General features: G+C 47.0%; 4 protein-coding genes and 1 pseudogene across 9 annotated transcripts; 3 read left to right on the forward strand and 2 right to left on the reverse strand.

Annotated features, from left to right (window-relative positions):
* The first annotated feature begins 2555 nt into the window (after positions 1 to 2555).
* Positions 2556 to 6630, forward strand: Gata1 (GATA binding protein 1). Its single transcript, XM_090326114.1, has 6 exons — positions 2556 to 2663; positions 3235 to 3471; positions 4076 to 4456; positions 4576 to 4721; positions 5659 to 5784; positions 6247 to 6630. The coding sequence occupies exons 2-6, from the start codon at positions 3252 to 3254 to the stop codon at positions 6628 to 6630; spliced, it is 1257 nt and encodes a 418-aa protein (XP_090182240.1). The 5' UTR covers positions 2556 to 2663; positions 3235 to 3251.
* Positions 6631 to 11908: 5278 nt separating this feature from the next.
* Positions 11909 to 22695, reverse strand: LOC150040714 (ferritin light chain pseudogene; annotated as a pseudogene). The gene is made up of 3 exons (XR_016533738.1): positions 22586 to 22695; positions 14030 to 14104; positions 11909 to 12566 (listed from the first exon to the last, which is right to left on the reverse strand). The product of XR_016533738.1 is annotated as a ferritin light chain pseudogene (transcript).
* Positions 22696 to 22839: 144 nt separating this feature from the next.
* Positions 22840 to 47990, forward strand: Hdac6 (histone deacetylase 6). 5 transcript variants are annotated; one of them, XM_090326480.1, is made up of 29 exons: positions 22845 to 22970; positions 23624 to 23746; positions 23837 to 23965; positions 24096 to 24184; positions 27155 to 27239; positions 27333 to 27373; positions 29266 to 29362; positions 29509 to 29606; positions 32362 to 32466; positions 32561 to 32629; positions 34642 to 34768; positions 34851 to 34916; positions 35019 to 35078; positions 35158 to 35247; positions 37530 to 37636; positions 37724 to 37791; positions 38538 to 38712; positions 39117 to 39245; positions 39411 to 39579; positions 40037 to 40170; positions 40845 to 40913; positions 41015 to 41207; positions 42803 to 42952; positions 44630 to 44804; positions 44894 to 45345; positions 46681 to 46830; positions 46955 to 47101; positions 47206 to 47334; positions 47558 to 47990. In XM_090326480.1, the coding sequence occupies exons 1-29, from the start codon at positions 22881 to 22883 to the stop codon at positions 47624 to 47626; spliced, it is 3585 nt and encodes a 1194-aa protein (XP_090182606.1). In that variant the 5' UTR covers positions 22845 to 22880; the 3' UTR covers positions 47627 to 47990. The 5 variants fall into 5 exon arrangements, with proteins under 5 accessions (XP_090182605.1, XP_090182606.1, XP_090182601.1 ...); XM_090326475.1 differs by having other exon boundaries at positions 22846 to 22970; positions 44894 to 46161; XM_090326478.1 differs by lacking the exon at positions 22845 to 22970 and adding an exon at positions 23045 to 23464 and having other exon boundaries at positions 44894 to 46161.
* A 1258-nt stretch (positions 47991 to 49248) lies between these two features.
* Eras (ES cell expressed Ras) lies at positions 49249 to 53025 on the forward strand. Its single transcript, XM_090326314.1, has 2 exons — positions 49249 to 49317; positions 52107 to 53025. The coding sequence occupies exon 2, from the start codon at positions 52126 to 52128 to the stop codon at positions 52807 to 52809; it is 684 nt and encodes a 227-aa protein (XP_090182440.1). The 5' UTR covers positions 49249 to 49317; positions 52107 to 52125; the 3' UTR covers positions 52810 to 53025.
* Positions 53026 to 54247: 1222 nt separating this feature from the next.
* Pcsk1n (proprotein convertase subtilisin/kexin type 1 inhibitor) lies at positions 54248 to 58362 on the reverse strand. The gene is made up of 3 exons (XM_090325669.1): positions 58142 to 58362; positions 54850 to 55322; positions 54248 to 54583 (listed from the first exon to the last, which is right to left on the reverse strand). Exons 1-3 carry the CDS (start codon positions 58253 to 58255, stop codon positions 54388 to 54390), a joined length of 783 nt encoding a protein of 260 aa, XP_090181795.1. The 5' UTR covers positions 58256 to 58362; the 3' UTR covers positions 54248 to 54387.
* Between the last annotated feature and the right edge of the window lie 10770 nt (positions 58363 to 69132).

Consider the following 69132-nt stretch of genomic DNA (forward strand, 5'->3'; position numbering starts at 1 on the left):
CCAGTCTCACATCTGTTCCTTGTCCTCCTTGCTCTCACCTCACCAAACCACTTCTTTCTCCAACCTCTCACTGTTGACCAGAAGGTTGGCTACTCTGAACACTAGCTCTAACTAGCACTAACTCTATAAACCTTCATGTCTGCTTTTCCTAAACCCTATCCTAGCTCTAAAACTTGTCTATCCTCTAAATCCCCTGGACTCGGCCATTTTCTGTTCCAATTCTATTTTGACTTTTCTAGCTCCTGAGAACCTACCATTTCTAACCATTAGCTACAATATTATCTGTTCAGGGTGCTCTCTGCTTCCTAAACTTAAGCTCTTTATGGTTTTTTTTTTCAATGATCCTCCCCTCTACAAAATCCATCTCTGACCCTAAAACTACATTTCTGCTTTAGATCTGTCTCTCCAACTTCATTGGATTGTCCAATCTCATCTGTTGTCTCAACCTATCTCTGAACCCAACATGCGTCTCCAATTCCCAAGCTTGGTTCTGCTTCTCAAACCCCATACTTGCTTTCCCTAAACTCCACAGCTATACCCCAAACCTCTCACTGACTCAATGCCACATATGACCTTCAGGCTCTACTTCTAAACACCCCCAAGCCCCAGATCTGCCCCCTCTTGCCCCATGAGACCCTCAGCAGAGGGTTGGGGTTAGGGACCTGAGTTACCTGGGGTGAGGGGCTGGGCCGAGGGAGAGTAGAAGAGAGACTGGAGGGTGCTGCTGCCGCCTGTGCCTCTGGTTGGGGCAGTTGCTTTTTCTAGTGGGGTAGCTGATAAGGAGCTTTCATATCCCCCCAGCCTGGAGATAAACTTATCTCTGTCCAGAGAGTGATAACTGAAGTGGGAGTGGGGGCTGCCACAGGAGGGGTGGGCAGCCCTGGACTCATCAAAGTGTGAGGGGTCTAGAGGGAGAATATGGGGGGTGAGGATGGAGAGATGAGGAAATGCATGGTGACATGAAAAGGCCAAGAGATGCAGAACGTGAGGAGAGAGAAGGGAAGGAGAAGCAAAGCAGGGGAACATACCTACCCTGTAAAGCATGAGGCAAAGACATGAGCAAACATACGGGAGAAACAAGAGATGGAAGCTCAAAGGCAAAGTAGGAAAAGTAACAGTAAGAGAGAGGAAGAGCTGGGAGCAGAAAACAAGAGGAAGGGAGAGAGGGAGGAGGGAGAGAGAGAGAAAGGCAGGCAGACAAAAAGAATGGTGGAGACAGAAACAAAGAATTAGAGATAGAGATGGCACTCTGGAGCCAGGAATATGGTGGTGGTGGTGGTGGTGGTGGGCACGGCTATGGATTGTCTCTTTCTCCCAGCACAGTCTCCAACTCTGGGTACAGCCCTTGATCTAGCTACACAATGGCAGGATAAGGGGATAGTATGAAGTCTGCCTTCTGTCTTCCATCAGTCACCCCATTATACAGAGAGGACATAGAGCAGGCAAGTCCACAGACAAGTTCCTCGACTCCTTCTTGGAGGTTTTGTGTGACAAAGTGTGCTGCTGAACATGGAAGAGTAACAGAGATCCAACAGCTCAACGAGAGAAGTAGGTGAAAGAGGTAGTGGGAGATAGATGTGGAAGAGATACCATCATGCAGGAGGAGGGGAGGAGGGAGAAAGAAGGCAAGAGTAACAGCAGTGCTGAGAGAAACCCAGACAAAAGAGACAGAACTAAAGGTGGACAGAGGTAAATATGAAAGGACAAATGAGGGAAGGAAAATATTTATTCATAGAAACGGGAGGGGAATTCTATCATAAAAACAGAGGAAGATGGGGGATTAACACTTAAGGACGACTTGAAGGGAAACAAGGGAAATGAGACTCAGGGATATAAACAAGGCAGGACAGAGGCAACAGGCCATTTCCCAGGTATTTGTTAAGCCTGGCATCACCTCCAATACAGCAGGTAGTGAAACTGATGCCTGGGAAAGGAGATGGGATCTGAAGATGCCAGAAAGCATAAGTGAGGCACCTCTCCCCAGGGGACAGGAGGTAGTCCCCCCACCGGTCACCCTCCTTAGAGGAAGCCAGTAGCCTTGGGGTGATTTCAAAATTTGGGCGGGGATGGCAGAGATAAGCAGTGGGGGTAGTGACCCCCCCATGGGACAGGGAGGAACTAAGGGGGCCCTCAACGGAGATGGGGGTGGGGGAGTAAAGCCGGAAACATGGGGTTTCTGAGAAAGTCTGAAGGCAAGATGCAACAGATAGAGATGAATTTGGGGGAACCCAGCAGGGTGAACCCCAAGGTCCTAGGGGAGATTGTCCAAGGGTTCAAAGGGATGGCTATTCTCCCAGTCCTATCCCACCTACACTCTTACAGAGGAATAGGGGAAGAAAGATGGGTAACAGAGAGAGAATAAGGAAATGGAGGAAGAAGGGAGGAACTGGCAAAAATGAGGGAGAGAAAGGTAAAGGAGGAAGATAGAATGAAGGAAAAACAGAGGAAAGGAAAGAAAGGGAAGAGGCAGGAGGTGAGGGGAAAAGGAGAAAAGGAGTGGAGAGGAGATAAACAAGGGAAAGAGAGGTAAAGGACATGAAAATGTAGAGAAGGAGAGGAAAGAAGATGGAATGGAGAAAGGAAGAGGGAGAAGAGAATGAGGATGGAATGGACAGAAAGAAGGGGAAATGAGAACACAGGGAAAGAAGGAGAAAGGAAGGAAGGTAAGAGAAATGGGGACGAGAAAAGGAGAAAAAAATAAAAGGGGGGATGGTAAGCAGATGACAATAAAGGGGAAAATGGAAATACTAGTGAAGCAAGAAGAGGAGAGGATGAAAGATGACACAGGAAATGAGAGAAGGAAATAGAAAAAGGAAGGACAGAGCTGGGCACCAGGGGCTCATGCCTATAATCCTAGATATTCAGGAGGCTGAGATCTGAGGATTGTGGTTTGAAGCCAGCCCGGGCACGAAATTTTGTGAGACTTATTTCCATTTAACCACCAGAAAACCAGAAGTGGCGCTGTGGCTCAAAGGGGGTAGAGCTCTAGCCTTAAGTGAAAAAGCTCAGGGACAGCGCCCAGGCCCTGAGGTCAAGCCCCATGACCGACAAAAAAAAACAAAAAAAAAAAAAAAGGAGGATGGGAAGAGGAGGGCATTTGGCAAATGGGAAGGAGGAATATGGAGACAAGGAGATAGGCTGGGAGGAGGAGTATTAGGAGGAAGAGGAGCAGACATAAAGACGGGAGGGGAGGAGGAGAACTTGTGAGTCTGAGAGCCCTTCCTGCCTTCACAGGTTAAACATCAGTGTCCATGGAGTTCCCTGGCCTAGGGGCCCTGGGGACCTCAGAACCCCTGGCCCAGTTTGTGGATCCTGCTCTGGTATCCTCACCACCAGAGTCAGGAGGCTTTTTCTCCTCTGGGCCTGAGGGCTTGGAATCAGCAGCTTCTTCTTCTGCTCCGAGCACAGCCACGGCTGCAGCCACCACACTGGCCTACTACAGGGACACCGAGGCCTACAGACACTCCCCAGGTAACTGCATCGGGTGGTTGCTTTGGCATGGGTTCGGTGTGGTGAGATTGTCACGGTGATCCTTAGCTGGGTTAGAAGAGGTCACTCGGGGATGTCTGGATTCTGAAGATGAATGTACTGACCCCTCTCGGGGATGCCTGGATTCTGAAGATGAATGTACTGACCCCTCTCCTACTTTAGTCTAGACTTTGGAATGCCAATAACTCCTCCGTCCGCCATGCTGTCGGACACGTGTCGAAAAGCGTGGTCGGAAGTGTGTGGTAGCTGTCCTCATTGCCAATTATCTGTGGGCTACAGATTCCCATTATTCTCAAAGCCTAATACAAATGATTAGCAGAAGGGGTGTGAGTGTGTGTGATTCAAGTGGTAGAGAGCCCTAGGCCATGAGGCACCAGGCCCTGAGTTCAAATCCCGTGATTATGGAAAAACAAAACAAAACAAATAGGAACCGTTTAGAGGGTACTGTGGGCTGCCGCTGTTCTGGTTACTTGTGGAAAGTTTAGAAACCTAACCACCATGTTAGGCCAATGCACACCATAGGGTCCTAAAGATTGGGCTGGCATTCGATTGATCTCCCTACCCCACTCCTCCCTATCCCCAACAGTTTTTCAGGTGTACCCATTGCTCAACTGTATGGAAGGAATGCCTGGGGCTTCACCCTATGCTGGCTGGGCCTATGGCAAGACAGGGCTCTACCCTGCCTCAACTGTGTGTCCCAGCCGCGAGGACGCCCCTCCCCAGGCCTTGGATGACTCAGATGGGAAGAACAGCAGTACCACTTTCCTGGAAACTTTGAAGACCGAGAGGCTGAGTCCAGACCTTTTGACCCTGGGGACAGCGCTACCTTCATCACTGCCTGTCTCCAGCAGTGCTTACGGGAGTCCTGAATTTTCTAGTCCCTTCTTTTCTCCCACTGGAAGCCCCCTGAATTCAGTGGCCTATTCCTCTCCCAAGTTTCATGGAAGCCTGCCCCTGCCCTCTTGTGGTAAGGGTCTCCATTGAAAGGACTGGGGGTGGGAGTTGAATTGGGGTGGGTAGCACCAAGGCAAAGTTAAGACTGAGCCTGGCTTTCTATTTTCTGTTCACCCCCCTCCCCCCCGCCAGAGGCCAGGGAGTGTGTCAACTGTGGAGCAACAGCTACTCCACTGTGGCGGCGGGACAGGACAGGCCACTACCTGTGCAATGCCTGCGGCCTCTACCACAAGATGAATGGGCAGAACAGGCCCCTCATTCGGCCCAAGAAACGTCTGGTAAGGCTGTGGGTCTGCCTCAATTGTATAGGAGCCCTGATCTTGTAGGGACCAGAACCTACATTCTCCCATCACATAGGAACCCACTGTCTTAACTATTGCCTGCCACTGTGCATAGGCTGGTAGCACCCTACTGCATGGAAATCTTTGTCTTCATCCTCATTCCATGTGTGTCCCCATCCTCTCTATTCTATCCCCATGCAAAAAGCCGGCTCTATTCTGGGACTGGCATACTTTACCTAACCCTCAGAGGTTTGAAAAAGAAATCCAGTCCACACACTGTACAGAGACTGACCCTTGCCCTGAACACGGGGATTTTCATCTCTGACTTCCCACTGCAATCACTCTCCGCCCCTTCCTCGAAGGTGCTGATTGAAGCTGGGGGCCGGTGACTCCTGCCTGTAATCCTAGTGACTCAGGAGGCTGAGCTCTGAGGATCACAGTTTGAAGCCAACCCTGGGCAGGAAAAGTCCATGAGACTCTATTTAATTACAAAATGCCAGGAGTGGCATTGTGGCTCAAGCTTTGAACAAAAAATAAAAATAAAAAACACTTAAGGACAGTGCTCAGGCCCAGAGTTCAAGCTCTAGTACCAACACACACACACACACACAGACACACACACACACGGTACTGATTTAATTGAGTTGCAGTGCTGAGCATTAATGGTCCTGAGCATAAGGATTTTGTTTTGTGGCCCTGGACATGAAGCTCAGGGTCTCGTGCGCGCTTATGAATGCTAGACAAGAGCTCTGTCATTCAATTGAGAGGTACTGGTGGAGACTCTCATAAAATACAGAAAAAGTAAATGTCCTGAACAGGAAACCTGACTCTCACCCCTTCCCCTGGAGTCCTTCTCACAGGAAACCTGCAAACCCTGACCCTTATACTTACTCATCTCTACTGGACACCGTGCTTACCTCCTTTTGTTCCTCAGATTGTTAGCAAACGGGCAGGTACTCAGTGTACCAACTGCCAGACAACCACGACAACACTGTGGCGGAGAAATGCCAGTGGAGACCCTGTGTGCAATGCCTGTGGCCTCTACTATAAGCTACACCAGGTAACGCACTGTCCCTTGAAACCCATCCTCCATCTGCTTTCTTTCCGCATTCATCCTATTATATCCTGAATCTTCTTTCTTCTGTCTTCCACCCACCTTTCCTTCCTTGCCTTTAACTCCCCTTTTTTTCCTTTTCCCCTCCCTCCTCCCTCTTTTCTTTTTCTCTCTTCAGTTAGCTTTCTCCTTCCTTCTCCATTCTTTCCTCCTTCACTTTTCTTCCCTCCCTCCATCCCTTTCTCTCCCATGCCCTCGGTCTCGGGTACCTCCTGTCGACCTGGACCCTAATCTTGGGGCCTCACAACCCTAGATTGCTTAAGACAGGATCTGTGTTCGCCCTGGGCTGTGCTCCTCTCATCCTTGAGCTAATTTCCTGTTCCTAACCAAGGGAGCTGGAGGTGTACCTGACCAGGCATACAGACACAAAGTTGGAGCTGGGCACCCCTGTGGCTTCCCTTTCTGCAGGTGAATCGTCCATTGACCATGCGGAAGGATGGCATTCAGACTCGGAACCGCAAGGCATCTGGAAAGGGGAAAAAGAAGCGGGGATCAAGTCTGGGGGGAGGAGGAGGAGGAGGAGCAGTGGAAGGATCAGCTGGTGGCTTCATGGTGGTGGCTGGCAGCAGCAGCAACAGTGGAAATTGTGGGGAGGTAGCCTCAGGCTTGACACTGGGTACCCCAGGTACTTCTCACCTCTATCAAGGTCTAGGGCCTGTGGTGCTGTCTGGGCCTGTTAGCCACCTCATGCCTTTCCCTGGACCCCTCCTGGGCCCACCCACAGGCTCCTTTCCCACAGGCCCTGTGACTCCCACCACCAGCACCACCGTGGTGGCTCCACTCAGCTCTTGAGAGCATGCAGCATGGCCTTTGGGCAGGATGGTATCTCCTCTGCATTTTCTTGAGACAAAGCCTTAATGTGTAATCACTGACCTTGAATTCGGATCCTTCTGCCTCCTCTTTCTGAGTGCTGGGATTATACCATGCCTGCCTGAGTCTTTTTTTTCCTTTTTTTCCTTTTTTTTTCCTTTCTTTCTTTTTTTTTAGCAGGGAGGTTTAAAGTCTTACATATAGCCCAGGCTGATCTAGAACTCTAGACCCCCCCCCTCCCTCAATTCCTAAGGGCCTGACTGGGATCACGAGCATGTACAACCAACTACACCTGGCTTCCCTTCTAGCCAGCAAAACTTTACAGCCCAATGCCTAGATCCCAGATTTCCCCCTTGCCTGTTCTTTCAAATAAAAATAAAATTAAAAAAAAAAACACCAAAAGATCTGAAATTGCAGGTGTGAGTCTATGTTTGGCTGCCTAAACACCAGTGTCATGTGGGAAATGTAGCCGTGCCTGTCACTCTCTGGGGCCAGTATCCAGCAGCAATGGTATAACCGGGTGAGAATGGGTGAGGTGACACATGTGATACACTATGTCTTAAAGTGATGATGTACAAAGGTAACAAGCAGAACATGTGGGGCTCTGTGGAGACCATCTTAGAAATTCTGGATGTTCTGAGGAGATGGCATATGACTGGCAGCTAACTGGGTGTGGGGAGGCTCTGTGTGATGCCATGGGTGAAGGCATGACAGTAGGTGCAAGTATGTGCGTAGTCGTGAGTGATAAGGAAGTGTGTGGGGTGGCAGTCATGCGGTTGTGCATGACTCAGAGTGATCTTTGAGACAGTGTGACTGCACATGCGCTGAGCATAGACTCTGACAGATAAATATCTTTGGAACATTGAGCAACAACTGAGTAGGCCACTGTGTGGAAGCAGAAGAAGGTAACTATGACAGTGTGTACCAGAAAGGTCTTTCTGGATCTGCCAATGGCCACATCACTGCCAGTCTGTGTGTGTGTGTGTGTGTGTGTGTGTGTGTGTGTGTGTGTGTGTGTGTGTTTTCCATGTGGCATGTTCCGTGACACATTGTCTCTTGAGTGGTGAATAATGTGAGCTGTCCGGTGTGACTAAATACCTTAATGTAACCACGTAAGTTTAAGGAGGGTACCCCTCCAGTAAACATAATGTACATTGGATGATGCTCCAATAGCTACTTGCCATATCAATGCCACTAAGTAGCCCACTGCACCATCACAGCAGCTTACACTCCTTGCAAGGATTGGCCAGAATAGTCTAGACCCTGCGAAAGCTTCCTGCCTGGCTTCCAAAGAAGCTGAGCTTCATGCCTCGCACTAGGCCTTCCTCATGTGAATAGCCACTCCATTCAGATCATTGCTATGCTGGCATATGGTCGGGCCTTGCTCAGGAACCCAATCCAACCTCTACAGCAGACGTTGGGAACATCGAGCCCATGAAATCATTTGGTACATGATGGGACAAATGTATATCCTTCTTTTCTGTTTCTCCTTGGCTGCCTATGGCCATCCACCTGTATCGATCATTGTATTTTATGTGCCAGTCCTGGAGCTTGAACTCAGGGCATGGGCACTGTCCCTGAGCTTCTTTTGTTCAAGACTAGCGCTCTATCACTTGAGCCTCAGAACCACTTCCAGATTCTTCTCGTGTATGTGGTACCCAGGCCTTCATGCATGCTAGGCACACCAGGCCACACTCCCAGCCTTGATCATTTTATATAGCCTTCAAATGATGTTATATATCTCCAAATGGCCCTTAGCAGAAAGAAAAGGTTCCCCACTCTACCCCTATAGGAATATCTGTTCTGACCTGGTGTCAGAGGCTAGTTCTGAGCTCTTAAAATCTTTAAGACCCCTTCCTATAATTATTGGCAGGAACGCATGCTGATCCTGGGCAGGAACACGGGACCCAAGTCCTCCCTAGCACAGAATGTCTACTGTAGTCTAGTTAGGAATCTCTGGAAACCCCTGCAGTCCTCAACAGGGATGCTTATCCTGGTTACCAGCCCTCATCTCCCTTAGAGTCCTGCCTGGATTGCAGGACTGAAGCCTTACTCTCCAGGAAACATTTTAGATATATCTCACTCACAATAGACCACTCACAATCTGAGCAACAGACCTAGTGTTTTTCACATGAAAAAAAAAAAACACCTAATCCCAAACTCTTCAGGAACACATTGATATATGTAAAAGCCCTTACTTTCATTGCTGACAATTATACCTGACACTGCATGGCACAACTGTCCCAGATCTCATGGGGCCGGGAATTTGGCCTAGTGGTAGAGTGCTTGCCTAGCATGCATGAAGACCCAGGTTCGATTCTTCAGTACCACATACGTAGAAAAAAAGCCAGAAGTGGTGCTGAGGCTCAAGTGGTAGAGCTCTAGCTTTGAAGAAAGACCAAGGACAGTGCTCAGGCCCTGAGTTCAAGCCCAGGACTGGATTTGAAAAAAAAAAAAAAACAGTCCTAGATCTCACATATTACCCTGTAGCATCTGCAAGATCCCAAGATTCAACTCGCAACACAAACCTCAGTTTGGAAGTTGTATTAAAAACATTCTTACCGGGCACTGGTGACTCCTGCTTGCAATCCTAGCTATTCAGGAGGCTGAAATCTGAGGATCATGGTTTGAAGCCTGCCCGGGCAGAAAAGTCCATGAAACACTTCAAAAAAAAAAAAAACTACTCTGAAAAAGCTGGAGGTTTCAATGTGGCTCAAGTGGTAGAGGGCTAGTCTTGAGCACAAAGAGGCTTAGCACCCAGGCCCTAAGTTCAAGCCCCAGAAATGGCAAACAGACATTAAAAAAAAAGGACAATTAGCTGGACAACTGTACCGGAAGATCTGACATCACTCTGTAGGATACAACCTTCCGGTCTTCATTTTCATAATCTTCTACTCATTTTCAGGAATCTCTAATCTGATCCTTTCTAGCATCTCCTACTTTTGCTCTCTAGAAACACTTCTGGTCCTGAGCAGTAAAGCCCTGATAGGATGCTCTACTACAGTTCTTGCCTAGCTTTTTCCTGCAAAGCTTGCCTTCACCCTATGCAGGACCACTGACCCAACCAGTAGAAGAAACATGAACCTGAACCTCCGAAGGAAATCATAGCCCTAATTCTAAAAAGGGCTTTCCAGCAGGGAGTTTGGCCTAGTAATAGAGTGCTTGCCTAGCATGCACAAAGACCCTGGTTCGATTCCTTGGTACCAAATACATAGAAAAAGTCAGAAGTGGTACTGAGGCTCAAGTGGTAGCTCTCTAGCCTTGAGAAAGTCCAACGACAGTGCTCAGGCCCTGAGCTCAAGCCCAGGACTGGCAAAAAGGGGGGTTTCCTCTGTGAATCCTAGCAGAAGTCTATATTCTGAGTTTCTGAGTTGCTACGGAAACCTCTGCCTTATACTCAACAAGAATCTTCCATTTGCCTCTCTAGAGGAATCCGAAGAATAAACCAGTATGAAAACAAGGATGATTACAATCCATGATCTTTAAATCTCAGTCTCCTAAGTAGAAAGGATTTCAAGTGTGAACCACTGGTGCCCAGCCCTGCCCCTCTGTGGTCAGTTGTATGTCTTGAACTCGGAGCTTAGGTGCTGTTCCTGAGGATTTTCACTCAAAGGTAGTGCTCTGCCACTTTGAGCCATTGTGCCAGTTTTCTAGTAGTTAGAGATAAGTCTCATAGACTTACCTGCCACCAGCTTCAAAATGCTATCCTCAGATCTCAGCCTCCTGATAGGATTGTAGGTGTGAGCTACCAGCAGCCAGTGTGTATGTATTTTTGGGAGGATCATGGAGCTTGAACTCTGGCCTGGGCTCTGTCCCTGAGCTCTTCAGCTCAAGGCTTCAGCCCTACCCTTGAGCCACAGCCACACTTCCCGTTTTCTAGTGAGTAATACACAGCTTTGTATTGCCTAAGCTAGCTTTAAACCTTAGTCCTCAGATCTCAGCCTCCTGCGTAGCTAGGATTACAGTCATGAGCCACCGTGCCCAGCTAAGTGTTTGTGTATTTTGTCTGCCAGTCCTGAGGCTTGAACTCGGGGTCTGGACACTGTTGAATTTTTGTGCTCTAGGCTTGTGCTCAAAGGTGAGGGGTCTACCACTTTTAGCCACAGCATTTCTGGCCTTTTATTTTTTGCCCCCCTTTTTTGCCGCTCCTGAGGCTTGAACTCAGGGCCTGGGCACTACCACTTGAGCCACAGCACCATTTCTGGCTTTTTCTATATATATGGTACTGAGGAATGGAACCAAGGTCTTCATGCATGCCAGGCAAGCAATCTACTACTAGTCCAAATTCCTCCTGGCCTTTTTTTTAAAATCAGTTCTAGAGCTTGAACTCTGGGTCTGGGAGTTGTCCCTGGGATCTTTTGCTCAAGGCTAGTGTTCTACCACTTGAGCCACAGAGCCATTCCCATCTTTTTCTGTGATTAATTGGAAACAAGAGTCTCATGGACTTTCTTGCCCAGGCTAGCTTCAAACTGCAATCCTCAGATCTCAGCCTCCTGAGTAGCTAGGCTTACAGGCATGAGTTACTGGCTCCAAGCCATTTCAGGCTTTGTGTGTGTGGGTATGTGGGGGGTCAATGGGCTTGAACTCAGCCTGGGCACTGTCCCTGATCTCTTCAGCAACAGGCTACCACTCTACCCTTGAGCCAAGCCCCACTTCCCCTTGTCTAGAGGTTAATTGGAGATAAGAGTCTCAGATAAGGTCCTCTTGTGCCACTGGCTTTGAACCTTGATCCTCAGATCTCAGCCTCCTGAGTAGCTAGGATTATAGGCATGAGCCACCACACCCAGCCCATTTTAGGCTTTTTGGTAGTTAATTGGAGATGAGACTCATGAATTTTCTTGCCTGGGCAATTGTCCACTCTCAGCTTCTCCAGTACCTAGGGCTATAGGCATGAGAAACCAACATCTTGTTCTGGCTCCAGCTCTTTCTTCCTTCCTTCCTTCCTTCCTTCCTTCCTTCCTTCCTTCCTTCCTTCCTTCCTTCCTCCCTCCCTCCCTCCCTCCCTCCCTTCCTCTCTTCCACCCTTACTTCCTTTGCTTTCTCTCCCTTCCTTTCTTATGTTGAAGAAAGTCATAGCTTTGCTTATACTCAGTAAGCTTTCTGCACTATCCTACATCCATAGCCTATATCCCAGATACACAGAAGGCTGAGGCAGGAAGGAGTAGAAGTTTACAGCCAGACTTGGAAAGACATGGAGACCTTATTCCTAAAAACTAAACAAAACCCCATAATCTGAATTTCTATGAATAACTGTCTAAAATTTTTTTTTTGCTGCAAGAAAACTTTATTTGGTACAAGGTTTGAGAAGGGCTTCCAGGTAGCTAGTTAGGAAGCTGCTGTGTCCAGCAAAGGCTGGGGACTGTGGGATCTTCTAGTCGTGCTCGAGAGTGAGACGCTCGAAGAGATAATCGCCCAGCCCGGTCTCAGGGGCTGCCAGCCTGCGGAGGTTGGTCAGATGGTCGCCCATCTTCTTGATAAGCTTCACCTCTTCATCCAGGAAATGGTTCTCCAGGAAGTCACAGAGATGGGGGTCTCTGCGGGCAAAACCCAAGGCATGAAGATCCAGAATGGCTTGGTTCAAGTTCTTCTCCAAGGCCAAGGCGACTTCCATGGCTTCCGCGGTTTTACCCCATTCATCTCGAGAGGGCTTCTTCACATCCTGGAACAGCGCGCGGCCGCCACGCTGGTTCTGCATCTTCAGGAGGCGGTGGGCACACTCGCGCTTCTCTTCCGCCAGCTCGCGGAAGAAGTGGCCCATGCCACCCAGAGCCACATCGTCGCGATCGAAATAGTAGCCCAGAGAGAGGTAGATGTAGGAGGCCCGCAAATGCAGGTTGATCAGGTGGTTGACAGCAGCCTCCACCTCGGTGGAATAATTCTCTCGAATCTGGGAGGTCATGGCTAGTCGTTGGTTGGTCCTGGAAGCAGGAGATGGGCATGAAGATAAGGGTCAGAGGTTGTGACTGAGAGATTTGAAGGTAATTGGTGATAGGAAAGACGAGTCCCAAGGTCTGTTCTATCCAAACCCTGTTGAAACAAGGCAGCAAGGAACACATCCTTGGGACTGGTGTATACTGCTGTGTACTGCTGTATACTGCTGTGTGCTGCTGTGTGCTGCTGTGTGCTCTTGAGTAGTTTCTTTTCTTTTCTTTCTTTCTTTCTTTTTTTTGGTCAGTCACAGGGCTTTAACTCTGGGCCTGACTGCTGTCCCAGAGCTCTTTAGCTCAAGGCTAGCACTCTACCACTTTGAGCCATAGCACCACTTCCAGTTTTCTGGTGGTTAATCTGAGATAAGAGTCTCACAGGCTGCGAGTTTGGCCTAGTGGCAGTGTTTGCTCAGCACGCACGAAGACCCGGTTTGGATTCCTTGGTACCACATACACAGAAAAAGGCAGAAGTGGTGCTGTGGCTCAAATGGTAGAGCTCTAGCCTTGAGAAATCCCAAGGACAGTGCTCAGGCCCCCAAAAAGAGTTACAAACTTTCATGCCTGGGCTGGCTTTGAACCACAATCCTCAGATCTCAGGCTCTGTCTGGTGTTCTTATACAAGTGTATAGGAAACACTGCCCTTGGGCAGATGCTAGTGGCTTACACCTATAATCCTAGCTATTCAGGAGGCTGAGATCTAAGGATTGTGTTTCAAAGCCAGTCCAGGAAGGCAGGAAAGTCCATGATTCTCTTATCTCCAACCAACTACCAGAAAACTAGAGGTGGAGCTGTGGCTCAAAGTGGTAGAGTGCTAGCTTTTAACAAAAGAGCTTAGGGAAAGCACCCAGGCCCTGACTTCAAACCCCACAACTGACCAAAAGGAGAAAAAGAAAAAGAACCACTGACCTCTGCCCTAATCCACAATGAGATCACCTAATCCATCTGCCTCCAGGGACCCAGCTATGATCCTATACAAAAATACCTGGCCGGAATGTGTTGTGATTCTCTGGCCTGTCTACAGAAACTTATTTTCAAAGCCCAAGGCCAGTGCCCAGGCCCTGAGTTCAAGCCCCAGGACTGGCAAAAAAAAGAGGGCTGGGAGTGTTGTCTAGTGGTAGAGTGCCTGCCTAGCATTCACGAAGCCCCAAGTTCGATTGCTCCATACCACATACACAGAAATAGCTGGAAGTGGTGTTGTGGCTCAAGTGGTAGAGCACAAGCCTTGAGAAAGCTCAAGAACAGTACCCAGGCTCTGAATTCAAGCCCAAAACTGACAAAAAAATAAAGAAATAAGAAGCCTACTCTCAGAGCTTTGAAAGAAACATTTAACCTTGATCTCTACTGGAAAAGGTACCTTTATATCCTTCTTTCTCTCCTAACAATGTCTCCAACTCTTCTATTTTCTAACATTCTCTTTACCCCAAACAGGAAACATTAACTTAAGGAATCCCTACCTGTATTCTCTAAAAGAATCTTTATCCCAGGGCAGACATGTATCACAGTGGCATAGGGTGTGCTACTAGTTCCACCTGCAAAAGAAAAACAGTATTATGAATGACATGGATGGGGGTGTGGGGGGGGGAGGGAAATGGGTACCAAGACATGTGAAAGGGTATCAATGAATGTGAATTAATGCACCTTCTATCTGGAAAATATCATGCAACCATTTTACTAATTACAATAAAAAAATTTAATTAAAAAAAACATCTAACAGGTTTTGATGGAGAAAAAAAAATGAATGACATGGGTAATTGAAAACTTTCATGTAACCACATTAAAAAGAGAAACACAATACATGATAATGTAGGAGAGACACTGGAACTCATAGGCACAGGCAACAGATTCCTGAACAGAATCCCAGGGTCACAACAGATTGGAGAGAGACTCGATAAATGGGACTACATAAAAATAAAAAGTTTCTGTACAGATAAAAACATAGTTGCAAAAGTAGAGAGACAGCCAACCAACTGGGAAAAGATATTCACCAACCATATATCTGACAAATACTTAATATCCAGTATCTACAGGGAACTCAAGAAACTAATCCCCCGAAAACCCAATAAACCATTCACTAAATGGGCAAGGGAACTAAAGAGAGACTTATCAGAAGAAGAGATTAAAATGGCAGAAAAACATATGAGAAAATGCTCATCATCTATGGTCATAAAGGAAATGCAAATAAAAACAACCCTAAGATACCACCTTACCCCAACAAGAATGGCCAAGATATGAACTCAGACAATGACAGTTGCTGGCGGGGTTGTGGAGAAAAAGGAACCCTACTGCACTGCTGGTGGGACTGTAAACTAGTTCAGCCACTGTGGAAAGCAGTGTGGAGGGTTCCTTAAAGAACTGAAAATAGACCTTCCCTATGATCCCGCCATACCACTTCTGGGCATCTATCCTGAACACCATAACCCAAGATATGATAAGGACACCTGCTCAGCTATGTTCATCTCTGCACTATTCACAATAGCCAGGTGATGGAAACAACCCAGATGCCCTACTGCAGATGAATGGATACAGAAAATGTGGTATATATACACAATGGAATTCTACATAGCCAACAGTCAAGATAAAATAATGGCATTCGCAGGGAAGTGGATGAATCTAGAGCGAATCATGCTGAGTGAGAGAAGTCAAGACCTAAGGAACAAAAGGCGCATGGTTTCCTTAATATGCGGCTATTAAATCCAAAGAGTACAAGAGCAAGGACTCAATAACTGCATACCCAAAGCTATGGACATGGTAATGGAAATATAAACATAACTATATAGACAAAAAAACCTATGACTCTATAAACATAATGTTTTATTTCATAAATTGATATGTTTCTATGACAGACAAACCGTTAGCCTAATTTTGATTAAGTTCTAAAGACTAAGACCCAGAGAATGTAATTAGAGATTCCCTCCTTGAACAATTGTTTGTTAAACTTGCCATGTAAAATATGATGTAAACATAAGCCATATAATTAATGATTGTTGTTCTTAAGGTACTATGTTATCTCTCATCACTTCTACTGTCCCTTGGTTATCTCATATTGTTACACTATCTCACTTTGTTACCTGATATATCGTATATGTTTGTATTAGGTTATCTGAAATTGGATAGGGAACAGGGAAAACAAGATGAGGGGTGGGGGAGGGGGGAAGGGAAATGGGGACTAAGACATGTGAAAGGGTATCAATATATGGGAATTAACGCACCATTTATCTGGCAAATATCATGTAACCCTTCTATTAATTACAATATATATATATATATATATATAGAGAGAGAGAGAGAGAGAGAGAGAGAGAGAGAGAGAGAGAGAGAGAGAGAGAGAGAAACACAAAAGCCAGGCACAGATATCTTACACTTGTGGTCTCTCAGTAGGTTAAGATATGAAAATTAACTATTCGAAGCCAGCCCAGGCAAGAAAGTCTGTGATATTCTTTTTTTTTTCCCTAAGTACTGTCCGTGGGCTTTTTCTTCTCAAGGCTAGAGCTCTACCACTTGAGGCAAGTCTATGAGAGTCTATGAGATTCTTATTGCCAATTAAACACTAAAAATCCATAAGAAGATCTGTGGCTTGAGTGGTAGAGTGCTGGCCCTAAGTGAAAAAGCTAAAGGACAGTGTCCAGGCCTAGTTCAAGCCCCAAGACACAGACACACACACACACACACACAGACACACACACACACACACACACAGACACACACACACACATTTTAATAACAATATATATTTACCCAATATCCCCAAATATATTATGACTTCAGTATGCTAGCAGTATAAAAATGGACATATTGCTGGGTGTGGTGGCTAACACCTGTAATCCTACCTACTCAGGATGATGAGATCTGAGGATTGTGGTTCAAAGCCAGCACTAGTCCATGAAACTCTTATCTCCAATTAACCACTAGAAAACTGGAAATGGTGGCTTCAGGGGTAGGGCAGTAGCCTTGAGCTGAAGAGCTCAGGGACAGCACCCAGTCCCAGAGTTCAAGCCCCAGGATCGACAAAAAAGGACATATTCTGGGGGCACTAGTGGCTCATGCCTGTAATCCTAGCTACTCAGGAGGTTGAGATCTGAGGATCTCGGTTTGCAGCCAGCCCAGGAAGAAAAGTCGCAGTGAGACTCCTTTTGTTGTTTTTGCTAATTCTGGGACTTGAACTCAGGTCCTAGGCACTGTCCCTGAACTTCTTTTGCTCAATGCTAGCAATCTACTACTTGAGCCACATTGCCACTTCCAGTTTTTTGCATTTATGTGGTATTAAAGAATCAAACCCAAGACTTCATGCATGCTAGGCAAGAATGCTACCACTAAGCAACATCCCCAACCCCCTATGAGACTCTTATCTCCAATAATACTAAAAAAACGCCAGAAGTGGGGTGTAGCCTAGTGGTAGCATGCTTGCATAATAAGCACGAAGCCCTGGGTTTGATTTCTCAGAACGACATACATAGAAAATGCCAGAAGTGGCTCTGTGGCTCTAGGGCAGAGTGCTAGCCTTGAGCAAAAAGTGTCCAAGAACAGTGCCCAAGCCCTGAGTTCAAGCACCAGGACTGGAAAAAAAAGGCCAGAAGTGACACTGTGGCTCAAGTGGTAGAGCACTAACCTTGAGCCCAAAGAGGTCCAGGGACAGTGTCCAGGCCCTGAGTTCAAGCCCCAGGACCAGCAATAAAAAAAAGACATATTTACATTTGTGTGTGTGTGTGTGTGTGTGTGTGTGTGTGTGTGTGTGCAGTGCAGGTCCTGGAGCTTGAACTAAGGGCCTGAGCACTGTCCTTGAGCACTTTTGCTCTGGGCTAGCTCTCTATCATTTGAGCCATAGCACCACTTCTGGCTTTTTTTTTTTGCCAGTCCTGGGCTTGAGCTCAGGGCCTGAACACTGTCCTTGGATTTTCTTAAGGCTCGGGCTCTACCACTTGAGCCTCAGCTATATTCCCAGCCCCTACAATTGTTTTAGTGCTGGATGGAACTTAGGGCTGCGAGCATTCTCAGCATGTGTCCTAATACTAAGCTATATTCTGCTATACTCCTGGCCCCTCAATTGCATTTAGAAGTGGATGCATAATAGTTCTAATAAGTAGAGTGTGGGCAAAAATGACATATACCACTTTGGGATGTGGTCCATAAAAAAACTTCTCATGCAATCTGTCATTCTTTCTCTTTTCCTCATCTACCAAATTAAGAGTAAGAACTCCCAGGAAACATGAAAGAAGAGAGCAGCAAAATTAAAGTTGCTTATGAGTGACAGGAATCAGACATACAATTCCTTGATCTGAGTTTGGATACAGATGCTGATCTTAATGACTCTGTGCAGCTCCAATACCTGTTCAGAAATACATGGGGTGACCTAGGAATGGACCACCTAAGTTTTTATAAGAAGCTATCATAATGCAGTCTAAGAAGCCCCATAGTGAACTTGCACAGGAACCCATAGTCTAAAGCTCTCTAGAAACTATATGCTTCGCTTTTACAGAAACGTCTGCTTGATTCAGTAAAGTAACACTATTTTTCATTAGGAACATTTTTTGATACAACAGAGGAACAGCAGAAGTGATCTGTTCCTGTCTATGAATCTGTCTTCATATATCCACAAAAGAAATGTTTCCTCCTGGGCCGGGAGTTTGGCCTAGTGGTTAAAGCGCTTGCCTAGCATGCATGAAGACCCGGGTTCGATTCCTTGGTACCACATACATAGAAAAAAGCCGGAAGTGGTGCTGAGGCTCAAGTAGTAGAGCTCTAGCCTTGAGAAAGTCCAAGGACAGTGCTCAGGCTCTGAGCTCAAGCCCAGGACTGGCAAAAAAAAAAAAAAAAGAAATGTTTCCTCCTCTAGGGATGGGAGTTTTGCATAGTGGTAGAGTGCTTGCCTAGCATGCACAAAGATCCAGGTTCTATTCCTCAGTACCACATACACAGGAAAAAGCTGGAAGTGGTGCTGTGGCCCAAGTGGTAGAGCTCTAGCCTTGAGAAAGCTCAGGGATAGTACTCAGGCCCTGAGCTCAAGCCCCAGGACTGGCAAAAACAAAAAAGGAAGAAATATTTCTTTCTCAAGGTAAAATAGAACTCTTATCCTCATTCTATAAAGGAAACCAAGGACAGACATTCAACAGCAAATATCAACAAACTAATGTCTTCTAATCAAAGTCAGACTATGAGCTGTAGGCTATTTTTCACTATTTTTTTGTTTCTTTTATTTCTTTTTTTTGTTCCTTTTTTTTTGCCAATCTTGGGGCTTGAACTCGAAGCATGGGTGCTGTCCCTGAACTCCTTTGAGTAGTTTATGGGAAATGAGGCTTGAACTCAAGGCCTGAGGACTGTCCTTGGGCTTTTTTCCTCAAGGTTAGCACTCGGCCACTTGGGCCACAGAATCATTTCTGACTTTTTCTATGTATGTGGTACTGAGGAATTGAACCCAGATCTTCATTCGTGCAAGGCAAGCACTCTACAATTAGGTCAAACTCCAGGCCCACCTGGCTGGTTTTTGTTTTTTTCTTTTTTGCCAGTTCTGGGGCTTGAACGCAGGGCTTGAGCACTGTCCTTGGGTTTTCTCAAGGCTAGGGTTCTACCACTTGAGCCACAGCAACACTTCTGGCTTTTTCTATGTATGTGGTACTGAGGAATCAAACCTGGGTTTTCCTGCATGCTACGCAAGCATTCTACCATTAGGCCAAACTCCCCGTCCCCACGTGGCTGTTTTTATACCTTTTTTTTTTTGGTCATGGGGCTTGAACTCTTGGGCTGGGCGCTCAAGGCTCAAGGCTACTGCCCTTTCCATGGAGCCACAGTGCCACTTCTGGTTTTCTGGCAGTTAATTGGAGATAAGAGTCTCTTGGACTTGTGCCAGGGCTGGACTAGTGCCCTGGCTAGCTTTGAACCGCAATCCTCAGATCTCAGCCTCCTGAGCAGGTAGGATTATAGGCGTGAGCCATTATGCCTGGCTTTTATACTTTTTTTTTTTTTGGCCATTTCTGGGGCTTTGAACTAAGGGCTTGGGCTCTGTTTGTGGACTTTCTCGAGGCTAGTGCTCTATTACTTGATGTACAAAACCACTTCCTGATTTTTCTGTGTATGTGGTGCCAAGGAATCAAACCCAAGGCTTCATGCATGCTAGGTAAGGATTCTACTACTGAGTCAAACTCCCGGGCCTTTTTATACATTTTTTGCCAGTCCTGGGCTTGAACTCAGGGCCTGAGCACTTTCCTTGGACTTTCTCAAGGGTAGAGCTCTACCACTTGAGCCTCAGCACCACTTCCGGCTTTTTTCTATATGTGGTACTGAGGAATCGAACCCGGGTCTTCATGCATGCTAGGCAAGCACTTTAACCACTAGGCAAAACTCCCGGCCCCTATACATTTCTTAATGGTTGCTAAAAACAAACAAAAAAAAAAAACAAAAAAAACAAAGTGGGGGACTGTGGTTTCAAGTAGTAGAGTACTTAATAGTGCAAGGCTCTGAGTTCAAACTCCAATACCACTCCCATCCCCAAACAACTGGCACAATGGCCCACACTAGAGTTTTATCTACTTTTTGTGTATATGCATACTTATCTTGGGATTTGAACTCAGGGCCTGGGCCCTGTTCCTGAGTTTTAGTGCTCAAGGTTAGTGATCTATCACTTTGAAGCATGGCTTTACTTCTGAATTATGGTGGTTAATTGAAGATAGGAGTCACAAGGCCTTTACTGTTCCTGGCTGGTTTTGAACTGGGAAGCTCAGGTCTCAGCCTCCTGCATAGCTAGGATTGCAGGCAAAAGCCTCCAGTACCCAGCTTCCCATCTATTTTTGTTTGTTTGTTTTTGGTAGGTCGTGGGCCTTGAACTCTGGGCCTGGGTGCTGTCCCTGAGCTCTTCAACTCAAGGATACTGCCCTACCCCATGAGCCACAGCACCACTTCCGGTTTTCTAGTGGTTAATTTTAGATAAGAATCTCACAAATTTTTCAGTCAGAATCCTCAGATCTCAGCTTCCTTAATAGCTAGGATTACAGGCATGATCCACCACGCCCGGCTCCATCTACTTTTGATGCTGATGCCAGAGGATCATTTGAGTCTTGGAAGTTCAAGGCTAGCTAGGGCAATGCAGCACATTCTCATGGTTGGGGAAAAAAAAGAGAATATTCAAGAGACTGGGAGCTGAGGACCATGGTTCAAAGCCAGCCCAGGCAGAAAAGTCTATGAGAAGGGCTGGTAGTATGGCCTACTGTAGAGTGCTTGCCTAGCATACACAAAGAACCAGGTTTGAGTCCTCAGGACCACATACATAGAAAACCTGGAAGTGGGTGCTGTGACTCAAGTGGGAGAGTGCTAGCCTTGAGGAAAGTGCAAGGACAGCCCTGAGTTCAAGTCCAGGACTGGCAAAAAAAATTATAAAAGAAAAAAAATCATAAAAGTCTATAAGTCTCTTACCTCCAATTAAACACACACACACACACACACACACCCCCCAAGGCCAGGAGTATGGCTCAGTGGTTGAAAAAGCAAGGCCAGAAGTGTAGCCTATGTTAGAGTGCTTTTCTAGCACGCACAAAGCCCTGGGTTTCATTCCTTGGTACCACATACATAGAAAAAGCCAGAAGTGGCACTGTGTCTCAAGTGGCAGAGCATTAGCCTTGAACAAAATTGTCAAAGGACAGTGCCAAGGCCAAGTTCAAGACCCAGGACTGACAACAAAAAAGGTGGGGCAGGAGTATGGGCTAGTGGTAGAGTGCTTGTCTGACATACATTAAGTCCTGGGTTTGATTCCTTGGTACCACATATCCAGAAAAATCCGGAAATAGTTTTGTGGCTCGTGGTAGAGGGCCAGCCTTGTGCACAGAAAGGCTCAGTGACATAGCCAAGGACCTGAGTTCAAGTCCCAGAACTGGCAAAAACCAAACAAACAACAACTAGAAGAGCTAGGCCTTGAGTTCAAGCCCCAGGACTGTACTGGCATACACACCAAAAAAATACTGCATAGAAATTATATGTGGCTTGCAAAGCCCAAAGTATTTCCTATCTGGCTGTATATATAGTTTGCTGACTCTTGCTGCACAGGAACTTCTCTTTCTACTGTATAGGAAAATGAGTTTTGACCCTTTACAAGACTCCTTAGTATACTATTTGCAGGCTTCACAGCCCCAGTTGTTTCTGTATGTGTGTTTTCTTACATTTTCTTTGATGTATGTAGATTTAACCGTCTTAGGTCAGTGACTCTCGTGCATTTTGGGTAAAGTCCTGCTCAGGTAAGAAAAGTGTGGAAAGAGGAGGCTGCAGCTGGTTGTTTCAAGAGGGTCAGAGAGTGTGACGACTGGGCAGTGGGGCTGTCAATCTGTTTATTAGTCAGCGATGCTGAACCCCAGACGGCTTATCTCTGTGGCTCCAGCCTTCAACCCGGTAGGAAATGGTGGAGAATGAGAGAGGGAGATTAGAAGGACAAACCGGCCTCCTGTGGCGCTGATATTTAGACACTCGACCAGAGAAGGGAGTCCTGGGAGGGTGAGGACACAAAGACCCTCCCCTAGATTTCACCCTCCCCCCGCCCCCGTTGGTGTGCACACACTTCTCACTACAGCTTGAAAAGAAGTTACACGTAAGGTTGTGAGCTGTCACCCATGAGAAACTCCTCTCCCGTGTCCATTCTGCCCCCGCGCATTAGTATTGCAATTTTCCAGGTGAGAAAACCGCACAGAGCTGCTCAGTGACTTGCCCACGCTCACATGGCAGCTCAGTTGCTTTATCTGCAAAGCAACGGGAACTAACTCTTCGAACCATAGCTTTCTACAATGCCTGCCACAAATTACTTGTGACTCCTTCCACGCCACAACAATGTCAGTAGTTTCCATTGCCTAAGCGTGTCTTATGTACACCTCTTACTAAATAGTCAACTCCACATTTATCCACAGCATCGCGGCCATTTTGGTTCTCAGCCAAGTAACCCAGCCCCCTCACGCTAAAATCATCATCACGCGCCGCGAGGGAAACCTCCGGGAAAGAAAAAAAAGGAGTCCCTTTCTAACTTCCTCGCGTCCTCTCATTACCGGATCACCGCGGTCCGGAGGGCTCCTGATGCTACCGGAAAATGACAGAGGTATAACGGCAGGTCCTATCAACGAAAGCCGGCAGCAACGGTGACTAGGGGGCGGGGTTAAAATGGCTGAAGCGCGGTCTCAAGATGATGACGCAGAACAGTATGTCACGTCACTGTGGAAAGCATTGTCTTTTTTATTGCGTGCGTAAATTCGTGGGGGGTGTGGCCTGGGAGAGGGGCGCGGTCAGTCAGCGCGTTTCCTTTTGTGGGCTGGACCTGGGCGGGCTCTACCGCAACTGGGTCCAATGGAAAGAAAGATATGTGTCACTCGGGGCTCCCTGAGTCGCCGGGAGGGTGGCTCCGCGAATCAGGGACGGCGAAGGGGATTGCGCGCTGTGAGTAAAGAAAGAGGATTGGTTGTGGTCTACTCCCTGGCGGGGAAAGAGGGCGGAGGTTGACAGACGACGGCTGGGGACTGGCTGGACAGAATTGATGAGACTTTAGAGGACAGATTTAAGCTGCGGGGTGGGGTCTTATGGAAGGAAGGGGGCTGGCCCCTGTGAATAGGGACTTGATGAAAGGCTAGGGGCAGGATTTGAAAGAGTGGAAAATACTGATCCGGCGGGATAAGGGGTGGGGCTAAGTGAGTGTGTGATCGCGGATGGGTCTGGCTGAGTTAAAGCGTGGGTTTCTGTAACGGGGTGATAGACCGGAAAGCGCAGGTTTCTAAAAGGATACAGGAAGGGGTGTAAGAAATGAGTGAGACTTGATGGAATGAAAGGGACGGTGATTGGCTGCAAAGAGCCGGTTCTAAAATGTCCGGATTGTGTCTGGGGTTAATTGCTCCCGTGAAGAGGCGAGGCGTGAAAGAAGGGGGTCGGGAAATCATGTAAAGGGGGCGTGGTCTAGTGGAACGGGCGGGACGAGGTGGGATGGGCACTTCAGTGGCTCGAGAAGCCTTGAAGGGGCGGGATTTAGAGGCACTACGGGTTGGGTTCCTGGGGCCCCTTCGGACCCCCTAACCCCCTCAAAACCACTATCCCACCAGAGTCGCGTCAGGGCCCGAATCTCCCCAGCTATGACATCCACCTGCCAGGATTCCACAGCCTCCAGGCAGCGGAAGGGTAGGCAGAATCCCCAATCGCCTTATCACGACATGAACGCCATCACGGTGAGGCCCAAGTTGTTTATTATTACCCAGATGGGGAGGGAAAGCATGCTAACCAAGTCTTGCACTCTGATCCTTCTCCCTGATTGGCAGAAGAGAACGGTTAAGAAGGGTGCTGTGCCCCGCTGCACTCCCACTCTGTCGGAGATAAAGAAGAAAGGAAAGATGAAGAAGCTTAGCCAACCAGTTGAAGAAGACCTAGTCATGGGGCTGCAAGGGCTGGTGAGAGGGGCCTGGCGCGATGTGGCGTTTTGTTAACTAACAAAACCCTGTTTGTGACTATGAGTACTATGAAATGTTTCCTCTAATTCAGCCCCTAAATGGGTATATCTTTTTTTCCCCTCCTCTGCAGGATCTTAACCCTGAAGTGAAGGTAATGAGTGGTACTGGCTTGGTGTTTGATGAACAACTAAATGATTTTCGTTGCCTCTGGGATGACAGGTGAGGTTGGATACTCCAAACTACAAAATAACACAGACTTAGAAAAAAAATGCTTTCTTACAGAAATGATAGAGCATTGTTCTCAAGGTCAACTCTGAATTCTACATTCTGATCGCTAAGATTCCAAGGGATTGGGCTAGATGTCACATTAGTAACTTCATCAGCCAGCCACTCCCCCCCCCTCCCCCCCCCCCTGCACTTCACTTTGTTTCACCTATTGTGCCATTCTTCCAACTTTGCCAAACACCTTGCCTTGATCATGACTGATCTCTTTTACACCTCAGTGCTTCTCTCAGCGCTAGACTCTCAGAGCCAGTTTGCCTGATCTGAGCTATTTTCCTAGCCTTTGCCATTGTTTGTTAATCATTATACTCATGTATTTACTGATATAATTGTTACCTCCCTTAACCTGATCTAAGACTAACTCATCATGGCAAAAATCTCATTTATGGAGTACCTATGAAGAGTCAGGTATGAGAATAAACCAAAGTAGAGAGCTAGAGGCGTGGTTTAAGTGGTAATATATCAGCCTAACAAATCTAGCACATGTGAAACACTTGAGTTGAAACCCCAGTACTGTTTAAAAAAAAGCCTTGAGAATGATGTGTGTGTGCCAGTCATGGAGCTTGAACACGGGACCTTAGCTTCTTTTTCCTCAAAGCTAGCACTTCAAATCTCAGACTCCTGAGTAGCTAGGATTCCAGATGTAAACCACTGGTGTCTCACCTGAAGTCATTTTTGTGGTTATTCTTATGCTGGGATTTGAACTCAGGTCAGGGCACTCTCCTGTAGCTTTTTCTCTCAAGGCTAGTGTTATGCCACTTAAACTATACCTCAACTTCTGAGATAATGGAGTCCCATTTCCTGCATGGTGAACACAAAATGTTTTACTCTTTCTGTTTCTGCACACTTTAACCCTGCTGTAATTCTGATTGTTGCTGTTTTTTTGTTTGTTTGTTTTTTTGGTGGATCATGGGGCTTGAACTCTGGGTCTGGGCACTGTCCCTGAGCTCTTCAGCTCAAGGCTACCTCCCTATGCCATGAGCCACAACCGTACTTCCCGTTTTCTAGATGTGAGATGAGTCTCACATTCTTTAGTGCCCAGGATGGCTTTGAACCAAAATTCTCAGATCTCAGCCTCTTGCGTAGCTAAGATTACAGGCGTGAACCACTACCCCGGCTATAATAATTCTTTTTATAAGATTTTAAAACAAAAAAGAAAGTAAACCCAGGTCTTCAAGGAAACAAGAATAAAAAGTAACCAAACAATAAATGATATATCTTGTTAGAGATAGCATTGCTCTGGAAAAGGACTAAGGGGTGAGAGTGTTTGAAAGTTGGATGGAAGCCGGTGGCACAGTGGATCATGCCTTATAATCCTAGCTACACAGGAGGCTGAGATTTGAGGATCACTATTCAAAGCCAGCTGAAGCAGAAAAGTCTGTGAGACTCTTATCTCCAACTGATCCCAGAGAAAACCAGAAGTGGTATTATAGCTCAAGTGGTAGAGTGGTAGATGTGAGCCAAAGTTGCTCAGGAACAGCACCCAGGCCCAGAGTTCAAGCCCCAGGGCCAGCCAAAATATTAAAAAAAATTGGATGGAAGGGTGCTTCCATTTCTAATACAAGTCAGGGAAAGCTTAGCTGACATTAGAACTTGGGTCTGAAGGAAATATGAAAGTTAGCCATGGAGTCATCTGGAAGAAGAATTCTAGGCAGGGCAGTGGCTAGAATGAAGTCTTTCTGAATTAGCTGAAGTGTATATGGTCCTGTTGAGGAACAGGGAGACCAGTGCAGTTAAAGCAAAGAAAATGAGAGGTCATGGGGCTGGGAGTTTGGCCTAGTGGTAGAGTGCTTGCCTAGCATGCACGAAGACCCGGGTTCAATTCCTCAGTACCACATACATAGAAAAAAGCCAAAAATGGTGCTGAGGCTCAAGTGGTAGAGCTCTAGCCTTGAGAAAGTCCAAGGACAGTGCTCAAGCCCTAAGCCCAAGCCCAAGACTGGCAAAAAAAAAAAAAGAAAAGAAAATGAGAGGTCAGAAAGGTGATGTGTACATTATTTAGGGCCTGCTAGGTTACAGATGGGGAAGATTTCAGCTTCCAGTGGGAGCAGGATGGTAGTGCTATTCCTAAGCTATTGGTGCTGAAAGTGAATGCTCTACCACTTGAGATATAACTCTATTTTCAGCTTTTTGGTGGTTTATTAGACATAAGATTCTCATGGACTTTCCTACCCAAGATGGCTTTGAAGTATGATCTTTAGCTCTCAGCCGCCTGAGTAGCTAGAATTTTAAGTGAGCCACTGGTCCCCAGTCATCATCAAAGGTTTTTTTGTTTGTTTGGTTGCCTTTCTTGTCGATCGAGGGACTTGAACTCTGGGCCTGTGTGCTGTCCCTGAGTTCTTCAGCTCAAGGCTACCACCCTATTCCTGGAGCCACAGCCCCACATCCCATTTTTCTAGGGATTAATTGGAAATAAGTTTCAAGTTATTTAGTGCCTGGGCTGACTTTGAACCAAAATGCTCGGATCTCAGCCTCCTGAATAGCTAGGATTATAGGCATGAATCACCACACCTAGTTTTTTGGTTTTTTTTTTTTTGGTTGGTTGGTCTTGTTGATGGTGGTGGGCATGGGACTTTAACTCAGGGCCTGGGCATTGTCTCTGAGCTGTTTTTGCTCAAGGCTAGCAATCTTATCACTTTCAGTCACAGCTATACTTCCAGTTTTTAGGTGGCTAATTGGAGATGAGTCTGTGGGCCTTTTCTGCCTGGGCTGGCTTTGAACCGTGATCCTTAGATCACAGCCTCCTGAGTAGCTAGGATTACAGATGTGAGTCACCAACTCATCAAAGGGTTTTGATGAGTGAAAAAGGCAAGTAAGGGTGTGTGGCCAAGTTCAGATCCCAGTACCAGCTCAAAAAAAAGAAAAAAATGGGGTCTGTGTTTCTAATGTTGTCTCCCATCTCCCCAGCTATCCCGAAAATCCTGAAAGGCTCCACGCCATCAAGGAGCAGCTTATCCAGGAAGGTCTTCTGGATCGTTGTGTATGCTTTCCGGTGAGTTCCACAGCCAACACTAAATGGAATGCAGAGAGCTGACAGGACCTGGATGCAGTCTACTTTAGCTCTTTATTTCTCATGTCTCCTCAGGCCCGGGTTGCAGAAAAGGAAGAGCTCATGTTGGTTCACAGGTGAAGGCCTAGGAAACTGGTAGGGCGGGGAAGAGATTGTACTGGACCAATAAGGGCAGGCTGAATGATTTGATCAGAAATTTCATGGACTTGGGCAAGTAGCTGAGCTTCTCTGAATCTGCCATTGCTAGGAAACTGAAGTTCCTCAGGAGGGCTCAATATCCAACATGTGCTTAGCATGTGACCTGAAATATCATTAGCCCATGATGATTTGCTGTTTTATTACAATCTGATTGTATAAACAGAGGCTGAGTGTACGGACAGAGCAAGGGAAGGGTGCCCCTAACTGCTGGAACCCAGAGTAAGAAGGTTGGTGTAATGTGCCTCACTAAAAGCTAGCTTGACGATGGGGAGTGATTAAGCTGAGCCATTAGTTAGTGCTGGTCCTGAAACTTGAACTCAGGGCCTGGGCATTGTTGTAAGGCTAGCATTCTACCAATTGAGCCACAATGCCACTTCTGGCTTTTTCTGAAAAATTTATTAAAGATGAGAGTCTCATGGATTTTTATTCCCTGGCTAGCTTCAAACTGTAATCCCCAAATCTCAGCCTTCTGAGTAGCTAGGATTACAGTTATGAACCACCAGTGCCTGGCTATTCTTTTGCTCAAGGCTAGCATTCTACCACTTGAGGCAAAGCTATATTCTAGCTTTTTGGTCTATGATGGGGTTTGAAATCAGGGTCAGGGCCTGGCCTCTGTCACTGAGCTCTTTTGCTCAAGGCCAGTGCTCTACCACTTTGAGCACAGCTCCACTTCCGATTTTCTTTTTGTGGTTCATGGAGCTTGAACTCTGGTCCTGGGCGCTGTCCCTGAGCTCTTCAGCTCAAGGCTACCGCCTACCCCTGGAGCCACAGCCCCACTTTCCATTTTCTAGTGATTAATTGGAGATAAGAGTTTCACCTTCTTTAGTGCCTGGGCTGGCTTTGAACCTCTGTCCTCAGATCTCAGTCTCCCGAGTAGCTAGGATTATAGGTGTGAGACACCTCACCCAGCTTTTACTTCCAAATTTTTGAGTGGTTAATTGGAGATAATTGTCTAGCTGGGGCTCTGGGGCTCCCACTTCTCATTCTAGCTACTCAGGAGGATGAGATCTGATGATCAAAGCCATCCTGGACACTAGAGTCTGTGAGACTCTTGTCTCCAATTAACCACTAGAGAACTGGAAGAGGTGCTGTGGCTCAAGGGGTAGGGCAGTAGCCTTGAGCTGAAGAGCTCAGGGACAGCACCCAGGCCGAGAATTCAAGCCCCATGACTGACCAGAGGAAAAAAAAGTCTCATAGGGACTTTTCTGCCCTGGCAGCTTCAAACACAATCCTCAGAGCTCAGCCTCCTGAGTAGCTAGGATTACAGGCGTGAGCCACTGACATCCTGCTAAGCTGAACTTTGAGAGGAAAAAAGGAGTGGGTCCAGTAAAGAGAACGGTTAGACACTGATGAAAGTGGCCTATACAACTCATAGATAGTGACCAGAGGGAGGGAGAGAGGAAAGGGGTAGGGAAGACATTGTATGAAAGAAATGTATTGCCTGAATCGTATAATTTTAATCCCTCTGTACATCACCTTTATAATAACAATAAAACCAATAATAATTAAAAACAACACAAACCAAACATAACCAAATATCTGAGCAGAAGGGGAGTGGGCATTAAAAAGAGAGAGAGAGAGAAGGGCTCAAGGGAGAAATAGCCAGCTGGAATATCTGATGAAAGGACAAGTAAGAATAGGAACAAAGTTTATTAATGGATGTGAGGATGGGCTTGGGAAGACAAAAGACTATGTATGTATACTGTTCTTCCAGGTTGAAGCTGGGGAAAGCTTGACTTGATTGCTGTGTGGTAAGCTTAGTTAGGGAGGGTACATGACCCTGAATCTCATCACCCATCTGTGTCCCCAGCCCTGAGTACATTGACCTGATGGAGACGACCCAGTACATGAATGAGGGAGAACTTCGCATACTAGCAAGCACCTATGATTCAGTTTATCTACATCCGGTATGAATAAGAACTGTGAGGTCTGGGAGTGGCAGCAATCCTGGGGTCCCTCCATCCCCACGCCCCATCCTAGCTGGGGGGAAGACAATGAGCAGATAAAAACAGATGTTTTCTTCATATCTTCTTTGGTGCCCCCACTTTTCCAGAATTCATTTATTTGTGCCTGTCTGGCGTCGGGCTCTGTCCTTAGACTGGTAGATGCGGTCCTGGGGGCTGACATCCGGAATGGCATGGCTATCATCAGGTATTTGACATTTTAGATTTGAAAAAAAAAAAAAAACAAAACCTTTCTCCATATGTTGACTTTGGGTACTATCTACATGTAGTTCCAGAATCAAAAGGCATGAGCATATGTAATAAATGAAAAACCTTCCACCCTTGTTGCCCAAACATTTGCTTCCTCTTTTGAAAGGTAGTCATTGTAACCATTGACAATCTTATTTCCTCCCTCCCTGTCTTCCTTCCTTCTTCCCTCCCTTTCTCCTTCCCTTCCTCCCTCCTTCCCTCCTTCTTTTCCCTTCTTTCTTTGCCCCCCCTCTCCCTCCCTCCCTCCTTTCTTTTCTTTTCTTTTTCTTTATTTTTTTTGTTAGATGTAGGGCTTGAAGTCTGGGCCTGGGTGCTGTCCCTGAGCTCTTCAGCTCAAGGCTACTGCCCTACCCTGGTTTTTCTACAGGTTAATTGGAGACAAGAGTCTCCACAGGGACTTTAGTGTCAGAGCTGGCTGTTGGCTTTGAGCAGGCTGGCTTTGAGCTATGATCCTCAGATCTCAGCTCCTGAGTAGCTAGGATTACAGGCGTGAGCCACCACACCCAGCAAGCCTGTCTTAATTGCTGCGAGGTAAGACTCTTATCTCCAATTAACTGCTAGGAAACTGGAAGTAGGTCTGTGGCTCAGGGGGTAGGGTGGTAGTCTTGAGCTAAAGAGCTCAGGGACAGTGCCCAGGACCAGAGTTCAAACCTCGTGACCAACAACAACAACAACAAAAGAGGATAGATGGATAGATAGATAGATAGATAGATAGATAGATAGATAGATAGATAGATATAGAAATGAAGGAAATGATCCACAGACTGGAGTGGGGTGGCTTGGGAGGGGGCAGAAATCAGGGCTTGGGATGAACCCTGATGGTCGTGAGAAGGGACGCACAGTGGATCAATTCTTCTGGATCAAAATACTGAGGAAGAGTGGCCATATTGCAGTATACTATTTTCTTTGGGGAAGAAAGGAGTGTGGCAAATGGTGAAGAAATTTCTGGTTGCTGAACTGTGACCAGCCTGCTCATCTGAAGACCGGGGCCTGTCCTCTGGGCTCCCATCTGCCTCACATGTCAGCCCTCCATCTCTCTCCTACCCGGAACACTAACCTAGCTCACCCCTGTACATCTGATCCTCTATTTTATTTTATTTTATTTGTGGGTCATGGGACTTGAACTCTGGGCCTGGGCACTGTCCCTGAGCTCTTCAGCTCAAGGCTACCACCCTACCCCTTGAGCCACAGCCCCACTTCCCATTTTCTAGAGGTTAATTGGAGATAAGTCTCACATTTTTTAGCCTGGGATGGCTTTGAACTGCAATTCTCAAATCTCAGCCTCCTGAGTAGCTAGGATTCCAGACGTGAGCCACTGCACCCAGCCCTTTTCATTTATTTTATATTATTTTTTTCCTGTGTATGTGGTACTGGGAATCAAACCCCAGTCTTCATGTATGCTAGGCATACACTCTACCACTAGGCCAAACTCCCAGCTTTTCTTCTTTTTTTTCCCTTTCCTTTCTTTTCCTTTCCTTTCCTTTTCTTTCTTTACCAGTCCTGGGGCCTGAATTCAGGGCAGCTTCTTTCATTTCCAGCTTTTTGGGTACTTTATTGGAGATAAGAGTCTCATGGACTTTCCTGTCCAGTCCGGCTTCAAACTATGATCCTCAGATCTCAGCCTCCTGAGTATCTAGTATTGCATGCATGAGCCTTTGTCACCCAATTCCTACAGATAGTCTTATTCAAAGAAGAGCCATCATATTTTATTGATTCTAAGATGTGCAATATATATATATATATATATATATATATATATATATATATATATATATATATATATATTTGGAACATCTAGAAATCCAGATGCATCGAACAAAGAGTGACATCTTAGAATCTAATCAGGTTTCTTTGCTTAGTTGGCCTATAAATCATAGACAACGTCCCCGTGCCCCCCCTCATTGTAACTGGATTTCTAGAAGTGACAAAATGCAGAAGATAGAACCTTTGTCGTCCCTCACTTTTTTTTCTTGCAGTGTTGGGGATGGACCCAGGATTTTACACATCCTGGGCAAGCACTATCACTAAACCATCCCTCTGCCCCCTCCCAATTCTAACCTTTTTAAAATCACCAGTGATAGTAAGCATGTGAAACACTTCCTTCTACAACATGGATCTTTCACTTACAAACTTGCTCTAACAGAATTTAAGTTAGTCCTCAGTAGATGTCACTTATACAGTGCACTTTTTATGTTAAGCACTCACCAACTGATGGGCTTTCTGATTCTCCCCAATCATTTGCTGTGGTGGGACTTTTATAAACATTTTACCTTCATGTTATGTAGACTGTGTTCTATGTCCCTTCAAGGACATAGCAAATGACTAGATATGAGAATGTGTGCATGGATAACCTTTTTTGTTGTTGTTGTTGCTTTCTTTTTAAATACATTTTCACCTGGTGGCACAGGCTAGTACAGAACTCTCCATCCTCCTATCTCAGCTTCCTGAGTTCTGGGATTAAAGGAGTCACAACCATGCTCAGCAAAGGAATAGATAACTTTAATGACTATTTTCCAATCTTCTTTGGAGAGAGAACAGTAGATTGGGGGTTGTGAGGAGTTGAGGGCCCCAGTTACTCAGTTGCTGGAAGATTTATGGCATCAGCACTGAAGGAATTGTTGGTCTAGGATTGGGGGCAAGGGAGAAGCTATCTTGAAAACTTTCAAACCTTGGGCCTTTCCTATCCTATGCAGACCTCCGGGACACCACGCCCAGCGTGATGTTATGAATGGGTATTGCATGTTCAACCATGTAGCAGTAGCTGCTCGTTATGCTCAAAAGAAGCACCACCTTAAGAGGTCAGTGGCTAACAGTTTATATGATGGGGGTAGCATGGAGTCAGGTACCCCTTGATCTCCTGGTACAGAGTCCCCCTCCCTTTCCTGCCTACAGGATCCTTATTGTAGACTGGGACGTGCATCATGGCCAGGGAACACAATTCACGTTTGACCAGGATCCCAGGTACACCCTGTCCCAATCATCCCCAACTCCCATTCTTCTAGACCCAACCAGAGAGCCTGGGAGAGAAGAACATACATTTAAATGTATTGGGCTTACCTTGTATCAGGATGTATGCTGCCCCCGTGTGTCTGCTGCTTCCTAATTTCAGGGACTATTGGGTTCACATTTTATAGATGAGACTGAGCCATACAGAATAAGAGGTAACACAGAAAAGAGATGGGAGGGATGGGAGTTCAACCACAAATACTTGGAGATCTTCCTTGCCAATTTACCCTTGAGCTGGAGTAGATCTCGTATTATTATTTAATTATTTTCCGATTATGAGTACCATAAAGTATTTGTTCAAAAAATTAGAGGTTGAGCCAGTCACCAATGGGCTCATGACTATTAATTCTAGCTATTCAGCTGGAATCTGAGGGTCTCAGTTTGAAGCTAACCCAATGAAACAAAGCGTCAAGATTCTTATTGGCATAAAAAAGTCAGATGTGTAGCTGTGGCTCAAGTGCCAGCCTTGAGCTTGAAAAAGCCAAGTGAGAAAGTGAGGCTATGGGTTCAAGCCCTGACACATTCAAACAAAAATTGAATAAGGAAGGTGTATACATCATAAACAGAGCATATATTTAACATAATCACCTCATTCTTCTACAGGCTACAGAGTATTCCACTGCATTTAACTCTAGTACATCTAACATCTCTTTTTGTTACCATAGGCAGTTAGGTCATATAAATGTATAATTCTTATTTCATTTTTTGTGACAGTCCTGAGACTTGAACTCGCAGCCTGTGTGCTATCCCTAAGCTTTTTTACTCAAAGCTAGTGCTATCACTTGAGCCACAACTTCCAGCTTTTTGATCGCAACCTTTTTGCCTGAGCTGAGTTGCAGCCCTCAGATCTCAGCCTCCTGAGTAGCTAGGACTGTAGGTGTGAGCCACTGTCCCTGGCAAGTCTACTTTTTTCCTTCAGAGATCTTGAATTCCCATGGACCTTTGCCCAATCTAGGTTATTTGTTCTTCAGACATTGCTTCACTATTTTTCTTCATATGCTGTTGCTATCAGGTGTCTTTTTCATTTCTTTGTTTTTTTTAATTTGATTATCTCTGTGCATATGTCTTTTTCATTTCTGTGTATCTGCAAGGTCTTTCTTTCTGTCTCTCTGGGTTTTTTTTCTCTCACTCTGTCTTTGTAGTGGAATTTGAACTCAGGGCCTTACACTTGATAGGCAGATACTCTACCCCTGGAGCCATGTTCCTAGCACTTTTTTGCTTTAGCAATTTTTTTGATAGTTATGTGTACTGAACTCGGGGCCTGGGCACTGTCCTTGAGTTTGCCTCAAGGCTAGCACTCTACCACTGAGCCAAAGCACCACTTTTCTATTTATGTGGTACAGAGGAATAGAACCCAGGGCTTCATGCATGCTAGGCAAGCACTCTACCACTAGGCTATGCTCAAGGACAGTGCTCTACCACTTGAGCTATAACTCCACCCTCTCCTCCTCACTCTTATTTTTTTTAATCCTGGGGCTTGAACTTGGCCTGGGCACTGTCTCTGAGCTCTTCAACTCAAGGCTAATGGTGCTACCACTTTGAGATACAATGCCACTTCCAGTTTTCTGGTGGTTAATTAGAGATTAGAATCTCACGGACTTTCGTGCCCACGTGCTTTGAACTGTGATCCTTAGATCTCAGGCTCCTGAGGCTCTCTCCTCACTCTTGGCTTCCTGGTCCCACAGTTTCTTCAGGAGAATCTTTAAGATCCCTGTCCTGGGATTCTTTTCAGCTTTAGCTGTTTCCCCCAAGGTTCCATTAGCTTTGTGGGTTTATCCTGTTGTTCCTATCTTGGCCTCAGAGGAAGGTACCACAATCCTCAGATTTCAATCTCCTGAGTAGTTAAGATTACAGGCATAAGCCACTGGCTCCTGGCTTACCTTTTTCTCCCCTGTCCTGGGCATTTAACCCATAGCTTTACACATGTTAGAGCACAATCCTTCATTCTATCTTTTATCTGTCCCCAGTGTTTTGTACTTCTCCATCCACCGCTATGAGCAGGGTCGGTTCTGGCCTCACCTCCAGGCCTCTAACTGGTCTGCCATAGGTTGTGGCCAAGGCCAAGGATACAACATCAATATACCTTGGAATCAGGTCAGTGTCTGATCACTCAAAGTGAGGCCCAATCCAATCCAACAGCTTATGGCAGCTAGCTAACTTTCCCCTATGTCTGCAGGTGGGGATGCGAGATGCAGACTACATTGCTGCTTTTCTCCACATCCTGTTACCTGTTGCTTCTGAGGTCCTGGGGATTTGGGGAAGGTTGGGATAAGGGGCAACACTGAGGGGCATGGCCCCTAATGGCAGGGAGTCTCACATATTCTTTCTCCCCATCTCCCCTTAGTTTCAACCACAACTGGTCCTTGTAGCTGCTGGATATGATGCCCTCCAAGGGGATCCCAAGGTAAGGCAGGATCCCCTGTGGATGGCAAGTGTGCGAAATGGGGTATATTGAACCAGACTTACCCTCCATGTCCTTTCAGGGAGAGATGGCTGCCACCCCTGCAGGGTTTGCCCAGTTAACTCACATGCTCATGGGTATGGCTGGAGGCAAGCTCATTTTGTCTCTGGAGGTACGTGACTCAACTTTATCTTACCCTGTACACTCTGAACTTTTCTGGGAATGGAGGTATAGTTGAAGTAGTAGAGCACTGGCCATGAGCTAAAACGCTGAGAGGGCACCCTGGCTCTTAGTTCAAGGCTCAGTATTGGCACAAAAAGAATGAACAGAGCTTTTAAGACCGGGTGTGACTTCAGTGGCAGAGTACTTCCCTAACGTACTTGAGGCTCTTGGCTCCATCCTCAGCACTGCAAACTAAAAAACAAAAACAAAAAAAAACAGGGCTGGGAGTTTGGCCTAGTGGTAGAATGCTCGCTTAGCATGCATGAAGACTTGGGTTTGATTCCTCAGTACCTTATACACAGAAAAAGCCAGAAGTGTTGCTGTGGCTCAAGTGGCAGATCACTGGCCTTCAGCAAAAACTGTCCAAGAACAGTGTCCAGGTCCTGAGTCTAGTACTGACCAAAAAAAACAAAAACAAAAACAAAAAACAGGACGGGGGGGGGCGGCGGGAGTTTAGCCTAATGGTAAAGTGCTTGCCTAGCATGCACAAAGACCGGAGTTCAATTCCTCGGTACCACATACATACAAAAAGCCAGAAATGGTGCTGTGGCTCAAGTGGCCGAGTGCTAGACTTGAGGAAAAAGCCCAAGGACAGTGATAAGGCCCTGAGTTCAAGCCCCAGGACTGGCAAAAAAAAAAAAAACAGGATGGGAGTTTGGCCTACTGGTAGAGTGCTTGCCTAGCATGAATGAAGCCCTATTTTCAATTCCTCAGTACCACATACATAGAAAAAAATGCCAGAAGTAGGGTAGAGAGTTTGGCCTAGTGGTAAGAGTGCTTGTCTAGCATATGCAAAGACCTGGGTTCAATTCCTTGGTACCACATACATAGAAAAAAGCCAGAAATGATGCTATGGCTCAAGTGGTAGAGCTTTAGCCTTGAGAAAGCCCAAGGCCAGTGGTCAGGCCCTGAGTTTAAGCCAATCCTGACAAAAAAGAAAATCAAAATAGAGTTAGGTACTAATGGCTTAACATTTGTGATTGTAGCTACTTAGGCAACTAAGATCTGAGGATCCTTGTTCAAAGGCAGCCCGGGCCAGAAAGTCCATGAGACACTTACCTGCAATTAAGCACCAAAAAAGCCAGAAGTGTAAACACAAAGTGGTAGAGTGCTAGAGAAAATGGTCAGGGACAGTGTCTGAGCCCTGAGTTCAAGCCCCAGGACCAGACCTCCCCCAAAAATTATAAATCAAAAAACAGTGAAGGAGTGGGACTGTGGCTTGATGGTACAGTGCTTGCTTAGCATGCATGAAGCCATGAGTTTGATTCCTTAGTACCACATAAACACAAAAAGCCAGAAGTGGTACTGTAGCTCAAGTGTAGAGTGCTAGTCCTGAGCAAAAGCATCTCAGGGACATTGCCAAGGCACTGAGTTCAAGCCCCACAACTGGCAAAAAAAAATAGCATGGGGGACCGGGAGCGTAGCCTAGTGGTAGTGTGTTCACATAGCATGCACAAAGCCCGGGGTTTGATTCCGCAGTACCATGTACTCAGAAAAAGCCAGAAGTGGTACTGTGGCTCAAGTGGCAGAATGCTAGCCACAAAAAGTGTCCAAGGACAGTGCCTAGACCCTGAGTTCAAGCTCCAGGACTGGCAAAAAAATGAAAAATTTAGCCTGGTACTGGTGACTAATGCCTATAATTCTAGCTACTCAGGAGGCTAAGCTCTGAGGATTTTAGTTCAAAGCCAGCCTGGGCACTAAAGTCAGTGAGACTCTTATCTCCAATTAACCACTAGAAAACCAAAAGTGGCACTGTGGCTCAAGGGGTAGAACACTCATGTTGAGCAAAAGAGTTCAAGGTTAGCACCCAGGCCCTGAGTTCAAGCCCCAGGACAAAGGAAGGAAGGAAGGAAGGAAGGAAGGAAGGAAGGAAGGAAGGAAGGAAGGAAGGGAGGGAGGGAGGGAGGGAGGCAGGGAGGGAGGGAGGGAGGGAGGAAGGGAGGAAGGGAGGAAGGGACAGGAAGGAAACAAACTTTCAAACATACAGTTCCTGGCTCAGTATTTCCCCTTTTAGTAGGACAACCTTGCACATTCACTACATAGTTCAGTTATCCTCACATCCAAAGGGCAAAATGATAATGACGTTATTGTCAAAGGAATTAAATCAAGTCTCCCTCTAATTATCTTCTTGCTTAAAGTGTGCGTATATAGTGTCACCTAATGTGGTAAGTATGATCAGTATTCCCTGGTAATGTGGTAACATAGCTATGTCTGATCCCCACTCTGTTTCAGGGTGGCTACAACCTCCAGTCTCTGGCTAGGGGTGTCAGTGCATCACTCCATACCCTTCTAGGAGACCCTTGCCCCATGCTAGAGTTCCCAGTTGCACCGTGCCAAAGGTGAGCTTGGGTGGAAGAGGGGAAAAGGAGACCTTTATTGCCCACGTTGGGACCATTTCATCAGATTTCTCCTTCTCTTACCTCTAGTGCTCTGGCTTCAGTCTCCTATACTCTGGACGCCCTAGAACCATTCTGGGAAGTCCTTGTGAATATGGGTAAGGAGGGAATGGACTTGATAAGACTGTATACAGAATGCATTGTTCAGGGAGGGACAGCACTCTTCTAAGTTTTATTTTGTATGTCAGTACTGGGCTTGAGCTCAGGGCCTAAATGTTCTCCTTTAGCGTGTGTGTGCGTGTGTGTGCGTGCGTGTGTGTGTGTGTGTGTGTGTGTGTGTGTGTGTCTATAATAGAGCTTAACCTAGGGTCCTTGGAGCTATCCTTTAGCTTCTTTTCTCAAGACTGGCACTCTACCACTTGAGCCAGAACTCTGCTTTTAGTTCATTTTTTTGGTAGTTAATTGAAGATAAGAGTCTTACAGACTTGCATGCCTATGGCTGGCTTTGCATCCCTTCATATGTCAGTCTCCTGAGTAGCTAGGATTACAGGCATAAGCCACCAGTCCCTGGCCCCTTAGCTTTTGCACTTAAAGCTAGTGCTCTGCCACTTGAGCCAGAGCTGTACTTCCGGCTTTTTGGTGGTTAATTGGTGCTGAAAGTCTCACAGACTTTTCCTGGGTGGGTTGGCTTTGAATCATGATCCTCAGATCTCAGCTTCTTAGGAATCCAGGTATGAGTCACTGGGGCTAGACCATCTTGGTTATGGAGGCTCATGGCCTCTCTCTCTCACCAGACACAGATTTTAGGCTTCCTACACTTTTTGTGTGTTTGAGTCATTTTTGTCATAGAGTTTGATGGGGATCCAAATTGAGGATGTAAGGTAAAGGTGACTTCTCTTTGCAGTTGATAGTACAGAGGAGGACAATGAGGGTGGAAGCAACTGGGAAGAGAGACAAGAGGAAGGGGAAGGACCCTTGGTGGCCACTTCACTGCCAGTCCTGACTTGGCCCACAGTGCAGCATCGTACGGGATTGGTCTATGACCAAAGAATGATGAGTCACTGCAACCTGTGGGACAGGTATGCATTTAGAAGGCTGGAATTGGGGCTGGGAAGGTGGCTTAGTGGTAGAGTACTTGCCTAGCATGCATGAAGCCCTGGGTTGGATTCCTCAGTACCACATACACAGAAAAAGTGGTGCCGTGGCTCAAGTGCTAGAGTGCTGGCCTGGAGGAAGAGAAGCTCAAGGACAGTGCCCAGGCCCTGAGTTCAAGCCCAGGATTGGTGAAGAAGAAGAAGAAGAAGAAGAAGAAGAAGAAGAAGAAGGAGGAGGAGGAGGAGGAGGAGGAGGAGGAGGAGGAGGAGGAGGAGGAGAAGGAGGAGGAGGAGGAGGAGGAGGAGAAGGGGGAGGCTGGAGTTAAGTTGGTGAGGGGCATTCCTTATAAGCACTAAACCCCTCTCTCTGGTTTTATCTCCATTGCTAGCCACCATCCTGAGACACCGCAGCGTATTTTACGGATCATGTGCCACCTAGAGGAACTAGGCCTTGCAGCACGCCTCCTCCACCTGCCTGTGCGAGCTGCCACTGATGCGGAACTCCTTACCTGCCACAGGTCAGTCTGTACTGAGGGTAAGTAGCGACAGGTCTGGTAGTTCTCTGGAGGGTAGAGCCAGGGGCTCCCCCTCCATTGTAGATAAAGTTGCTGCTGACCCCTTCTTGCCTCAGCATGGGGTGGGAAATGGACAGATCCACCCAACTGTCCTTATAATGCCTTCAGTGCCGAATATGTGGAGCGTCTCCGGGCCACGGAGACCATGAAAACCCGGGACCTGCACCGCGAGGGTGCCAACTTTGACTCCATCTACATCTGCCCCAGCACATTTACCTGTGCTCAACTAGCTACAGGTTCGGTCTGCAGCCTGGTGGAAGCTGTACTATCAGGAGAGGTGAGTCCTTATGAGATGGCATTGGGCTAGGAAAAGGAGATCCTTGGGAGAATAGAAAAAGAGAGCCCGGCCGGGAGTTTGGCCTAGTGGTAAAGTGCTTGCCTAGCATGCATGAAGACCCGGGTTCAATTCCTTGGTACCACATACATACATAGGAAAAAAATGCCAGAAGTGGTGTTGTGGCCCAAGTGGCAGAGCTCTAGCCTTGAGAAAGCCCAAGGACAGTGAGTTCAAACCCCAGGACTGGAAAAAAAAGAGCTGGCCATCTACCACTTACACTGTCTCCTTGAAAAGAGTTGAGCAAGGCAGATGGAAAGAGGCAATGCAAGTATCTCTGCTCACTGGGATGGGGGGATCAACCCCTCCTAGCTGGATTGGTGGAAAGGACAGAGAAGAAAGAAGGAACCCCATGTGTGAGGGCCAGGGATCCAGTCTGACTCTTCATTTCCCCCCTAAGGTTTTGAATGGCATTGCTCTGGTGCGCCCCCCCGGACACCACGCGGAGCATAATGCTGCTTGTGGCTTCTGTTTCTTTAATTCTGTGGCTGTGGCTGCTCGTCATGCCCAAGCCATTAGAGGGAATGCCTTCAGGTAAGAGCTCCCTAGAGACCACCTCCCCCAAACCTGTTTCTTACACCACCCTGGATCTCCTCACCCCTGGCCCAGTGCTTAATCAGCAGGCCCATAATACCACCCCCCAGAAGTATCCCAGAACCGAGCCAAGGATCACACAAGCATCTCAGGAGACAGGAAACCAAGAAAACTCCTTTCAGCACCTCCCATACAAGGCCCATAGATTGTACCTCCATGATCCTGCTCAGACACCACCGGCTCATGCCTATAATCTTAGCTACTCAAGAGGCTGAGATCTGAGAATTGGGGTTTTAAGTTAGCCCAGGCAGACATATCCATGAGATTTGTTATCTCCAACTAACTAGAGGAAAAAAAAACCAAATTGGAGGTGTGGCTCCAACTGCAGAATGTCAAGCCTTCAGTGAAAAAGTCAAGCAAGAACACAAGGCCTTGAGTTCAAGCCCCAGTACTGAGGTCCTGCCTTAGCATGCTTGACCCCCTAGTCCTTCCCAAGAAGAGCCCAGGGCCCAGGGTTCATCCTCATACTAACAGCCAACTCTTTCCCAAGAGACCCAAGGTCCTGCTACCCAGTAACAAATGCCTCTGCAGATCCCCATGGAACTAGCCCTAGCCTTCTTCCAAGGGACAAATGTCTCCGCTTACTAAGATGCTACATGCTATTTCCTCTCCAGGATCCTGATTGTGGATTGGGATATCCATCATGGGAATGGAACTCAGCACATCTTTGAGAATGACCCCAGGTAAGGGATAAAAGCTAGGGACAAGGGCATGGTCAGGCAAGGGGCTGACCATGCCCCTAATTGGCTGTGGCCCCTTTCTCTTTCCATCCTGTTACCCACAGTGTGCTTTATATGTCCCTGCACCGCTATGATCGCGGCAATTTCTTCCCCGTGGGGGATGAGGGGTCCAGCAGCCACGTAGGTCTGGCTGAGGGCATGGGCTTCACTGTCAATGTGGCCTGGAATGGGCCCCGTATGGGTGATGCTGACTACCTGGCTGCATGGCATCGACTTGTGCTTCCAGTTGCATATGAGGTAAGGCTTAGGTTATTGCATGACATACCTATACAGGTAGTGGCATATGCCTGCCTCCATAGCATGTGTCTGACTGCCAGGTGACTGATCCTATGAGATAGCCTGTGAGTGGCAATAATAATAATAACTATGCAGGCAGGGGTGGCTGGGATGATCTTGATCTTGTATGTCTAACTATACACACCTGACAGCGTGTCAGTGCTCTCTCTCTGTGACATGCTACTGTATAGAATGGGATTCTGTGGGCCGGGAGTTTGGCCTAGTGGTTAAAGTGCTTGCCTAGCATGCATGAAGACCCGGGTTTGATTCCTTGGTACCACATACATAGAAAAAAGCCGGAAGTGGTGCTGAGGCTCAAGTGGTAGAGCTCTAGCCTTGAGAAAGTTCAAGGACAGTGCTCAGGCCCTGAGTTCAAGCCCAGGACTGGCAAAAAAAGAATCAGATTCTGTGGTTTCTCAGTGTGTGGTCATGGCCCTTGTAACCTGGCTGGATCTGTGTCCTGTGTGATTTCTTGTCTGGGTATAAGAATGGTCATGAGTTGCTATCTCTGGAACTTGCATGTGTGAGGGAGGTAGAGGGTTGGGTTCATGCATGTGATACCACACAGGCTGCTGTTTGCCATCGTCTATTCCCCATATACTTACATGTGATGCTATGCGGGGAGGATGAGGGGGAAGGTGATTTGGGGAGAGGGTGACTGACAGTGAATGCATGTGTGAGCCTGGATGTGGACACATGCCTTGATTTTTTTTATAGTTTTTTAATTGCCCCACCCCCTCTAGTTAGTAGGATTTGGGCTCAGGGCCCCTTGCTTGCATAGCTTAGATTGCTCAGTTATGCTGTATCACTTGAGCCATGTCTCAAGTGGAAATGAACTCTTAACTTCTCTGCCTTGGCTGGCTTCAAATTCTGATCTTTTAAATCTCAACCTCCTAGTACCTAGAATTTACAGAAGTGAGCTCCCAGAGCCTGACTGGCCATGTGCCTCTTTAGTGTCTGATGATGCACAAATGGCCATGATGACCTTATGTGGAGATTTGTGTAAGTATGTGAAGATGACTGCCTCCTATGGGCATTGTTAACATGAATATGATTGTGACTATGCAGGGCCCACCTATGGATTATTCCCTTCTCTGAGAAACCAAGTTTGTGGCACATGACTAATGTGAATATACAGTTCCACGTGGAACTGTCTGTGAGCATCTGTGTGTGGCACTTTCATCTTCATGTGTGTCCCATGTGAGACAGAACATGTCTCTGTTTCTCTAGTTGTCATGTCACCATCTTGATATCTGAGTCTCCCTGTCTCTTGTGTCTGTGGTTCATGTTGTTCTCCTGATTCTTATCTCATGTCCCCATCATGTCCATTTGTATTGCCCCTAGGTCTGCCTGACATATCTCTGTTTCCCATGCTGCCCTATCTCCCACTGTTTCTTTTCAGGCCTGTGCTCCGGCATCTCCCAGGCTCTAGGTCCTGAATCTCTATGTCCCTGACTTGCCCTCCATACCTTCACTTATCCTCACTCCCATCACTTCCTGTCTAATGAAACCCTTCTTCTCCTCACATTCATGTTTCTCTTCTCTCCCTGCCTCAGTTTAACCCAGAACTGGTGCTGGTATCTGCTGGTTTTGACGCTGCACAAGGTGACCCACTGGGTGGCTGCCAGGTGTCACCAGAATGTTATGCCCACCTCACTCACCTGCTGATGGGCCTTGCAAATGGCCACACTATCCTTATTCTTGAGGTAATTCTTGGTCCCCCTTCCCATGGTAGGAGGGCAGTTTGGAAGAGTTGGTTGTGTCACTTGGTGACGGTTCCTTAAATCCCCTTTGAGTATGGATCCGTCTGCAATCATTGGTATATAGAGTGCATTGATAAGGCCAATCATAGCTTTAATTAGGCCCTCACTATGCACAAAGCACTCTTCTCAGCACTTTATTTACTTGATAAAGCAGCCCTATTTCCTTTCTTAAGATCAAAGGAACAAGGCTGGGGAGCATGCTCTAGTGATAGAGTGCTTGCCTACCATGCACAAAACTCTGGGTTCGATTCCTCAGTACCACATACATAGAAAAAGCCAGAAGTAGTATTGTGACTCAAATGGTAGAGAGCTAGTCTTGAGAAAGCCTAAGGACAGTGCCCAGACCCTGAGTTCAAGACCCAGGGCTGGCAAAAAAAGGAACTAGCTTGGCACTGGGGATTCACGACTGTAATCCTAGCTACTCAGGAGGCTGAGATCTGAGGATCCTGGTTCAAATCCAGCCTGGGCATAAAAGTCCATGAGACTCTTATCTCTAATTAACCACCAGAAAACTGGAAGTGGCACTGTGGCTCAAAAGTGGTAGAGCACTAGCCTTGAGCTGAAGAGGTCAGGGCCAGTACCTAGGACCAGAGTGCAAGCCCTACAACCGACAAAAAAAACCCTCAGTGCTGTTACTATCACTGTTTTACAGATGAAGAAAGTAAATTACAGAGAAATTAACTATCTGACATTGTACCCAGGAATGCTTGTGCCAGGCTATGGTGGTGATTAAGATTGTAGACTCTTCAATTAACCACTCAAAAATTGGAAGTAGAAATATGGCTCCAGTGGTGTAGCACCAGCCATTAACAACAACAGAAAAGCCAAATGAGTCTCAGGGCTTGAATTCAAGCACCAGTACCAGGAGCAAATACAATGTGGTCTATTTTGTCAGATAGTACATGTTCAAACCCTAGCATTAGTTCTTCAACATGAGTTATCTAAGCACTATGTGCCTCAGTTCCTTTATGTGTATAAAAAATCTGGTCAGATCTATGTGTAAGGCCAGAAATTCCTAGATAGTATTGGAGGGGGCGGGCAGGCAGGATCATGGGGCTTGAACTCTAGGCTTGGGCGCTGTCCCTGAGCTCTTCAGCTCCAGGCTACCACCCTACCCCTTGAGCCACATTGCCACTTCTGGTTTTCAGGTGGTTAATTGGAGATAAGAGTCTCATGGACTAATTTTTTTTTTGCCAGTACTGGGCTTGAGCTCAGGGCCTGAGCACTGTCCTTGGGTTTTCTCAAGGCTAGAGCTCTACCACTTGAGCCTCAGCACCACTTCTGGCTTTTTTCTATATATGTGGTACCGAGGAATCGAACCCGGGTCTTCCTGCATGCTAGGCAAGCACTTTAACCACTAGGCCAAACTCCCAGCCTTATGGACTAATTTTTTTTATCAGCACTATTAATGCCACTTTGTACTTGACAACACAATTTACCTTTTCACCGTACAACCACCTCACACAAGTGACGCCCATTTTACAAATGTGGATTCTGTTCCTCCTACCATCCTCCATTCTGGACTTTGAAGGCCCCGGCATGGGACAGAGGGGGCGTTAGCGCTGTAGGATCCTCCAGATTCCCCAATGACACTCTCACTGTATCTTTTCCTCACCAAAGGGTGGTTACAACCTCACGTCCATCTCAGAATCAATGGCTGCCTGCACCCATTCCCTCCTTGGAGACCCACCACCCCTTTTGTCTATGCTTCGGCCACCACAGCCAGGGGCTCTGGCCTCGATTATGGAGACCATCCAAGTCCATCGCAAATACTGGCGCAGTTTGAGGGCCCCAAGTAAGTAGACATGGGAAGACTTGGGAGGGGGGCAGACATTAGAGGCAGAAATGGGATCAGCACTTAAGGATTGTCTTCCATGGTTCCAGAGGTAGAAGACAAGGATTCACCCTGTACTTCTAAGCCCATCACCAAGAAGGCATCTCATCCAACCCATCTTAGGTTGGTTAAGGGGGTGACCATGTCAGAAGGGAAGGGTGTAAAAGCAAGCACGAGGAAAATTAACTCAGCACCTGCTCCAAAAACACCTACTACAACTCACACCAAAGTGAAGAACACCAAAGCGGCCACATCTCAAAACAAGGCTCAGAGATGTACTTGGAAAACGAAAGTGAGCTGGGACACCTCTGAGAACACTGTGGGAGGAGCCATGGTGGTCCAGGCTACCTTCCAGAATAGTGTTGGAGGAACTAAGGTAGACCAGGCGACCTCCACTGAGACCATGGGAGAAGCCATGATGGACCCGGTCACCTTTGAGGAGTCTGTTGGAGAAGGAGTCGTAGTGGACAAGGTCATCTATGAGAAGACTGAAGGAATCAAGGTAGACCAGGCCACCTCTGAGGAGACTGTGGGAGGAAACACGGTGAATGAGGCCACTTCTGAGGAGACTGTGGGAGGAGACATGGTGGACCATGCCACCTCGGAGGAGACTGTGGGAGGAGGAGGCAAGGTGAACCAGGCCACCTCCAAGGAGATGGTGGGAGGAGACATAGTAGACCAGGCCACCTCTGATACTATGGGAAGAGCCAAGGTGGACCAGGCCACCTCTGACACTATGGGAAGAGCCAAGGTGGACCAGGCCACCTCTAAGGAGACTATGGGAGGAGACGTGGTGGACGAGGTCACCTCCAAGGAGACCGTGGGAGGAGACACTGTAGACCGGGCCAATTCCAACAAGACCATGGGAGGAGCCAAGGTGGACGAGGTCACCTCCAAGGAGACCGTGGGAGGAGCCAAGGTGGACGAGGTCACCTCCAAGGAGACCGTGGGAGGAGCCAAGGTGGACGAGGTCACCTCCAAGGAGACCATGGGAGGAGCCAAGGTGGACGAGGTCACCTCCAAGGAGACCGTGGGAGGAGCCAAGGTGGATGAGGTCACCACCAAGGAGACCGTGGGAGGAGCCAAGGTGGACGAGGTCACCATCAAGGAGACTATGGGAGGAGCCACCTCAGAGGCTACCAGGGAAGTCATAATAGACCAGACCAACTCAGAGGATGCTGTGGGAGGAGCCAAGCGGATCCAAACTCCTCTAGACTCAGACAGAGATAAGCAGATCTCACTTCGGCAGGGAACCACATCCCAGCTATCCCCCAATCAGCAGAGTCCCCGAATTTTAGAACCAGACAATGAAGCTCAGGTAAGGCCACCACACCTGGGGTAAGGGAAGAAAAATTAAGAATTGTTCTTGCTGGGCGTGGTGGCATGTATCTGAATTTCAGCTACTCTGGAGGTAGAGCATCTAGAGGATCATGGTTCAAGGTCAATTTAGGCAAATGTTAGCAAGACCCTATGGTTGGCACATGTAACCTGGGAGCTGTAAGTAGGATGATCACAGTCCAAGCTGATCCTGGCACAGATATAAGACCTAGCCAGGTGTGGGTAGCTCATGCCTGTAATCCTAGCTGCTCAGGAGGCTGAGAACTGAGGATTGCCATTTGAAGCCAGGCTCGGGAAAGACTGTGAGAAAAAAAAATAAGATCCTATCTGAAAAATTACAAAAGTAAAAATGGCTATGTGTGTAGTTCAAGTGCTAGAGTGCCTGATTAGCGAGCATGGGGCCCTGACTTTAATCCCCAATATTACCAAAGGAAAAAAAAAGAAAGAAAAAAAAAAGAGTTGGACTTCTCAGTTTCATCATTTCCTTCTCTGTGTCCAGAGAGCTCTAGAAGACGAAGATCTGGAAGATGAAGGCCTCCTTGGAGAAGCAGCTGGAGGTGAGCCTATTAATAACTCTGAGCTGGTATATGGATCTGGGGAAGCCGCTGCTGCAGTTGCTGCTATTGGTGTTGCTGCTGAGAGTGATGAGGTAAGCTCAAGGAGAAGCTGGGGTTATGGTTTCTTCGTCTTGCCTCCTCATGTCTCCAGACAGGATCCTATGATATACATGAGGGAGATAAAGTCCTCACCTTAGTTTCATGTATCCATCCTAGGATTTATTTTATGCTGTAACACCAATGCCTTGGTGCCCCCATTTGGGGGCAGTGTGCCCCATACCTGCAGCAGGACTGGACGTAAGCCAACCTTGTAATACCTGTGGAACATTCGAGGAGAACTGGGTGTGTCTTAGTTGCTATAAGGTATGGAACAGGAAAGTAATGGAGTAAAGGCCCAACCCTGCAGCAAATCTAAGGGTGATGCTAACCCCCTTTTCCCCCACACTCATTCTCCCCTTCCATTTCAGGTCTACTGCAGTCGTTACATAAATGGCCACATGGTCAATCATTATGAAGCATCTCAACACCCACTAGTCCTTAGCTGTGTTGACCTATCTTCCTGGTGTTACCACTGTCAGGCTTACGTCCACCACCAGGTGAGTTGGGCAAACCCTTTAACCCTTGCACACTCACCCCCTACCCATGCCCACATCCTTTCTGTGATGGAGTAAAGGAAAACCACAGATCCTTCGTGGCTGCCTTGTGAGGTATAAGGGTGGTGTGGGTTAGTCTAGGAGATGGAGTGTCTGAGGGCTGAAATAAGCCAAGGGAGAGCCATCCTCACTTCTCTCACCTGCCTTCTTGTTGCCTCCCCTTCAGGATGTCCTCCATGTGAAGATTGTGGCCCATCAGAACAAATTTGGAGAGGACATGCCTTTCTCCAACTAAATCTCAGAATATGCATCCTCTTCTACATTTTCCAAGACCCCCCCAAATAAACCAAGCCTTAGTTCTTAGCTTATTGCAACCTGTAGCTTGGGTGAGGGTGATCCCTCATTTTGCCCCACCCTGAATTGCCTTTTCAAGTTTCCCATGGGTGCTTATTGAAGTGTAAATACTTTTTAAGACAACTGTAATGTGCAGTTGTGAACCTGATCTTACCCCACTACCTGTTCAAGGAACACCAGTATTTCACCCCACAAGGAGAGGGGAAACTCAATAGCCCCAAGCGAGGGACAACATCGAAGGGAGGGGAACTGGCAGTAACAGCAGGATTGCATATTGAATAAAGTTGATGCAAAAATTGGAAAAAGACTCTTGAGTATATGTTGAAAACCCTCATGTCTCTAGTTAGCAGGACTGACGAGTAATGGACTAGAGAGATAGGTCTTCCTCAGTTCAACCCCTGTCCATCTGTTGTGCAGAAAACCACCAAAAATAAAATGGAGCAGCTTGATTGGCTCCACTGGTAATTAAATAGAACCCATGAGAAAATGAGTGCTTGCCTTAGAAATGGCATTATATAGAGAGCCCTATCCATGCCCTGGGTTGAGAAGACAAGAGAACCAGCAGGAAGTATCCTTATCAGGCTCTAGTTTCTGCATCTGATTCATTGACCTGATGGGTGAGGACTGAAGTTTGACTATGATGTGGTAGCCCATGTGGTGGCTGTGGTGGTTTCCTACCAAGAGGTAGAAAACTGGGGGACAATCCTGGAGGTTTATTTCTCCCACATACCTAATAAGAATTGCTTTGTTTGATACTTCTGGGAATTTTGTTCATGGTTGCCTTCTAACTCCAAAATGACCTTTAGAGGCCCACCTAAATCAAAAAAAAAAAAAGAGAGAGAGAGAAATGGTGGACAAGTGGCCTTTGTCAGAGCCTTACCACTGACGCCCCTATCCCCAAACCCCCCTACTTAAATCTAATCGGTCAGATTATTTTTTTTCTAATTTGTCATTACTTCAAAGGAATCTGGAAAGTTCCTAACATGAACATTCAAGTTCTTTCTACCATCACAGAATCGCCCGACACTTTTTTCCCCCCCTTCCAGGTCAAACGCAAACTTTCTACCCCCCTCCTCCCCCCAAAAAAGCTAAAGCTGCCATGCAAGCTGCCTGGTCCCTTAAAGAAGCAGTCATTCAAAATGGTTCCTGAAATCCCCACATCCTGCCCTCCTGGTTAAAGCTATGAGCAAACAGGTCCAGTCTGCAACGGTCAAGGTAGTGAGGGACGAGGCGCGGGCGCGTAGCGCAGCACAGGCACACCAGCTCCTCTATGAAAACCCGCCTTATGACCGGTGATCCTGAGCTCCTGGCCTGACCTGAGTCGTGGCCCCCCAGCGGTAGGGGCGGGAGCCGAATAGGGATTGCAGACAGGTGGGTGGGGGCGAAAGAGGGCGGATGCGCATGCCCACTCCCCCCCCCACCTGAGCTGCCTGGAGGTGGGGAGCAGGGAAGCCCCTTGTTGGTGTGGTCGTCAGAGCTGAGCGACGCCTGCCTACCTGCGCACCGCTGCTCTTGTGACACAGGTAAGTGGTGGGGCGTCTGTTTCTTGGCTCCGCTCAGGGCCATGGCGGTTGGGGTGTCTTTCTCGGCTGGTCTGGAGTAATCTTTTCCCTGACAGTCCTAACTTGTAGGGTAAGTGAGCCCCTCACTCACTCCCATATCGTCCATCCCGGGGTGGGGGGTGGGGGAGCCTGCGGTACTGTTTGGTCCCCTCTTTCTTGGGAAGAACCTGGGGGCGCCCGACGTGGAAATGCGCCCTACAGGTTTTAGGATCACTCTCCCCGCTACCCCCAAACTTTCCCCTTGGAAAATGACTACTACGCAAGTGAGTTGTCTAGGGTAACTTGAAAAAAAATAAACCAAAGTTATTTGGGGAGAGCACCCCCACAATCCTCCGGCTCTCCCCGTCCTAGGTCGGCTAAGGCTAGACCTTACTCCAGAGGAGCTCAAAGCTCGTGCCCAAAGGGGGCGCCCCCGTCCCCGAAGACTAGCCGAACCCACTATCCATATTCAAGGAGGAACCCCAGTCGTTCCGTAGCTTCTCAGTTGGGAGAAGTGTCCCCCAACACCCGGCCAGTAGTCTAGAATTAGTGCGAACATTTCCAGACGGTTCCATCCATAACCTTGACCTCCCTAGCGTTTCACCCTTTAAGTATTCGTGGGCTCATGGGGGCGCCTCCTGCCAGCTCCGGCGAGAGAAGCGTGCCCTCCGCCCTGCTGCGCTCCGGGTCATTATTGTAACGGCCAGCACCTTAGCCGGGAGGGAAGGGCCGGGCCGGGGCTGCTTACATTTCCATCTACTAATGGCCCCACTGGCTTTTCAGTCCTACACGTGCAAGTCATTCCTTCCTGCTCCCCCACCTGAAATTTGCTTGTTTTGTTTGTGTGTGTGCGTGGGTCCTGAGGCTTAAGCTCTGTCAGGACCTGGGTGCTGTCCTGGTGGGGTTTGTTGTTTTTGACTCAAGGCTAGCTCTACTACTTGAGCCACAGCTCTAATCTTGGCTTTTTGGGTGCTTAATTGGAGATCAAGGTCTCACGGACTTTTCCTCACTTGAGCCGGCTTTTGTTGTTGTTGGGTTTTTGTTTTTTGGGGGGTTGTTTGGTTTGGTTTGATTTTTTTTTTATTTTTTTTTTATTTTTTGGTTTTTGTAAATCGGCATCTCAGAGTAGGTAGCACTACAGGCCTGAGCCAAAGGCGCCCAGCCTATAATCTCTAAGAAAGCATTAGAGTCATACCTTCAGAACATACCAGAATCCCACCTCTCCTTTCCACCTTAGCCTGCTACCACCCAACACTTCTTTTTTTTTTCTTCTGCGGAGCAGAGCCTTTCTCAATGGCTCATTTGCCTTCTCAGACTTCTCCCAACTTTTTCTACCCAAAGGGAATCCCCCAAAGTTCAGTTCTCTTCATGTCGTGTCCCCTTCCTCCTTTCTGAACAAGTCCTTCCAGTGACTAGTTTCTGGGATCACATCCCCCCACTACCAAAAAAAATTTTTTTGGAACCTTCCCCTTCCCCCACCCTAGCATCTGCATCCTAAGCTCAGTTGAATCTGTTGTGTATTCACTCCCTGCCCCCTACAGCCACTACTTCTGGCTTTCCTTAGAAAGTTCTGGTGAGGGCTTTTGTCGTTCGCTCTGTGAGGGCACTCCCTAAACCGGATCTGGAAGTGCATTGAGTAGTGAAATAAAGGTGACTTACTATTAATAGCTAGCACAGATTGAGCACCTGGTGTGTTCCTACACTCACCTAATATGCAAGATAATTTCCTTACTTACCATGTTTATGGTCTCTCTGCTACACTCCCTAGGTTACGAGTTGAGTTTGAGTGACTTCACCTGCAGGAATTCTTGAATCAATGAAAATTAAATAATAATAAAAATGCGAAACCTTAACTGAGCACCTGCTGCCAGACCACCTACTACCTTATTTGTGGGTCTGCAAGTCAACAAAGTCACCAATTATACAATATAAGAACTACACATCACTAAGTAGAACGTAGAAAATGTCCGCAAAGCCCAGGGTTCTTTAGTTTATACATTTCTCTGTTCCTGGCACTTAGTAGGTTTGTTAGTAGGTAAGACCAACTTTTCATGAAAAAAAGGCTAACAGGAACTAGAGGTGTTGCTAATGGCGGTAAGGCACCAGTTGAGCTGGAAAAGCTGAGTCAGAGAGGGAGGCCCTGAATTCAAGCCTCAGTACCAGCACAGTAAAAAGAAAAAATATAAATAACACACTGTATGTTTTACTTAGTTTATTTTCTTTTTAGATAAGGATGTCCTTATAGAGGGCCCTTGAACTGTATCTTTGGGGGTAAAGCAGAATGAATTAAATGTTTAAGGGAAAAAATGTCCTTATAAAGCCACTGGGCATGGAAAACTTCTGAGCAGACAACCATCTGACAGGCAGCACCTGGCCTGGAGTTCAAAGATGACCAAAGCAAAATCCTGCCCCATTTTGCATAGGGAATGAATGCGCTATTCTTTGCCTGCCTATGATAGCAGTGTTGTAAAATTCCAGAACAGCGATGGTCCCCCAACCGGAATTATATATTTTTTTTAATCCGGGTGAACCTAAAGAGATGTAAATTAAGTCTCTTGTAAAACTGAGGGTGTGGAATCTGCCTTGGGGCTGAGTTGTTGGTGAGGGGAGGTCTGGGTTTGGTTCCCCCAACCTGGCAAAAAAAAAGTGTGGGGGAGACAGAACAAAATCCCTGCCTTCAACAAGTTTATCTCTAGAAGGAAGAAAACTATGTGGAGTCACATAAATAACAGTTGCATATTGTTAAAAGATCAGCACACAATAGGCACTTAACAAATGTTGATTCAGTGATACCCAGGGGTCCCCACTCCCGCCTCCCTTAGCTTTAGCCCTCATTTTCTTCTCACTTGCTAAGCCTGCTGTTTACATCTCTTCCTTTAGCTGCCTGCCTGCTTGGGACATGCCACTGCCATCTAAAACTTGTAGTGTCTTGGACCTGGGTTCTTGCAACCCAGTAGAGAGCCACGAGACTTGGGCCCAGTCCAAAAATGCTGACAAGCAGCTGCCTGAATACAAGGCAGTGGTGGTGGGCGCAAGCGGTGTGGGCAAGAGTGCCCTGACCATCCAGATGATCCACAAGTGCTTCGTGAAAGACCATGACCCCACCATCCAGGATTCCTACTGGAAGGAAGTGGCCCAGGATGATGGAGGATACATTCTCAATGTGATGGACACATCAGGGCAAGATATACACAAGCGCTTGCGTGACCAGTGTCTGGCAGTTGGTGATGGAGTGCTGGTTGTCTTTGCTCTAGATGACCTCTCCTCTCTCGATCAGCTGCAGCAAATGCGGGCATCCTGGGGCCCTCAGGTCAACCAGCCTCTTGTCTTGGTGGGCAACAAATGTGATCTCGTGTCTACCTCTGGAGATGTTCATGCTGCAGCTGCAGCCCTGGCAAAAAGCTGGGGGGCTCCCTTCGTGGAGACTTCAGCCAAGACTCAGAAAGGTGTGGAAGAAGCCTTTTCTCTGCTCATCCATGAGATCCAGAGAACCCAGGAGGCCAAGGAAGTCAAGGCAGGAGCAGCTAAAAAGAATGTCCGGCACCAGAAAGTAATGTGCAGCTGTGGCTGCTCAGTGTCCTGAAAATCTTCATGAAGAAAAGATCTCCCTCTTTCCCAGACAGGTTGCAGATTCCCTTGCCATTCGACTCCTAGACACAGAACCAGAAATCTCATAGACACTGTTGGGGTAATGGGGATTTATAGACACCATCTATTCATTTGGTGAAGGGCTTTTGATAACATGGGTGTGTCTGGTATTGATTTTATCACTTTAAGAGGTTCTGTGCAAAATTAAATGTTCTCTGGTTTCAAAGCTGCCTTGTTGAGTGTTTCATGGGTAGGAGTGAAAGGAGTAGAACATTACATGAATGATGAGAAATCTTTCATTCAAGAAATTTGGAGCTGAGAGCTCATGCTAGGAATCCTAGCTAACAGGAGGTTGAGATCTGAGAGGATTCCCTGTTCGAAGTGAAAGTGGAGGTGTGGCACAAGTGGTAGAACACCAGTCTTGGGGGAAAAAGCTAAGGGACAATATCTAGGTTTTGAGTTCAAGTACCAGTAGCAGCCGAAAAAGAAAAAAAAATCCAGCTCTGCAGTGGGTGCAATGGATGCAGAGATAAGATTTTTTTGTTGTTGCCAGTACTGGGGCTTGGACTCGGCCTGGGCACTATTCCTGAGCTTCTTTTGCTCAAGACTAGTAGTTTATCAAAGCCACAGCACTGCTTCTTTTTTTTTCTGTTGATATGGCACTGAGGAATTGAACCCAGGGCTTTCATGTATGCTAGGCAAGGATTCTACCAGTCATGACCATCCCAAGACAAAATTTTCAAAATCTAAGGGCTGGGGGGTGTGGCTTAGTGGTAGAGTGTTTCCCTAGCATGCACAAAGTCGTGGGTTCAATTTTTGTGTACCACATACACAAAAAGCTGGAAGTGGTGCTGTGGCTCAAGTGGTAGAGCCCTAACCTTGAGTACAAAGAGGCTCAGGGACAGTGACCAGGCCCTGAGCTCAAGCCCCAGGACTGGCAAAAAAAATCTATCATGTATGAGAGCTAGGTGGGTGATGGAAGACTGAGGATAGGTGTCAAAGAATTGGGGAATAAGTGACATTTGGGTAAAAACTCATCACCAGGAGCAGAGTGCCTAAGAGTTCAGCCCCCTAGGCCCTCAGAAGGATGTGCTAACCTTGAAGGTGGACCCAAAGCCTTCTGGGATCCCCAAACCCCAGTGAAGCCTAGCAGGGAAGTCCAAAATCAAGACAGGGACTCCCAACTGCAGCTGTCATTTCCGGAGTGCTTGCCTCTATAATAGCCTAGCACTGGCTCACCCAGCTGGAATATGAGGATCACGGTTTGGAGCCAGCCATGGCAGGAAAGACCATCAGACTCCAATAAATTACTTGAGCAAAAAAAGCTTAGGGACAGTGCCCAGCCAACTGCTAAGTTCAAGCCTCAGGACTGGCAAAAAAAAAAGCCTACCATTGCCACCCACCCAACCCCTACACTGCCACTGAGACAAATAGCTGCTTCAGATCGTGTTTATTGAGGGGCCAGGAGGCAATCTTGGGGCGGGGGTGTAAGTTGGTGGATGGCGACGTGCTGGCGGGGATGCTTTGGGGGAGGGGGAAGTCGGAGCTCCAGGGCAACTCCAACAGGTGGTGCTCAGGGCGGTAGGAGGCGTCGTGCAGGCGCCTGGGGCTGGGAATTTTCCAGGCGTTTCACGCGCAGCAGGGCCCCAAGTACGCCTTCAGGAGGCACCTCTGGACCCAGATCCTGTTCTGCAGCACGACGGAGGCGGCGCGGGGCAGCTGCAGCCTCCGGTTCCCCACTTCCAGTGAGGATCCGCCCCAACAAGTACCTGCAGGGTAGAGAGGAGAAATGGGACCCCGAATGGACAGCAGGACCCCATAACCTCATGTGGCCTGCTCCCTTCCCACTCTGGCTCTGGACCCTACTGTTTAGTAGACATTCAGACATTCCCATCCCAGACATTGTGCACCAGGGCTGGAAATCTACGTCCAGCACTGCCCTCCAGTTGGGAAAATGTCTCCTCCTCCTGGGTTGATTTCCTCCAGAATCTCACTCCCTTCCTAGGGTCCAGTCCCCGGCCCCTGGCTGTAGCACCTCAGTAGCTCCGGGTCCACGTCGGGTGTCTCGTCCGCGGCGTCCTCAACATCTGGACCTGTGGGGCCATCGTCGTACACGGGGGGTCTGGGTCGCAGTGCAGCGGCGGGGGCAGGCGCGGGAACCAGCTGGGCTGCTAGGGCGGCGGGGTCAAGGCGGGCGCGGAGTAGAGCGCGCGCCAGTTGCGCGGCGGGAGCATCAGGATCATCATCCAAGGCCAAGGGCCCGTCGGGAGCGCGCGGGGAGCCCCAGACACGCAACAGCTGGGCCAAGACGCGTGCCTGCTGATCCTCCGCCTCCTGCGCCTCAGCCCGCGCCCGCTCTTGCCTCTCAGCCTCCAGCAGGTGCGCCAGCGCCCGCGCCAGCTCCTGCACTGCACCCGCTGCCTCTCCTCTGGGCACTGCCCGACGGAAGCGACGGGGAGCGCCAGCCTCAGTCATGGGTGGGGACGCTGCACCCAGGCTGCGGGGCTCCTGTGAGAAGATGCGAGAGGGAAGAGAGCATCAATCAGTCCGTGTTGCTTCAGCCCAGGGACCTCCATCTTGAGATGTGGGGTACGATGCACCACCGAGAACCCACCAAAATACACGAATGCCTCCAAGACCACATGAGACTTCTAAAGATCTGAAGACATACTCAAGACCACCAAAGACCCTCACCTACTCACCCACCCAAGCATACATCCCCAGTGATAGTGTAGAAACTCTCAGAAATTGTCCTCGTTCTACTGCCTAGTTTGATTGTGTGTGTGTGTGTGTGTGTGTGTGTGTGTGTGTGTGTGTGTGTGTGCTGGTCCTGGGGCTTAAACTCAGGGCCTAGGTATTGGTCCTTGGCTTTTTTTACTCTAGGCTAGCTCTCTACCAGTTTTCAACCATAGCTCCACTTTAGACTTTTTGGTGGTTAATTGGAGATGAGTCTCACAGTCGTTCCTGTTCAAGCTTCGAACTCAGATCTCAGCCTCCTGAGTAACTAGGACACAGTCATGAGCCACAGGCAACTGCGTTGGAGTCTATTTCTTTGACATGGAAATTCTCCTATTTTTCCAGAGGGAATTTAATTGGCAAAATAATTTTGAACAGCAGGTTGGCAATGTCCCAAAAGAGCCATATAATCTATAACTCACTCCCGAGGATCATGAAAGATGACAACAGCATTTATAATTGCTTAAAGGGAGGGAAAGGAAGAAATGAAAGAAAGGTCTGGAAATAACCCAATATCCACTGATGTATTACAAATCCATATATAAGCCATGACACAGAGTCATGAAATACTTACTCATAGGGCATAATACTAAGCAGCCATAAAATTAATTACAGCCACACACATATATACATGAATCTTACCACCAAACTGAGCCAAAACAGCAAATGTGGGCCAGGAGTGTTACTCAGTGGTAGAGTGCTTGCCTCACAGGTGACAAGCTCTGAGTTTGAGCTGAACACCTCCCGCATTTGAATGCACGCACGCATGTGCACTTACACACACACACACACACACACACACACAGGTTCCAAAACCTCACTGCAGACTTACTGAGACTATGAGATACACACAGACTTCCTAGTGACCCCTAGTGATTACCAGATGGTAAATGCCCAATTTCATTCCTTTTTTATGTAAAAAACAGGAGAAACTAAACAATAGTGGTTTTGAGATAAGCTGCAGACAAAAATAAGGAATCTGAAGGACAGACAGTTCAGGATAATGATCATGAGGGAAGGATACAGAGAAAGGACATATAGTAACTTCTATTATTATTTTTTTCTATTTAGGTAAGCTATTAATTTATTGTTAGTATTAAGGTGTTATACAAGGAGTAACCATTTCACAATTCAAGTAATATGTTCATTTCTCTTTTAGATAATGCCACCCTTCTCTTCATTTTAATTAATTAATTAATTTTTTGATGCTGGAACTGGAGCTTGGACTGAGGGACCTGTGCACTGTCTCTTTCCACTCAAGGCTAATATTCTGCCACTTGAGCCACACCTCTACTTCTGGCTTTTTGGTCATTAATTGGAGATAAAGGTCTCTCGAACTTTCCTGCCTGGGCTGACTTCCAACCAAGATCCTCATAACCTGAATAGCTAGGATTACTAGCATGAGCCAGTGACTCATGCTTTATTTTTTAAGCCAAGTGGTAGCTACTTAACAAGTTATTTTTATCATTATTTTAAATGGTGTGAGTATATATAATAGTGTTATATATAAAATTAATGTTAAAAAATGTATCCTTGATTCAGTCCTGAAGAACTAGAGAAAGAAGCCACTCCAATTACCTTGATGGGCACCCATCACCCCTTGGCTGGAAATTTATTCATCAGCAATCTGTCTTTCTGTGTCTCTGTCCCGGTCTGTCTCAGTCTCTTTCTTCTTGACCCTTGAGATGTCATCTACGCAACCCAACACTACTACATATCCACACAAAGAAACACACACAGTGCCATCATTTTTATTTCAGAAGGAGTGGTCCTCTGGTCTCCTGTGTTGGATCATGCAGTTACACCCATATGCCAGGGCGTGCACTTCCCTGAGAAACACAATGCAGATCAGAGACATCATGGCTTCTTTTCTCATGATGACACAGCTCCACAAAAAAGCAAAGAGAAACAGCCTCACGAATGAACCTACAAAGCCCTTGCACCATGACCAACATGAAATCCACACAGGGAGATGAAGGACCACTCCCTCCCATGTGAAAACGAACTCACACAGGCACACACAAGCACACAGGAAGGCACGCCCATAAACCACGTCATCGCACAAAGATTCATTAATACACACACAGTGTCACTGAGAAAGCAAGGGGGGGTCATAAAAGTCATACATAGAAGCATCATTAGCATCATACATCTTACACATCCAAACACACAATGTCACCTTTGTAGGAAGCTTAACCAAGATCCTACTAAAGGACACACACACAGCACACAATACCCCTAAATGACTATCATCACGTTACACGCACTCAAGGATACACGCACAGCCTGTCTGAATGCGTCCTAAGTGCTGTGGACAGCGCCGCAGGCCTGGAGCCAAGCAAGGCCTGGCCTGGAGGGGAATGCGCAGAGATTGGCAGGGCGTGGCTCCTGACCCAGCCCAGGCCAACACCACCCGGAAACCTAGCCTGGTTTCGGATGTGGGATGTAGCGGCCTGGATTGTCACCCTTCTCAGTCTCTCTGCGCATGCCTGGAGCAGACTCCAGAGAGGATGCGGTACCAATTCGTACCCGCAGCATCCTTCTCCCTGTCCCCGCCCCCACCCCCACCCAGCACCGCATTGGGGTCGCACCTTTACCGGCCTTGCGCCGAGCACGGGTGGAAGCCGAAAGAGACCCAGCAGCAGCAGCACCAAAAGGCCGACGCCCCCGGCCCGCGGCCCGCGGAGCAGCGGCGACCCCGCCATGCTGCCCCTACGAGCCGGGCTCCGGACGGGCGGACTGGCTGACAAGTGCGCAGTGCTGGGGCTAGTGGGTACAGCTGCGGTGCTCTGCGGCTGCGCACGCCCAGAAGCTGGGTCCCCTCCCGTCCACCCCCTCCTGCCACTCTACGCAGGCGCAGCCTCGGGGATCTGGCAGCCCCTTCATCCCGCACATCACCATGGAGATGCCCAAGGGGCAAGGTGGAAAGCTGGTGCCTGCACTGGCGGTTGCCATGGTAGTCTGAGGGCAGTTGCTAGGGCAATGGACCTTGCAGTTAGCTTACCAGACAGTGAGAGAAAATTAACTCAGCGCAGTGAAATAGAGGTCTGGGCCTTAATGCTGGCTCCTCGGGGAGGAGATGAGCTTCGTGCCTTGGACAATCGATTATAGATCTTGTATTGTGAGCCTGGCTCATTACAAAGACATGGGTTCAATCCAGATGACGTGTGATCATGGATGGCTCTCCATAGACCATGACAAGAGGACTCAGCCCCTGGACCACAATAAACCTGTTCTTAGCAACTGCAGCCACAAACCAATACTGATGATTAAACGAGAATGACATTTAGGGCTGGGGCTTGGCTGAAGGAATAGAGTGCTTGACTACCAAGTAAAAGGCCCTGAGTTCAAACCCCAGTACCATAAAACAAAACATTTTAAAAACCAAATGACATTTAGAGGGAGATTTTTTTCAAGTGCTCCTTTCCACCCTGTCTTGTCTCTTTGCCAGAACCTTCATCTCTCCACAGATGTTTCTTGTTTTGTCCTCCAGTGCCCTCTGTTCTGCTTACTTCTCATGTGTGACTCTTCCCTGACTTTTTTTTTGTCTCTATACATGTCCTCCTGACTCTGTCTATACTTACTTGCTTTCTATAATAAAATACATAGATTTATTTTTTTTAATCTATGAAGAATGTCAAACAAATGTTCGGTGCCAGTGGCCTATGCCTGTAATCCTAGATATTCAAGAAGCTGAAATCTGAGGAGCATGGTTCAAAATCAGCCCAGGAAAATGAATCTCAGAGACTCTCAATTCCAATTAACAAGCCAAAAAACAAAACAAAACAAACAAACAAACAGAAGTAAAGCTGTACATCAAATGGTAGAGCAAAACAAAAACACAAAAAACAAAACTCAGGAATAGTCAGGCCCAGTGGATCACGCCTGTAATTCTAGCTGCTCAGGAGCCTGAGATCTGAGGATCTCAGATCCTCAGAAGTGGCACTGTGGCTCAAGTTGTAGAGCATTAGCCTTGAGCTGAGGAGTTCAGGGACAGTGCCCAGGCCCAGGCCCTGAGTTTAAGACTCAAGACTTGCACACACACACAAATATGTATTCAACATTCTGGGGAGTGCAAACCAGCCTGACATCTGGCATGCTAGGCTTGAGTGAAAAAGCTAAGCAAGATCATGAGTTCAAGGCTCAATAACTGGCATATACCCACAAAAGAAATAATTTCAAGCTGCTTAAAATGATGGATCTACTGGGCACCAGTGCCTTGCACTTACAATCTTAGCTACTCAGAAGGCTAAGATCTGAGGATCATGGTTCAAAGCCAGCCCAGGCAGGAAAGCCTATGACACTCTTATTTCCAACTAGCTACCACAAAACAAATGCAGCACTGTGGCTCAAAGTGATAGAGCTCTACCCTTGAGCAAAAGACCTCAGGTACAGTGCCCAGGCTCTGATTCAAGCCCCATAACTGATAAACAAAAAAGATGGATCAACTGTGTGCCAGTGGCTCATGCCTATACTTCTAACTACTCAGGAGGTTGAAATCAGAGGATCACTTCAGGCAGGAAAGTACACAGACTCTTATAGCAAATAAACTACCAAAAAAAAGCCTGAAGTCTCAGGGACAGCACCCAGGCCCACAGTTCAAGCCCCACAACCAACAAAAAAATAGAGAAAAAAATGCCTGAAGGGCTACAGTGCTAGCCTTGAACACAAAAGATCAGAGACAGTACCCAGGCTTTAGTTCAAGCCACAGGATCAACAAACACACACACACACACACACACACACACACACACACACACACACACACACGAAATAAAATAAAGTGATTGACCAAGGCAGGCATGAGTGGTTCATGGCTGTAACCCCAGCGACTCTAGAAGCTGAACTCTAAACATCTCATTTCAAAGCCAGCCTGAGGAAGAAAATCTGACCCCTAATTAACTAGCAAAAAGCCAGAAGAAGAGATGTGGATCAAGTGGTAGTATGCCTTGAGCATAAAAGTTAAGGACAGTGCTTGGTCCCTGAGTTCAAGCCCCAGTACACAAAAAAATTAAAATAATAATAAATATACACTATTATTGTGATATAAATTTAAAGTGAAAGAGAGACTTGTGCAAGGAAACATCTATGTAGTAGTCAAGGGTATCCGGAATCCATTGATTCTGCTTTCATGCCCTCAGCATCATAAACATTATAGAGAAAATCCTTTCCCAAGTCTCCTTTTAGACCCATGAATGAGGTAAGGACAAACATAAGGATGGGCTCTATACCCCAACCAACATTTGGTATTCACATCTTTCTATAATTCTCTTATTGCTTGAATGAGTAAATAACCAAAAGTGACATGTATATGATTATAGTAATGAAGTTGAGAGCCAGGCATCAGTGGTTCATGCCTGTAATCCTAGCTACTCATAAGGCAGAGATCAAAGCCAGCGTAGGCAATAAAAGCCCTTGAGACTCTTAGTTCTAATTAAGTACCCAAAAAATTGGAAGTGAAGCTATGACTCAAGTGTGGACCACTAGCCTTGAACAAAAAAGTTCAAGGACTGTGCCCAGACCCTGAGTTCAGGCTCCGCAACCAAGACACACACACACCCTAGCCTGGTACAAGCTACCACTGTTGTTCAAGTGGTAGATCACCAGTCTTGGTCAAGAAAGCTGAACAAGCCAAGCATCAGTGACTTATGCCTGTAATCCTAGCTACTCAGGAGGCTGAGATCTAAAGATCGCAGTTCGGGCTGGGAGTTTGGCCTAGTGGTTAAAGTACTTGCCTAGCATGCATGAAGCCCCGTGTTCAATTCCTCGGTACCACATACATAGAAAAAAGCCAGAAGTGGTGCTGAGGCTCAAGTGGCAGAGCTCTAGCCTTGAGAAAGTCCAAGGACAGTGCTCAGGCCCTGAGCTCAAGCCCAGGACTGGCAAAAAAAAATTATATAAAGATCGCAGTTCGAAGCTAGCCAGGGCAAGAAAGTCCCTGAGATTGTTATCTCCAAGTAACCACCAGAAAAACAGATGTAGAGCTGTGGCTTAAAGTAGTGGAGCAGTAGCCTTGAGCAAAATGAGCTCCAAGGCAGTACCCAGGTCCTGAGTTCAGGCTGATGACTGACAAAGAAAGGAAAAAGAAAAGAAAACTGAACAGAAGCATGAAGTTCTGAGTTCAAGCCTTGTGTCATCATAATAAGTAAGTAAATAAATCTAATCCGTTTTTTTGGCCAGTCCTGGGGCTTGAACTCAGGGCTGGGCATTGTCCTTGGACTTTTCTCAAGGCTAGCACTCTACTCTAAGCCACACACCACTTTCTGGCTTTTTCTTTGTATGATTACCGAGTAATTGAACTCAGGTCTTTGTGCATGCTTAGGCAAGCACTCTATCACTAGGCCCCACTCCAGACCCCTCATTCTTTTTTTTGCCAGTCCTGGGGCTTGAACTCGGAGCCTGGTCACTGTTGTTGGGCTTTCTCAAGGCTAGCCCTTCACCACGTGAGCCACAGCACTACTTCAGGCTTTTTCTATGTATGTGGTACCATGGAATTGAACCCAGGGCATTGATTTCAACTTATGAAATCCAAGCAAAAGACATATATAAGGCATACTACGTCTCTTCCCCTCCACCTGCTTTTTTTTTGCCAGTGCTGGGGCTTAACTCAGGGCCTATGCATTGTCCCTGAGTTTTTGTTCAAGGCTAGCTCTCTACCACTTGAGCCACAGGGCCATTTCTGCCTTTTTCTGTTTATATGGTATTGAGGAATAGAACCCAGGGCTTCATGCATGCCAGGCAAATACTCTACAGGCATGAGCCACTGGCACCTAGCTAATAAATTCATTTTTCAGTTTTGAAAAACAGGTTGGTAAACCTGGTACTAGTTACTCATGTCCCTTGATACTCAGGAGGCTAAGATATAAGGATGGAGACTGAAAGCCAGACCATACAGGAAAGTCCTTGAGACTCTTTTTTTGGGGGGGTGGTCCTGTGTGCTAGCCCTGGGGCTTGAATTCAAGGCCTGGCAACTGTCACTGAGTGTTTTGGCTCAAGGCTAGTGTTCTACCACTTATGCCATACCTTTATTCCCAAATTTTTTTCCGTGGTTAATTAGATATGAGAATGTCACAGACGTGCTTGCCAAGGGTGGCTTTAAACCATAATTCTCATAGCCTCATAGGTAGCTAGAATTACATATATGAGCCACCAGCACGTGACTTAGTGACTCTTATTTCCAATTAACCATCAAAATGACAGAAGTGAAGCTGTGGTTCAAATGGTAGAGGATCAACCTAAAGCAAAAAAACTAAGGGAAAGAGCTCAGCCCTTGAATGTAACCCTCAGAACCAGCACAAAAGAAGAGAAGAGAAAAGAAAAACAATTTAGTAATTGAAAGAACAATCTAGTAATTTTTTATTACATGCAGCATTTTAGGATAATAATTATACTTGAAAGCTTTATCTTAGGAACATCAAGTTCTACTTATTACAATTAGGGACACATAGACCTAAATCTGCAAAGATGGACATGACCGTTTTTTTGTTGTTGTTGTTGTTTTTGGTTTTTGGTTTTTGGTTTTTTTTTTGCCAGTCCTGGGCTTGAGCTCAGGGCCTGAGCATTGTCCTTGGACTTTCTCAAGGTTAGAGCTCTACACTTGAGCCTCAGCACCACTTCTGGCTTATTTTCTATGTATGTGGTACCAAGGAATCGAACCCGGGCCTTCCTGCATGCTAGGCAAGCACTTTAACCACTAGGCCAAACTCCCAGTCCCCGTTTTTTTAAATTTTTTTTTGCCAGTCCTGGGCTTGAGCTCAGGGCCTGAGCACTGTCCTTGGACTTTTTTCTCAAGGCTAGAGCTCTACCACTTGAGCCTCAGCACCATTTCTGGCTTTTTTCTATGTATATGGTACTGAGGAATCGAACCCGGGTCTTCATGCATGTTAGGCAAGCACTCTACCACTAGGCCAAACTCCCAGCCCACATTTGGTTAATTTTTTTTTTTTTGCCAATCCTGGGCTTGAGCTCAGGGCATGAACCCTGTCCTTGGAGTTTCTCAAGGCTAGAGCTCTACCACTTGAGCCTAGCACCACTTCCGGCTTTTTTCTATGTGTGTGGTACCGAGGAATTGAACCTGGGTCTTCATGCATTCTAGGCAAGCACGCTACCACTAAGCCAAACTTCCGGCCCATTTTTTTTTTAATTTTAATGTTTGGTATTTTTGTTTGTTTGTTTGGTTGGTTCTTTGGGTTGTTTTTTGGTTTGTTTTGTCAGTCTTGGGGCTTGAACTCAAGGCCTGGGTGCTGTCCCTGAGTTCTTTTTGCTCAAGGCTCCTGCTCTGTTCTACCACTTTGTACTATATTACCACTTCTGGTTTTCAAGCATCCTGCTTGACATGACTATTTAGAGCAGCGTTATAAATATTATCTCAACTCAGGAGCTGAGATCTGAAGATCAAAGTTCAAAGCCATCCCAGGCACTAAAGTCTGTTGAACTCTTATCTCCAATTAACCACAGAAAACCAGAAGTGGTATTGTGGCTCAAGGGGTATGGCAGCAGCTTTGAGCTGAAGAGCTCACGGACAGTACTCAGGCCCAGAGTTGAAATCCCATGACTGACAAAAAATATCTCAAAAGGCAGGCACTGGTGGCTCATGCCTGTAAACCCTAGCAACTCAGGAGGCTGAAATCTGAGGATTAGGGTTCAAAGCCAGCTTAGGCAGAGAAGCCTGTGAGACTTTAATCTCCAATAACCTACCAAAAGACCAGAAGTGGAGCTGTGGCTCAAGTGGCAGCCTTGAGCAAAACAAACTCAAGGATATCACTTATGCCCTGAGTTCAAACCCCAGGACTGGCACAAAAGAAAGCCAGAAATGGAACTTGGTTCAAGTGGTAGAGCTCTAGCCTTGGACACAAAAGCTCAAGGACAGGGCCCAGGCCCTGAGTTCGAGCCCCAGGACCAGCAATCCCCCAAAAATCTAATAATTCAAATCAGAAGTACACTCAAATATCCATCAATAGATAACTCAGAGAGCTTCAAGTGTAATTCTGGTAGAGCACCAGGCATAGAAAGTACAAGGCGGGGCCAGGAGTGTGGCCTAGTATTAGAGTGCTTGCTTAGCATGCACAAAGCGTGGGTTCGATTTTTTGGTACCACATACACAGAAAAAGGTAGAAGTGGCGCTGTGATTCAAGTGGTAGAGTGCTAGCTGTAAGCAAAAAGAAGTTCAGGGACAGTGCCCAGTGCTTGAACTCCATGCCCAGAGTTCAAGCCACAGGACTGGCAAAAAGAAGAAAGGAAGAAAGAAATGAAGAAAGAAAGAAGGAAGGAAAGAAAGAAAGAAAGAAAGAAAGAAAGAAAGAAAGAAAGAAAGAAAGAAAAGAAGAAAGCTGGTACTCTACCACTTGGCCCATACCTCCACTAATGGCTTTTCTGATGGCTAATTGGAGATAAGTGTCTCATAGACGTTGCTACCTGGACTAACTTCAAACTAAACCCCTCAGATTTCACCCTTCTGAATAGCTAGGATCACAAGCTCCAGCCATGGGTGTTTGGCTCAGTCTAGTAATTTTGATTGCATGCAGCATTTTAGGGTAATAATTATGCACATTATCTTCAGAACATCGCGCTCCCTATTTATTACAGTTAGGGACACATGGATCTAAATCTGCAAAGCTGGATATGACCAGTCAAAGCAGCATTATAAATAATAGCTCAAAACAGATGCCCCCCCACCAAATCCATCAGTAGATGAATTGGGGAGCTTCAAGTGTAGCTTAGGTCAAACATTTGTCCAGTATATATGCACAAGGCTCTGAATTCCATCCCTGGCAATGCTAAACAAAAGTGACAAAATAAATGAGTAAAGAAAACGAGTTATCGTTGCTCAAATCCAGCCCAGGCAGGAAAGTTCATGAGACTCGTGTAGTCCATCATCCCAGAAGACCACGTGGAGACAGGCACATAGCGGGAGAATTATAAGGCAATTTATTGGTGGGACCATCTTCCTCACAGGAGAGGGAGAAACATGGTGCTTGTCTCCATCCAGGTGTTGTAACCCCAGGACTAGTGGTGTGGGTGGAGAATAGGAGTGCCCACCTATCCTGGAGGGATTAGGGCAGGGTGGAGTTCAGGTCTGGGTGTAGGGGGTCCTTCCATTGATGCAGCTGGGGGCTACAAGCTGCCTGGAAATTGCAGTGGGAGGAGCTGAGGACCTGAGCTGCTAACAACTCATCACTAATTAACCACCAGAAACCAAAAGTAGAGCAGTGGCTCAAAGTGGTAGCGAGCACTAACTTTGAGCAAAAGAGCTCAGGGACAGCTCTCAGGCCCCAAGTTTGATTTTAAGTCCCATGACTGACAAAAGTGAATAGATAAATACATAAATAAATAGAGTTGTATCTGTACAATGAAATATTTTTTTTTGCCAGTCTTGGGGCTTGAACTCAGGGCCTAAGCATTGTCCTTGCACCTTCTCAAAGCTAGTTTTCTACCACTTGAGTCACAGCACCACTGCTGGCTTTTTCTGTATATGGGGTACAGAGGAATTGAAGCCAGTTTTTAATGCATGCCAAGTATGCTCTACCACTAGGCCATACTCCTGGCCCATGAAATATTATTCTACCATCAGAATTAATGAATTTCTTATACATATTAAAATTGAGAGGAATTTTGGAAACATGATGTTCAGTGTGAATAGATGGGGCCATAAACTACATATTACATGATTCTGTTTACATAAAATGTCCAGAACCTGGAACTGCTAGCTAGTATCTATAATCCTAACTACTCAGGAGGCTGAGATCAGGACGACGGATGTTCGAAGATAATTATGGCAGAAAAGTCTGCAGGACTGGGGCTAGGACTGTAGCCTATTTGTAGAGTGCTTGCCTATCATGCGTGAAGCCTTGGGTTCGATTCCTTGGTACCACATACACAGAAAAGGCCAGAAATGGTGCTATAGCTCAAGTGGTAGAGTGCCAGCTTTGAGAAAGCCCAAGAACAGTGCTCAGGCCCTGACTTCAAGCCCCAGGACTGGCAAAAAAAGTCTCAAGGAGCGGGGTGTCCTATAATCCTAGCTACACAGGAGGCTGAAATCTGAGGATTATGGTTCAAAGCCAGCACAGGCACCAAAGTCCCTGAGGCACTTATTTCCAATTAAACACCAGAAAACCAGAAGTGATACTGTAGCACAAAGTAGCAGAGCACTAGCCTTGAGCTGAAGAGCTCAGGGACAGCACACAGGCAAAGACTTTAAGCACTATAACCAACAGAGAGAGAGAGGAGAGAGGGGTGGGGAAGGGAGAGTGTATGTTTTGGGGACTTTCCTGTTTGGGTTGGCTTGAAACTCGGACTCCTGAGTATCTAGGACAACAAGTGTGAGCCACCAGCATCTGAGGATGTGACCATTTTTTAATGTGCAGAAAGAGAAAAAGTCATTGCATCACAAGTGTGAGTCCCAACTTTTTTTTTTGCCAGTCCTGGGCTTGAGCTCAGGGCCTGAGCACTGTCCTTGGATTTTCTCAAGGCTAGAGCTCTACCACTTGAGCCTCAGCACCACTTCTGGCTTTTTTCTATATGTGGTACTGAGGAATCGAACCCGGGTTTTCATGCATGCTAGGCAAGCACTTTAACCACTAGGCCAAACTCCTGGCCCTGTGAGTCCCAACTTTTAGCTGGAGTTATATCCCCCTGTTTTTCATAGGAAAGGGGAAGAGTGGAAAGTGGAGGGTAAACTGACTTTCAAGGGGAATTATTTTTGCAGTCCTGGAGCTTGAACTCAGTGCCTGGGCACTGTACTTGCACACTTTTTGCTCAAGGTTAGCACTCTGCCACTTGAGCCACAGTTCCACTTCTGGCTTTTTCTGTATATATGGTTCCAGGGAATCGAACCCAGGGCTTCATGCATGCGAGGCGAGCACATGACCACTGGGCCATGTTTCCGGCCCGGAATTATTTTTTTGGCCAATCTCAGGCTTGAACTCAGGGCCTGGGCACTGTCCTTGGACTCACTCAAGGTTAGAACTCTACAACTTGAGCCAAAGCACCACTTCCAGCTTTTTCTATATATGTGTTACCGATGAATTGAAACCTGGTCTTTGTGCATACTAGGCAAGCACTCTTGCCACTAGGCCAAACTCCCAGCCACAAATTCCATGAATTTTAAGAATATATAATAGCCTTAGACAAAGTCTATTTGGCTCACAGTAAAGACAATGACCTCTCTGGAGCCAAAATAGAGGACAAAGGTCTATGTAAAGCCAAGCGCGGTGGCTCACGCCAGTAATCCTTGCTACTCAGGAGGCTGAGATTTGAGGATGGAGGTTCAAAGCCAACTGGGGTATTAAAAAGTCCATGAGACTATTATCTCCAGTTAATCACCAGAAAAGTGAAAGTGGCTCTGTGGCTCAAGAGGTATGAGGTATTCTTGAGCTGAAGAGCTCAGGGACAATGCCCAGACCCAGAGTTCAAGTCCCATGACTGAAGGAAAAAAAACAGTTTATGTAGGCAAGTTTCAATCTCCTATCTCCCAATAATGAAGAGAGTTGAGTCAATGGAAACTCCTAGAAGGGACTAAGAGCAATTGTTTTCTTCTTTGTGGGTCCACATTCTAAGCACACTAGGGAAAGTCACAAGAAGCTTGGCCTTGCCCTGGGAGGGTAGAGACCAAGTCAAAGAGTCCTGAATGTCAGGCGTGATGGCTCAAGCCTGTAATCCTAGCTACTCACTGAGGCTGAGATCTGAGGATCAAGGTTCAAAGCCAGCCAGGCACAAAAGGACCTGAGACTCTTATCTCCAGTTAACCTCTAGAAAATGGGAAGTGGAGCTTGGCTCAAGGGTAGGGTGGTAGCCTTGAGCTAAAGAGTTCAGGGACAATGCCCAGGCCCAAGGGTAGGGCAGTAGCCTTGAGCTGAAGAGCTCAGGGACCCAGCCCAGGCCGAGTTCAAGCCCCATGACTCACAAAAAAGGCAGGGCCTGAAGGGGATGGGGATGTGGCTTAGTGGTAGAGTGCTTGCCTAACATGCAGGAATCCCTGAGTTCGATTTCTCAGTGCCACATATACAGAAAAGTGGGAAGTGGCTCTGTGGCTGCAGTGGTAGATTGCTAGCCTTGAGTAAAATGAAGCTCAGGGACAGCTCCAGGCCCTGAGTTCAAGCCCCAAAACTGGCACAAGGAAAAAAGGGGGTCCTGAAATAGGTTTTGAAATTTCCTTAAAATTGGTCTTCAGGATGTTGCATGCTGAGTTTTAGCAGTAAAATTCTGAATTTCAGCATAATTGAAAGCAAGAACACATGGATATATTTCTGTATCACTCTATTATCTCTATCTATCTATCTATCTATGTATCTATCTATTAGTGTGTGTGTGTGTGTGTGTGTGTGTGTGTGTGTGTGTGTGTGTGTATCAGTCTTTGGGGCTTGAACTCAATACCTGGGAGCTGTCCACGAGTTTCTTCTTGCTCAAGATTAGTTCTCTATCACTCTATCTATCCACAGCTCCACTGAGGCTTGAACATAGGGCCTGTCACTGTCCCTTAGCTTTTATCCTTAAGGCTCACAATCTACCACTTGAGCCACATCTCCACTTTCAGCTTTTTGGTGGTTATACGTAAGAGTCGTACAGATTTTTCTTGCTTTGAACC

This window comes from Megascapheus bottae, chromosome X (genome assembly GCF_031878675.1).
Source record: "Megascapheus bottae isolate mThoBot1 chromosome X, mThoBot2.hap1, whole genome shotgun sequence".
NCBI lineage: Eukaryota > Metazoa > Chordata > Mammalia > Rodentia > Geomyidae > Megascapheus > Megascapheus bottae.

Excerpts from the sequence above, each read along its gene's own strand:
- Pcsk1n (XM_090325669.1), bottom strand. The coding sequence starts at position 58,255 with ATGGCGGGGTCGCCGCTGCTCCGCGGGCCGCGGGCCGGGGGCGTCGGC. Across the intron at positions 55,323-58,141 it reads TCGGCGCAAGGCCGGTAAAG|GAGCCCCGCAGCCTGGGTGC; the intron begins GTGCGACCCCAA and ends ATCTTCTCACAG. Across the intron at positions 54,584-54,849 it reads GTGGACCCGGAGCTACTGAG|GTACTTGTTGGGGCGGATCC; the intron begins GTGCTACAGCCA and ends TCTACCCTGCAG.
- Gata1 (XM_090326114.1), top strand. The coding sequence starts at position 3,252 with ATGGAGTTCCCTGGCCTAGGGGCCCTGGGGACCTCAGAACCCCTGGCC. Across the intron at positions 4,457-4,575 it reads CCTGCCCCTGCCCTCTTGTG|AGGCCAGGGAGTGTGTCAAC; the intron begins GTAAGGGTCTCC and ends CCCCCCCGCCAG. Across the intron at positions 5,785-6,246 it reads TCTACTATAAGCTACACCAG|GTGAATCGTCCATTGACCAT; the intron begins GTAACGCACTGT and ends CCCTTTCTGCAG.
- Hdac6 (XM_090326475.1), top strand. The coding sequence starts at position 22,881 with ATGGAAAGAAAGATATGTGTCACTCGGGGCTCCCTGAGTCGCCGGGAG. Across the intron at positions 34,769-34,850 it reads TCAATATACCTTGGAATCAG|GTGGGGATGCGAGATGCAGA; the intron begins GTCAGTGTCTGA and ends CTATGTCTGCAG. Across the intron at positions 39,246-39,410 it reads GAACTCCTTACCTGCCACAG|TGCCGAATATGTGGAGCGTC; the intron begins GTCAGTCTGTAC and ends TAATGCCTTCAG.
- Eras (XM_090326314.1), top strand. The coding sequence starts at position 52,126 with ATGCCACTGCCATCTAAAACTTGTAGTGTCTTGGACCTGGGTTCTTGC.